This window comes from Ammospiza nelsoni, chromosome 12 (genome assembly GCF_027579445.1).
Source record: "Ammospiza nelsoni isolate bAmmNel1 chromosome 12, bAmmNel1.pri, whole genome shotgun sequence".
Classification (NCBI taxonomy): domain Eukaryota; kingdom Metazoa; phylum Chordata; class Aves; order Passeriformes; family Passerellidae; genus Ammospiza; species Ammospiza nelsoni.
In genome coordinates, this window is record NC_080644.1 from 14,487,893 (window position 1) to 14,548,840 (window position 60,948).

At 52.9% G+C, this 60,948-nt stretch overlaps 1 protein-coding gene and 1 long non-coding RNA gene across 2 annotated transcripts; one reads left to right on the forward strand and one right to left on the reverse strand.

The window, feature by feature from the left end:
* Positions 1–39,842: 39,842 nt before the first annotated feature.
* LOC132078575 (sacsin-like) lies at positions 39,843–55,352 on the reverse strand. Its single transcript, XM_059480811.1, has 7 exons — positions 55,293–55,352; positions 53,293–53,380; positions 53,014–53,116; positions 52,620–52,766; positions 50,945–52,271; positions 50,609–50,697; positions 39,843–50,124 (listed from the first exon to the last, which is right to left on the reverse strand). Exons 1-7 carry the CDS (start codon positions 55,313–55,315, stop codon positions 40,079–40,081), a joined length of 11,823 nt encoding a protein of 3,940 aa, XP_059336794.1. The 5' UTR covers positions 55,316–55,352; the 3' UTR covers positions 39,843–40,078.
* Positions 55,353–56,535: 1,183 nt separating this feature from the next.
* On the forward strand, positions 56,536–60,110 carry LOC132078761 (uncharacterized). The gene is made up of 3 exons (XR_009419295.1): positions 56,536–56,696; positions 57,108–57,167; positions 59,427–60,110. It is a non-coding gene; the product is annotated as an uncharacterized LOC132078761 (long non-coding RNA).
* Positions 60,111–60,948: the final 838 nt, after the last annotated feature.

A 60,948-nucleotide genomic window follows, 5' to 3' on the forward strand; every position in this document is an offset into this window, starting at 1 on the left:
TGCAGGCCAGCTGTCAAGGCCCTCCATATGCAAGCTATTCCATCCTCCCCTTCTCGACTCTCTAAATTCTCCACAGCTGGGTGCCCCCAGTCCAAAGCCACTAGTCTCCCAGCAGACATCTGATATAAACCTTCTAAATATATTCTCTCATTTCCCCTGTCTATCCACTAGTTTATTGAATTCACAAACTCTCACGAGTCGAGCCCAAATCACTGAAGCCAAGGAGTTCCTCCTATCTGTCTGTCCAGATTGGATTCTCAGATCAAAACTACCCCTATTATGTTTACAAACATAAACCCCGTACCTAAAACCACAAGCGAGCCCTTAGCAAAGTCTCCAAACAAACCAGTTTAACGACTTCACACTCAACGTGTGCTACACTTACAACTTTTGGCACAAGATAACAGCGTTGCCTCAAAAATACACCACAGCTACAAACATGACTGCAACACCACAATCTTCTTATTCCCGAGGGAAACACTTAATACAATCTAACAATATCCAAATACATTACACTAAAGCACTCAACTTCTATTTTTCAAATTCCACAAACATAAACACCCTTTTACTGTGAACACCATCTGTTACCATAAATTCCATCCCCCATAACTAAAACACAGACACACACAGTCACAGTGGGGAGGGGATTTTATTAAGGATCATGCACCCCACTTGCTTTGTTTCAGTCACCCAAAAAGGGAACCGTGGGCCCAAGCTCCCACTTGCATCATACTAACAGCATGTCTCAACAAATGCTCTCACAGTTGTTTTCACTGTCAGGACACATTCACAACAGCACAACCACTTTAGATTTGCCCTTATGACTGGTAGCCCCAATTGCTACCAGACTGAGCCCTCTACGATGAAACAAATGGCAAAATCCTCTTCTGTCAGCAACAGAAGCCCAAGCTCTGCACAACAGTTCAACAAATCTTTCTGCTGACAACCAGATTTCAACTGCAACTTCAGTCTGCAAGCACACTACAGAGGCACAAGTTGTGCATGGAACGTCTCCCACGACTTACCAAATGGCCTTTTCTGACCAGGCGCATGCCTTACAGACCACTGCGTACAACTGTTAAATTTTTAAACATACCATTTTCTCCAGAGTTTTAGTAGTCAGGGGTCCTTGTCTGCTGCTGGATGAACAGTCTGGGCAGCAGAGGCTGCTTTTCCAGGAATATCCCTGGGGTCATCCCGAGGACATCCATGTCCTGAGCTGCTCTCACAGCCAAGCAGAGTCTCCTCCTGACTTGGCTCGCCAATTGAATCATTAGAACCGAAAATCACGGACAAAGACTCTCTAAACTCATCCAAGTTAGAAAGTGTTATGCTTATTATGCAGCAGGCGGCACTGTAGGGGTCATCCCCAAAATGCGTGACTGCGCCACACAAGGATTTTTGGCCTCTATTTATTTCCCAAAATAATACATATGCATAACCATAACCCCAGCACCTCCCATCCCCGCTTTGTATTAAAATGAGTTTATTATTCCCTCATGCCTGCGCTATTTTTCTCTTGAATTGGGTGGGTGATCTCAAACTGGGTCAGTGGTCCCAGGGATTAAGTCAGGAAAGTCTTCGTCAGGTCTCTGGGACCCTCTGACACAATCCAAGCCCCTCTGCTTCATGATGGATTGACATAGAGTCCAGGTGATGAGCATTGTCCTGGTTTCAATAATGGTTCCTACAATGGTTCACTTGCTCTACTTTCTTCCACAATGAGTTCATAATATAACAGTTAACTTTAGCTTAAGCATCTTATAATCATTAACCTATCGCTGGTGTATCTAACTTCAATGTGAATTGCCTCTAAATCTGAGCTGAAATCTTAGCGCTTTAAAATCATTATTTAATTGGTTGTTGCTGTTGTCTCTGCCCCTTATAGCAGTAGATATCTATATCTCACTGTCTTTGTTCCTGGACCCCTCCAGAGTGTCGGTGAAATAAACTACCACTGGAAACCAATACAATGACACTCCCTGCCTCTGCCATCATCGATAATCACCTGCTGCGCGTGAGTGTGGTATTTGCTGCGTGCTTGGTGGTGCGCTCTCCTAGTGGGGACGCTTTAGGTAGATTGCAACAACCAACCATCTGCCCACACTGCAACATGCACCCTCCTGGAGCTCTCTCCAACTGGCAGAGGAGAGGAGCCAAAGGGACGAGCACTTGCACCAAGCCCTGCCATACCTGGACAGCCCACAGGAGTCCGTGGGTTCTGCTCCCTGTGCGCAGCAGGGCTGCCGTGGCCAGAGCACACGCTCCCATTTCAGGCCCACGTGGGGCAACAGTGTCCGGCAGCTTCGGGCTGATCCCCTTGCTCCCTGCTCCCTCCTGGCCATGGCCAGAGCCGGCTGACATGGCCCTGCCTCCGGCGTCTCCTTGGCTCCCCAAAGATCCGGGATCTGACCGTGCCTCTGTTCCTCTCTCTTGCAGCCCTCAAAGACAAGGCAGAGGACATCAGCCCTGCCACTAGCAGCCTGGCTCTCGAAACAGCCTTTGTCCTCCGGGCTGTGGAGAGAGCTCCAGGCTCCATCTTGCTGAAGGTGCAAGATCAGTTTCGCAGGGCCCGCAAGAAACGGCCTTGTCTCTGGGGCCACAGCTGGCTGTGCTGCTGGCGCTCTGAGGAGAGCTGATTTGAGAGGCTCTCTGTCTGCTGGGGCCATATGAGCCAGAGGGGATTTTTCTTTTCTTGATGATTGTTTTATTCCTTTTTTATTTCATTCTTCATTAGGATATAATGTTAGAATGTGTTCCAATACCCAGACTCCCAGAAGCTCTCTTTGGTGCCCAGCGTCCACAGGGCACAGGGGAAGAGGGGAAAACGGCTTCTTGTGCCAAGTGAGCTGCCCAGGTGTGCAGTGGGGAAGGGAAAATGGCCAGAAGCCCCTTGGCATTTGGTGGTTCTGCTGAAGCCTTTGTGCTGGCCACAGAGCGGCTGGGCAGGGGCCAGAGCTGCAGGGATCGCTGCCGGCCTGGTGCCTGGAGATGGCCACAAGGCCCTCCTGCCCAGCCAGGAAGGGCCATCTGTGTCCTCCTGCCCGTGTGTTGCTGGCTGCATTGCTGAGGCCTCTGAGGTGCCTCTCGATGCGGCTTCTCTGGAGCTCCCTCGGGGCTGCGCCACTGCCAGGCACCTGGGCCGGACTGGGGGAGACCCTGAGGGGACGACAGGGCAGTGGGAGGCCGTGAAGGCATGAGGTGCTGCGGAGGCCCTGATGGGACAAGGCGCTGGGAAGGCACGAGGGCCCTGTGAGGGGAGTGGGTGGCAGGAGGCTCCAAGGGGACAGGAGGCCCCTGAGGGGCTGCGCTGTTGGGAAGCCCTGAGGAAATGGGTGTCAGCCTTGTTCCTGTCAGCCGGCTGCTCTGGCGCTTCCTCAGGGAGGCTCCCACACCTGGGGCAGAAGCCCTGGAGGCTGGGCCTCAGCAGGAGGATGGCGACACCCCGAGGTGCCCAGATTGGGCTGGCTGGGGACACGGAGGGCAAGGGGGCCCTGCCAGGGCACGGTCACTGGGTGCTGCCAGGGCAGAGGGCAGAGCAGGGCTGGCGGCCAGCCCGGGCCCCCGCGGCTGCCCAGGCCATGGTGCTGAGGATGAGGCCCTTCTGACACAGAGCTCTGGGCCCAAAGAGCTTCTGCCTCCGTGGCCAGGGTGGCGATGTCTCCTTGAGCAGGGCTGCTGAGTCGCTGCTGCCAAAGCGGCTCTGGACGCCACAGAAACAGCACCAGAGCGTGCACAGGAACAGCAGCACCCTGAACGCAGGCACCTGCTCCAGGAGGCGTCTGCACCAGCCAGGGGCCATACTGTGGGCACTATTGCACGTGGTTTAGCAAAAGGCTTCAGCACACTCGGCCACAATGGCTTTCTCTCTGTGAGGTTTGCCAGCCTCACAGCAATGCTTGGCAGCTGCTGCTGCAGCCTGTGCCCCTGACTGGCTACAATGGCTGTGCTTGAGGGCAGACTCGCCTTCCACAGGCCAGCATCCCCAGGCAGCAGCACTGGTGCCATTGTGAGAGGGAAACAAGTCTGCGCTGCCGCTGGCAACCCTCTTCTTCGTGCAGGCGCCTTAAAACATGTGCCTGAGCTTCGAACCTAAATCCGGGACTGGCTTGGAACAAAGGAAGCAGCAGGAGGTGCTGAAGAAAGGCAGGCACTTGTGGCCACCATTCAGGGCTGGAGGGAAGCACTTTGGTGTCTGCTGAGGACATGGCTCGCTTCACAAGCTCAGGCTTTGCTGCTGGAAGATCCTGCTTTGCTCTTGCTGGAGCCCATTCCCTACCACCAATGCATGGGCTTCCATCGTTCCTGAATCAAGTCTGCTGGACCTGTGGGCAACAAGTCTGTCCCGTGTGCATCTGAGAGCAGAAAAGAGCAGGACATGGCTGCTTCCAGCACTTGTCTTGGCTGCTCCTTCATGGTGCTTGCACCACCATCAGAGACACAGAACGGCTTCTCCTCCCAGAGTTATCCCTATCCTCTGCAATTCCCCGGGTGTCTGCCTTGATGTTCACCGGGGACCTCCCTGTTTGTGGCCGTCCATTGCCATGCTCAGCAGGCAGCCAGTTGTGTTTGCACGGGAGCTGCCACAGGAAGAAACGCAAGAAGTGGACAATTGAATAGCAGAGGCTGGGCCAATTATTTTTCTTTCCAAGTGCAAGACAGACAGAAAAGCACAAGGAAACATGACAGTGTTTTGCTGGAGTCTCTTTGTCCTGCGAAATTCTGTAGCTGTTGGTGTTGCTGTGCTACTCCTAATCCCTTCCTTGAAAAAAATCATTCCAGGAAGGAGCAACATCATCTGACACGTACCAAGTGTTGCCACCAGTTGCTCCAGGTGCTCCTCCCAAGAGCCCCTGTAGGATGGAGCACAGCCCCCAGTGCACGTTGGCTTTGGCTGCCCTCTGGCAGAGAAGCCCTTTCGAGGCACAGGTCTCGTGTTGCTGTACCTGGACAGCCCACAGGAATCCCTGTGACAGGCGGCCATCAGGTTCATCGGTGAGCCACGAGCCTGGGATTACCCTGCCCCACCATGTCCCACCCTGCTCCTCCCAACTCTGGCCTGCCACACCCAGCTCCACCCAACCCTAGCCTGCCACACCAAACCCCGCTCCTCCTTTTCCTACCCCCACCTTGTCCCACTCCATCCCAGCCCAACCTCGCCCCATCCCAGGCCGGCCCTACCACGGCCCACTCTGCATCACCCAGTCGTGCCCTGCCCTGCCCTGCCAAACCTTCTCCCACGCTTCCTTGTCCCGCCCTGCTCCACCCAACCCTGTTCCTCCTGGCCCCTCCACAGCTCGGCCCCGGCCCCGGCTGCTGCCCCGGCAGCGCCATCCGTGCCAGGCGCCGTAGAGCCCCGCCTGCCCTCGGCGCTGCTGCCGCCCTCTCGCAGCCGTGCCCTTGGGCGGCAGCGAGCGGCAAGGGCCCGGCCCGAGCCCTGCCGGGGCCAGGAGCCCGTGTGGCCACAGGGCTGGCAGCGCCGCTGGGCTGGCAGGGAGCTGTGCCGCTGGCGCCCTGACAGGCTCTGTCTTCTCAGGGATGGCCGGGCAGCACTTCGGGGGCCACAAGGGAGAGCTCCGCCACATCTGTCAGGGTGAGTGAGGCCAGAGGGCTGCCAGCCCCGGCTGCTGGGGGCAGCTGCAATCCCTGCCCCGCTGCCCAGGGCTCTGCTCCCTGTGCGCAGCAGGGCTGCCTTGGCCAGAACCCACACTCCCATTTCAGGCCCACGTGGGGCAACAGTGTCCGGCAGCTTTGGGCTGATCCCCTTGCTCCCTGCTCCCTCCTGGCCATGGCCAGAGCCGGCTGGCAGGGCCCTGCCTCCGGCGTCTCCTCGGCTCCCCAGAGATCCGAGATCTGACCGTGCCTCTGTTCCTCTCTCTCGCAGCCCTTGAAAACAAGACAGAGGACATCAGCCCTGCCACCAGCAGCCTGGCTCTCGAAACAGCCTTTGTCCTCCGGGCTGTGGAGAGAGCTCTGGGCTCCATCTTGCAGAAGCTGCAAGATCAGTTTCGCAGGGCCCGCAAGAAACGGCCTTGTCTCTGGGGCCACAGCTGGCTGTGCTGCTGGCGCTCTGAGGAGAGCTGATTTGAGAGGCTCTCTGTCTGCTGGGGCCACCTGAGCCAGAGGGGATTTTTCTTGAGGATTGGTTTTATTCCTTCTTTTTCATTCTTTTTTAGGCTATAAATATAGAATATGTTCTAATACTCAGACTCCCAGGAGCTTTCTTTAGTGCCCAGCATCTGCAGGGCACGGGGAAAGAGGGAAAAACGGCTCCTTCTGCCAAGTGAGCTGCCCAGGTGTGCAGTGGGGAAGGGAAAATGGCCAGAAGTCCCTTGGCCTTTGGTGGTTCTGCTGAAGCCTTTGTGCTGGCCACAGAGCTGCTGGGCAGGGGCCGGAGCTGCAGGGATCGCTGCCGGCCTGGTACCTGGAGATGGCCACAAGCCCTCCTGCCCAGCCAGGAAGGGCCATCCGTGTCCTCCTGCTGATGTGTTGCTGGCTGCACAGCCGAGCAATGTGTAGATGCAATGATTTCTTTTGCACATCCTGGCCAGAGCAATATCCTGCCCTGAATAAGCTAATGCCTTTGATTTTCTAATACTAAAAATGCTGTTGAGGAGGTTTCTTCCATTTTCCCACACTTTCAGTGACAAATGGACCCCGCTCAAAAAAGATGGCATCCTCAAAGCCCGCCCCCCTCCTAGATGGGAGGAGAAAACACCCTGTGTCCTTTGCTGGAGGGACGCACCCAGTTATCAGAGGGGGCCCCGAAAACACCCCCCAGTCCCCTCCTCACTTCTAAAGACATAGAACACGTTGCTCCCCAGCCCTCCCATATCCCCCCTGATTCCAAAATGCTCCCAACATCCCCAAGTTGTCCTGAAGTTTCCTCAACCACTACAGTCCCTGCAAAGCCCTTCAAGAAGTCGCCCCAGGCCCCCTGAAGACCCCTTCCCATTTCCAAACACATAGAGCCAGTCATCCCTCAGCTCCCCAAAACCCTCCAACCTCTCCTTTCACCAAATTCCCCCAGCACTTCCAAATCCTCTAGGCTCCCTGGCCCTGTAGCCTCCTGAAAATCCCACCAGTGCAGCCCAGGATGGCCTGAGCCCCCTCTCCACCTCCAAACACGTTGATCCAGTCATCTAGCAGCGCAGCTGCATGGCTGAGGGAGCTGCGGGGGCCATTTTGGGCATGTGGCTGCTGCCAGCCTCCCCTGGAAAGGCTGAAGGCCCACAGGTCCTTGGTCAGGATGCCCTCGCCAGGTCCCCTCTGAAGACCACCAGGGTGTCCTTTAAGGCTGTGGCTGTGTGTGAGTGGCATTGCAGGGGGGAGAGGGGGAAATAAGGCTTTGTTTGAGGTCAGGGAATGTGATATGGGACTTGTGGAAGCTTTGGGGAAGATTTGGGCAGCTGGAGGGTGGATCTTTGGGGGAGTTATGGGAAGCTGGGGTGTTGATACAGGGGTTCAGAGGTCTCGGGGGTGTTTCTAGGGGCTGACATGAGGGTTTGGGGTAGCTCTGGTGATGTTCCGGAAGTCTGGGGATGGAGACATGGGAGTTTGGGAGGCTCTACTTAGCTTTAAATCCACCCTGGGCAAAGAACTTACCTGTTAGAAATGAACTGGCTTTTAGACACAATTAAATGAGGCCTATGTCCCCAATGCAAAAGAAAACTGTTCATTAGTAGCGATTCAGCTGAGCCAAATTTGCGTCTCCCTCCCGAGAGCCGAACACACACATGTTGCAAGAAAGTGGAAAATTTTTGGGCATTTCCCAGCCATGGCAGTTCCTGTCCCCTTTCCCATTGCCTGGGTACTCGGCAGCTTCCATTCTCTCCTGAGCACCCACTTTTCTGTCCTCTCCCCTCTCATGGGAATTCCTCTTTAGTCAGGGCTTCAAGCCCGCCCCTCTCCAGCAACGCCCAATAAACCAACCAGAACATTTCCAAGCCACAAACAGCAACACATAGAACCAACCACTTTCATTCTTCTACTTAACAACCTTCTGGCTTCAGCAAAATATCACCTCATCTCTCACAATCTTCTAAAATTTGGGACTTTAGCATGACCTTGTCTGAGGAGCAGTCCATGTCAATTAGTAAAGCTTACAAAAAATATCCATTGATGTAGCTAGTTGAAATGAATCATGGATCATGTGTTTTATAGAGGGCACATAATAAGGGGGACATGGAGGGGCAGATGGGGAAGTCCCACGTGCCTCCCAAGGAACTCAGCCAAGGGGGAAAGGGAATGAGGAGAAAATGCAGCCGGCAAAGGACCAAAGGCGGCTATTTGATCCAAGGGACTGAGAGAGACCCCGTTGGGCACACGCCTGATGGACTCTTCAGAAGGAGTCTATTGGCTGCTGGGGTTTGTCTTCTGTCCCTCAGCCCATCCCATCACAGCCCAGCCTGGCCCAGCACAGCCCTGCAGCCTTTCTGTGAGGGTGTCTGTGTCTTCAGAAGGACAGCGAAGAGTGTTGGTCTTCAAAGTACCTTGCTCTTCTCACAAGTACTGCATGGCACCTCTTTGCTGCTCTCCTGCCTCCTTCATACTCTGGGAAATGTCTCTTACAGCTATATGGGCTATCTCCTTCTTTCGATTTTCAAAAGCCAATTAAGTTTTTATTCTTCTTCTCTGAGAAGAAGTCCATGCCAATTAGTAAAGCTTTCTAAAATACAATAATGGATTCAGTTGATTGCAATGATAATTACTTGTATGTCTTACAGAGGGCACACAATAAGGGGGACATGTATAGGCGGATCGGGAAGTCCCAAGTACCTCCCAAGTAGGTCAGCTACGAAAAATGCCAATCATGTTTTTTTTTAAATTTTAAAACTTTAATAGTAATAAAATTAGTAATAAAATGGTTATAAAAATAATAATATAATTCGAGTAATAAAAATTTGAACCATTGGGATTAAGGCAGTATGAGACAAAAACAAAGAGTTATGGACAGTCTGGGTACCTCTTTCTGGCCAAATAAGCCCGAAAAAGGACACACATTAACAGAAGAATAACCTTTAAAAGAAATAGACTTGCATATTCAAACACCTCATACATGATGCATAAATTCTATTCAAACAAAGGATTCTGTCTGGTCAGTGTCAGCTTCTTCCACTCAATACTAGCGGCATCTTCAGGGCTGAGCAAGGTGGGAAGAAGTCGATGAGAGAGCAATAAATTATTTTTCTCTGAAAGATTTGGGAGTCTTGTGGCTCCTGCCTTGGTGCGAGTGCTCTCTTAAAAAAATTATCTTACATAACATAGTTTCCATTTTAACATTATGTTATAAACTAAAACTAAATTTAACATACTACTTAGGAAAATTAATACAGCATAACTATCTAACCGAACAAATATAATACTCATTTTAATATTTGTGAAAAGCCAATCGTAAGATACACATATTTCACATCAGCCAAGGGGAGGAAAGGGAATGAGGAGAAAATGCAGCCGGGAAAGGAGCAAAGAAGGCTACTTGCTCCAAGGGATTGAGAGAAACCCCGTTGGGCACACGCCTGATGGACTCTCTCCCTTTGTTCCTACCAAGGCACATTTACAGGACTCCTGCGTCTCCTCTGTGGACACGACCCTCTAGCGAGGCCAATGTTCCGCTCCCAGAGGCGGGGGGCGCTGGAGCTCCACTGCCTGGGGAGGGGGGAGAATGAACCAGGACAAAGCAGCCCAGGCTGCTGGGGCAGCTGGAGGAAGCTCAGAGGCACAAGTGGCCACGGGCAGCGAGGCAGGGCAGGGCCGGGAGGGATCGGCGAGGGGAGGGGGGGAGAAGTTCCCGCCTCAGCCGAACCCCCCTCAGGGATTGACACCGGGGGGCGGCTCCCGCCCAAAGCGCGGGCGGGGAAAAGTACCCTCAGTGATTGGCTGGGCGGGACGGGGGCGGGGCTTGAGCAGTTCCTGCCCTAGCCCAACTCCCCTCAGGCATTGCCCGGGCGGCTCCACAAAATAACCCCCACAAGCCTCAACATCTCCCCGAAATTTACACAAAACTGACCAAAATGCAATATATTAGAGGTCTGAAATATTTAGGGGTATATTTTGGTTACATTTAAACAATGGAGTGTAGAAAAAGCAGATTGTGCACTAAACGTGGCAAAACGAAGAAAACCACAAAGCCCCTTTAAGAATCCCTCAAAATTAAGTAAAATTAGTATAAGCCTAAGAAATATTAATAAATATAAATCAATTAAAGCCATAATTGGCATACAAGTAAAAAACGGGGATGTGTCAAATGAGGCTTGGGGTGCTCAAATGCCTCAAGAAAGCACCAAAAGAAGCCCCAAGCACCACATTCCCCTCATGCCTGGGCTGGTGGTCCAGCAGCTCAAGTAAAGAGTCCTCCAGTAGCTCAGGGGAGCAGCAGCCCTCGTGCTGAGGCACAGTCTGTGAAGAAAGGGGTCAGTGGCTGTCTCAGAATTCTTAATCTATTTTGTGCACCTTAAGCACTCCAGCTCTTGGCATTTCTCTGTAGAAATTTGAAAAGCCTCTGAAACACCATTCTTCCTCCTCATGTAGCTGTTCTAAAGGCAAACCTTATTTTCCATGAATATTTGTAAGCACCAAGAATCTTTTTAGGCTTTTCCGTACATGTCCCCTTTGTCAGGGAAGACAGAAGAATTCCTGTGACTCAGGAATGAAGCAGATCCTTAAAGAGCCTGCAGGTCTTGAGAATGCTGAGCCTTCAAACTGACTTCTGAGCCAGGTCCCTGCCCAGCTGCCCAGGAGGGCTCTGGGGACCTGGGGGAGGCAGGGCCTCTGCCAGGACCAGCAGGGAGCTGGGATGGGCGGAGAGCCAGGAAGGGCCTCTCCAACAGCCCCTGGAATGCTGGGCTTTGAGCCCTGGCAGCCATCACAAAGGCCATGGAATGCTGGGGGTTGGATCCTGGCAACAATCAACAATTCTTGGCTATTGGTGTTTGTACCCTGGAGCTGTCAACAGCTCATGCACTTTGGGGCTTGGACCTTGCAAAGGCCAAGGGCACTTTGTGCTATTGTCCTTGCAAAGGCCAAGAACCTTTGGATATTGGTGTTTACACGTTGCAAAGGCCAAGGACCTTTGGACATTGATGTTTACACCCTGCAAAGGCCAAGGCCTTTGGATATTGAGGTTCAGACCCTACAAAGGCCAAGGGCCTTTGGTCACTGGGGTTTGGACCCTACAAAGGCCAAGGGCCTTTGGATATCGGGGTTTAGACCCTGCATAGACCAAGGGTCTTTGATCACTGATATTATCTCATTCTTCATGCGAGGGGCAGATGGAGACCCGGAGGGTGAGTGACAAAGCCGCTGGTCTCCTTGTGCCAAGCCCAGCCGGGACCTGGCAGGGCCTGGGCTCCACCTCACGGAAGAGTTCCCTTTGGGATTAGCAAGGGATTGACAGTTGGCTATTGCAGAGCTGGCAGCAGCTGTGGTGTGTCGCAGACACATTTTCACAGAAATCCTTTCTTTGGGGTTGTGTATCTTCTGGGAAGCAAAGGGCCCCAGAAGAAGAATGTAAACAATGATTATCAGCTGCTGTGGATGCAATAGGATGCACCTGTGATTGGTTCATGTTCCCATGTTTATAATTAAGGGCCAATCACAGGAGCAAGCTGGGGACAGAGTCCCTGGACACAACTTTGTTATAGATTCTTTCTTTCTATTCTTAGCTTAGCTTAGCAGCCTCTGCAACTTCTCTCTTTATTCTATTTAGTATAGTTATAATGTATTATATATTATATATCAATAAATCCAACCTTCTGATCAAGAAACAAGATTCTCGTCCTTTTCTCTCACCCCAGCGACCACCTCAGGTCGCTGTAATAGTGGTGCTTGCCCTGGGGACAGGCCTGGCAGGGAATGGGGGGCTTCTGGCTATCCCAGAGTGCAGCCACATCTCCTCCACTGTCCTTCTCCCACTGGAGGCCATGGGCACAAACAAGGGAGCAGCTTTACATTGCCTTCCCCTCACCCAAATTACAGTGCAGCCTCAGTGCTTCCCAGAGTCAAAAATGAGTTTCTCCCAGACATCTCCAAAATGATCCCCAGTGGCTTAGAGGTCACAAGGATGATAGGAAGATGCTGCAAAGGCTGGAGCACCTGTGCCAAGGGAAAAGGATGCAAGACTTGGGGTTGTCCAGGCTGGAGAAGGTTCCAGGGTGACCTTAGAGTCCCTTCCATGCATGAAAGGTATGCAAGAGAGCTGGAGAGAGACTTAAGCCAGGGGCCTGCAGGGACAGGACAAAGCTTCCCACTGAGACATGGCAAGGATGGATGGGATATTGGGAGAGAATTCTGCTTTCTGAGGGTGCCAGAGAAGCTGTGGCTGCCCCTGGATCCCTGGGGGTGTTCACGGCCAGGTTGGATTGGGCTCTGGGCAGTTCCCCTTCTGGTGTTCTTAGAAGAGATGAGACACCTTCCAGCATGATTGTTTTCCCTGCTGTCAAAGTCCTGGGCTGAAAATATTGTCAAGGAGGGGAGGAAGAGCTCAGCTGGAAGTGCTGTGCTCTGGGACAGGCTGGGAAGCACTTAGAGGCAACTGCCTCAGGGGCAGCCATGCAGTCTGAGTGTGCTCTTCCCTGTGCACTTGCAGGGAGCTCGAGGGCTTTCTCACCAGGGACGTTCCTCCAGAGCCCCTGAGCAGAAGGAAGCATCAGCCCAGGCAGAAGAAGCAAAACAGCAGGACAGGATGGAGGTTGGTTTTGGAAATGAGACTGGTTTTCCCATGAAAACTCATCTTGCCCCTTGTTGTACAGTGGAGAAGTTGGCTGCACTCAAGGGCCAAGAGCCATCCTTGCAGATCCAACTGGAATTCAAGAGGCAGACATTGGAGGAATTGCAGCTTCAGAGGGATGTGCTGGAGCAAGAGAGGGATGATGTTAGCAGGGCTCTGAACACCTTATTGCTAGGCAGCACCTGTGGGAGTGGGAGTTGTGGCAGCCAGATCAGCCCAGATGCTCTTTCTGGCACTAGAAGACAGGCACACTGCTGTGCACACCTGGCTCAAGATGGCACACGCATTTCTTAGCCAGGGATATGCATGTTCATCAGCAAAGTGTTGCATGCTTCTGCAAAATGTGTTGCTTTGGGCAGCCACAGAGCCTCTAAAAGAGGGAAGGGAGCTGGGGAAGGGTCTGGAGCACAGGTGTGACCAGGAGCAGCTGAGGGAGCTGGGGGGCTCAGCCTGGAGGAAAGGAGGCTCAGGGGGCACCTTCTTGCTCTCTACAACTCCCTGTGACAGGAGACTGCAGCCAGGTGAGGGTCGGGCTCTGCTTCCAGGGAACAGGGACAGGAGAAGAGGAAACAGCCCCAAGCTGTGGCAGGGGAGGTTTGCATTGGGTGTTACAGGATAGCTGCAAGAGAAGGCTTTGTTTCAGAGGGCCTCTGTCAGACAGTCTCAGTTCTGGGGAATGTGGTAGGTTTGGGAAACGCACAGAAGAGGTTTTGCTTTGGCCACATCAGACAGACATCCATCAGTCCCTAAATGTCTGCTCAGCACAAGAATCATTTCCCTGCCAAGAATGCTCTTGTTGTAGAGAGTTGCTTGGAATATGTGAGGAGGTGACACTTTGATGTGGGTTTTGTTCTTGAAAGGGGAAATCCTGTATATTTTCCCATGATTCAGCAAGCAAATTTGTTTTTCCAAACCTTCCTGACAATGTCCAGCACTGAAATAGATCCAGACAGCAATTTTGTTAGCCAAGTGGCAGTTGTGGAAGATGCAATGGTTTTCAGAGACACCACAGAGTTTGGAGTAGGGATGTTTATTGGGAAGGAGTTGTTTGGTCCCAGACAAGGCAGCAGGGCCTGCCACAGCACTTCCAAGGTAACAGTGCCAGAGGCTTCTGGCAGTCCAGGCTACCAGAGCTGCATGGGGCAGGTGCTGTGAAACTTTGAGGCCAGAGCACAGGTGCTCCTTGTCCTCTGGCTGCCTGTCAGGTGGCACTGGCTGGCTCTGCACGGGCTCCCCAGGAAGGGCTTCAGCTGTACCTTGTCCCATTTGCAGGTTTCCCAGGAGCAAGAGTCATCGAGCCGGTGTCTGGAGCAGCTGAGCCAGGAATCCTCTGGCCAAGGGCATGAAGTGGCCCAGGTGGGCAGAGAGGAGGAGCTGCTGGCCCAGAAGGCTGACCTTGAGGGGCGACTGGCAGCCAGCGAGGGGCTCCAAGAAGACCTTGCCAGGCAGCTGGCAGAGACCAGGTAAAGGCAAGGAGTTGAAATTTTTCAGATGTTTTTATATTCTGTGGACAGAATATGGAAGAGTCTCAAAAAAAAAAAAAAAAAAAGCCACGATGTGAGAGTGATTTTTCTGGCATGTAAAGCCAGCAAAGCTCTTGTGAGCCTTGGGCTCCTGTTTGTGCCGCCAAGCACACTCCTGTGTGATGTCAAACACAATCCAGCCAGCCCTGAACTGAGGAGTACTTCAACCATGCAGATGCAGAGTGAAACCTCAAGTTTCTCTTGGGTTTGGTTCCTCGTTCTGGGCATTGAACATCCCTCGTTCCTGTCTGAGTAGCTTGACATGATCCTGATCTTCAGACCAGGAAGCTTCATCTTCAGCATTCCAGGCTCTTACCTTGGCACGCTGGGAGTAGCACGCTGCCATTCAGGGTGAAGCCAGAGGCTCCTGCTGGCCATCTTGAGGCATTTCTGCTTCCAAGCACACTCTTGAGAAGTGTGGGACAGGATGTAGTGCTGGTTAGAGAGCAGCAGGAAAAGCTCTTTAGAATTCTCAACAGCCTCTGGGCATTCTTGCTGATTGTTGATGGGCACCCAGCTGCCAAACCTGCCAAGGTCCCTTTGCATGGTCCCTCTCACTGTGTAAGGAAGGACAAGTCCCTTTGGATATTGCCTGCCTTTTCACTAACACACAAATAAAGGCAGCAAGTCTACTCCTTAACCTTGCAGGGGTTTAATCTGCCAGTCTCTGCATTCAGGTAGTTGTAATTCGGACAAAAGGCTGTTCTGATTATTTCCAAACGCTGCCATGACCATGAGATTTTACTGTATCTGCAAAGTAGTTCTGAAGCCTATCATTAAATACTGAGTGTCTGGAAGATGATGTACCTTTCTGTCCATTACCAAGAGCATTAAAAAGTCAGGAGTCAGCCAGGACAAGAGTCTGTTCTGTCACCCTGCAGAGCAGCTTGGAAGTGCTGATGAGAGAAGGGCTGTGAGCAGGGGCTGGGCTTTTGCTTGTTGCTCCAGCCTGTTTGGGCACAGCTACCCAGAGTCATAGGTCAGGAACAGCAAGTGAAGGTTTGGCTGTTGAGGCCAAGTTGGGCTGGGCAGTCTGTGCTATGGCAGGCCATAAGGAAGGCCTGGGCAGTCCCTCAGAGGCCCTGCTCTGCTCTGGAAATGGCCCAGATGGGCCTTCTCTGGACAAGTTTCCAGGTGACCCATTTTCCATCCTCAGGCGTGGGGATTTTGAGCCACGTCGTCCTGGAATAAGCGGCTGTGGGTGTCTGGAGCAAGCAACTCATGTCTGTCCATATTTGCAACTTGTAGGTCAGCAAAGGAGAGCCTGCAATCCAGGCTGTGTGCTGCTCAGCAGCAGATATCACAGCTGGAGATCACCAGGAAGTGTGTGGAGGCAGAGCTGCAAGGGGAGCTGCAGGCAGCTCGCAGAGAAGTCCAGTCAGCTCAGAGGAGGCACGAGGAAGAGCTACAAGACTTCAAAGAGGAAATGAATCTCCTCCTTGAGCAGAGGGAGGCTCTACAAAAGCAGGTGAGTGAAAGGGCAGTGGCACTGCAGTCGTGCAGCAAGGGGTCTGTGGCCTTCTTGCTTTTCCATGGCAGAGCAGCAGCTGCTGGGCTGAGCCCTGGGGCTGTCTCGTGCTCTGGGGGCTCCATGGCAGCTGCTCTGAAGGACACTCAGTGCTCTGCTGAATGTCAGCTGCTGCTCTGGACAGCTGGGCTGGTCCTCTGTGCTGTTGGCCAGCAAGCAGCAGCATGGATTCCAGCTGGCCTCTTCTTGCTAGCCTTGCTTTGGCAGGTGCTTTCTCAGGTGCCCTTGGTGGTGGGCCACTTAGAGACTGAAACAAGTTGTCCATATCCTTTGTGAATCTGGTGCTCTCAGGACAGGGAGGAGTGGAAAGTTGTCTTTTACCTTTGCTCACAGCCTGTGCTGTGGCTTAGTGTGAGAAGCTGTGGCTGTAGCCTCTGACTGCTTTGTTCTGTTTAATTGGAGGTGGGAGAGTTGACATCTCAGCTAGCAGCCTCCCTAAAGTGCCAGGAAAGGACTGTGCAGAGAGCCCAGCAAGATGGGAGGGAGGCCCAGGAAGAGTCCAGGCAGAAGCTGTTGGAGGTTGAGCAGATCCTTAAGATGCTGGAGGAGGCAAAAAATCAGAACAAGGAGCTGCAAGTGCATCTGGAGTACTTGGAGAAGGAATGGAGTCAATGGGAAGAAGTGGTTCAGCTAAATCCAGAATTGCAGTCCTCCATCAATGCCCTAGAGAGGAAAAAAAACAGGTAAATGAAATCCTGTGGCACTCTGCATTGAGGTGAATGGATTCCCTCTTTGCCATCTTTGCACCTGCCAGGGACTCTGGCAGCATTTCCTAAGTGGCAGATTCTGAACTCTCCGTGCAGACAGGTCTCAATGTCTGGATGTTCTCTTTCATTTTCTTTTCTTTTAGGCCTCCAGATAGAGTTTTTCTGTAGACAAAGGCTTTGGGGATAGCCCTTTTCCCTAGGGGATATTGTGTTGTTAAGTGGGTGTGTTGACACTGCCCCAGCTGCACTGTAAGGAGCTGGATCCATCCACCTTGGGGCCTGTAACTTGAAGCCTTTGGGGTCTGGATCAGCCTGGCATCTGATGCTTTTTCTGGGCATGTTGTGGTGTGCTACAATGTCCCATTTTGGTCTTCCAGGTCACTTCCCCAGGTGTGCCTATACCTCTCTCCCTTCCCCCTTGCCCCCATGCTGAGTGAGTCCTGTCAATCAGGCTTAACATTCCAGCAAGGCGTCTTGTGGTTGGTCAAGTTCAAAGGATGCCCCTCAGGCCCAGGGGTCATTGGCCTGTCTGGGTGTCATCTTCCCCTGAGACCCTGCCCCTCTCACCTGGTTGGTGGCTCACCTGTACCTCCCCTCCCCCTGTCCCTGAGCTTAAAAGGTGAATCAGACCATGTGGCTGGATTCTGTTGGAGCAGTTGCTCATGTTCGGACGTCTGTAACCATGGAATAAACCTCTGGACATTAAACCCTCCAGCAGAATCCATCTCCCTTTTCTCTTCACCATCGCCTGAAGCTAGTCCTCCTGAGGTAAACGGAGTTCCTAACAAGCCTGGACTTGTTCAGTGCCCAGCTGCAATCTCCAGCAAGCCAAGGTATCTCTGGGGTGATACACCGCAGTTGCTGCCTTTGGCCCAGCAGCAAGGGTCAGACTGGCCCAGGCACAATCTAACTGGTAATATTGGGATTCGTATTCCAATATTTGGCGTCCCTGAGGTGGGCTAAGCGACTCTGCAGCCCGAGACAGACTCGCAGTACCTCGGAGAAGCTTCTGGCAGCCGTGCATCCAGCTGAAAGGGGCCTTGGTTGCATCGCCCTCAGCTAGAGACTTTGGGAATATTCCCAGAAGAAGTTTCGTGGACTCTTCAGCGCCTCTGGAAAGCCCAGCTCCTTGTGGTGAGCAGATTTTCCAGAGGGAGGACAGGGTAGCCACTCTCGCCCATAGAGAGGTCCTGTTCCGGTGAAAAGACCTGCCTGTACCCAGCCAGCTACAGCTTCCATTTTTGGGTGAGTATCTCTGCTCTCGGTAGAGCAGGAGCTCAAAAACAGACTCTGCCGTGAGTTCTGTTCCTTTTTTGCCTTTGCATTTTTGGCTGCGCAGCCCCACAGACGGGAATTCATTGCGTTCTAGCTTTTAGCTTTCTGCTGCGTGTGTTACTCTCTTTTGAAATTCATGCCGGAGCGGGAGTGCTCTGCCCTTCCCCCAGCTCTGCAGCGCAGCGTGCTCGGCTCTCTCCACGTGGTCAAGGGATCTCTCTCTCTCTCTCTCTCTCTCTCTCTCTCTCTCTCTGTGCGGGGGAGGGGGATTCTCTGCACACGCGGCGCGGGGGGGCCCCGGTTTCGGCTTGCCACGTGGTGTGGCTGCTCTCTCTGCTCCGCGGCGGGGCTGCATTCCATGGCGGGGGAGGCTTTGTTTCCACCGAGGCTCGGCAGGGCGTGCCCTGCGTCAGCTGCCCGGGAATTTTAAAAGCAGTATATACAGCTGCATTGTGAAGCTTTTGTCTGTTCGTTATCGCTTTCCTATCTGTGTTTTTTTTAGAAATCGGTAGCTGATTTTAGCTTTTTTTTTGGTCAGGCGGGATTTAGTACTTTGCTTTTTTACATCTAACATGGGTTCGAAACTCAGCATTGTACAAAAAGGGATGTATTATAATATTGTTAGCATTTTAGACAGTGGTAATGTTAAGTTCTCAAAGGGAAAATTGAAACAGTTTATAAGATGGCTTTCCCTCCACTTCCCACAAATCTCCCCTGAAGAAATCCACAATATTCAATTCTGGGATAAAGTTGGGAATTAATTGATAACCTTAGGACAATCTGGCAATGCACCCTCAGCTAAATTTGTGTTCTGGAGTTTACAAATTCGAACACCATTGCTCAAACAAAAGGAAATGGAGAAAAAGCCAAATGTAAAACTGTCGCAGACATTTCTCCACAGAAATCCTTTTCTTTCATATTTCTGTGTCTTCGGGAGCCAGAGGCCCCTGAAGAGAAGGTAAACAATTATTATCAGCTGCTGTGGAATGCAATAGGATTCACCTTGATTGGCTCATTTTCTATGTTTATAATTAAGGGCCAATCATCAGTGCAAGCCAGGGGACTGAGTCCCTGGACACAACTTTGTTGTGGATTCTTTTCTATCTATTCTTAGCTTAGCTAGCAGCTCTGCAAACCTCTCTCTATATTCTTTTTAGTATAATTATAATGTATTATATCATATATTAATAAATTCAGCCTTCTGATCAAGATACAAGATTCACCGTCTCTCTCTCACCAGCAGCGACCCGCTCAGGCCGCTGTAATATCTGGTGACCCCTCGTGTCAGAGCAAAAATTAATCTGATAAGACCAGAGGAGCAAAATTGCTGCACTGAGTAAAAATCCTGTATGTGTAGCATTTGAGGGTTGCTTTGAAGTGACCTCAGAAAGTGGATTCAAGCCAGGAGCTGAAGAACCGAAGATCCTGATTTGGACAGAGTTCACAGCCAAGGCTGACCACAAAGAGAATCTTTCTTCTGGAAAACCATCAGGAAAGATGATGGAAAAGAGCAGCAGACCTGTGGAGCTGGCCAGAGCAAGCTGGACTCTTTCAGAAGGTACTGTTCACTTTTCTATCCCTGATGAACCAGCCCTTCGTAGCTTGTGGCTGTTTGTATGGCAGACCCATGCCTTGCCAGAAGAGATTCAATTCTCCCCTTCAGAGGAGAAAATAATAGCCCTCTGGAAACATTGGTGCAGGGAAGATGGTTTCTTTTTGTCAAAAACAGATATCTATGAATTCTTTTGATGGGCAAAGCTTTTTGGGTTCTTTGCTGATGTCTTATATGCTTTAGATGCTTTTGTCTGGGAGTGCATGGACTCGATTATCCAGCGCGTCTTTAGTAAGGGACGCGTGTTGCCTTCTATCTACCCAGCATTTATAAAGCTTTTCCCTGTCCTGAAACGCAGAGCAGCTTGTTTTCAATGGATCTCTAATTGTTATGGCCAAGCTCCGTTTCCACCACCCTTGGCAGAAGACCCGGTGGGGGACGACTTTGGGTTTTTTTCCCCCCCCGCTTCGCGGTGGGGGGGGCCGAAACTTCGCGGCGCGAAGAAGTTTTTTTTACTCTTGCTCCGGAGCATGCTCAGATGGAGCCTCCTCCTTCCCCCCCTTCTCTCTCTCCGGGGGGATGGGAGCGGCCGCTCAAGCCAGCGCCGGCCTCTCAGACTCCGCCTTCAGAAACGGGGGCGGCACCGGTCTCCGAGGTTTCCTCCACGGCCCTGCTAGAGCCGTCACTCCAGGAGATCCCGTCTCCGCCTCTCCAGGAGGTCCCGCCCGCGGTGGCACCGGTCTCCCTGCCCCCGCCAGAGCCTGTGTCGGAGAAGGCCGAAGAGACAGCACTTCCGCCGATTGACCTGTTGCTAAGCAACGGCGATGCTTCGCCGCTCCTCCCAGCTCCGCTGGTGCCCGTGCCGTGCCCGCCGCCGTTTTCAGAGCCCAAGGACGCAGCACCAGCGTGTTCCCGCGTGTCCCCGCCGCCTCCACAGCAGACCCCAGAGTCAGCAGCAGAAAACGGAGTTGAGCCCACGGGACCCTCGGAGCAGCCCGCGGCGGATCCCACGCTCAGCGCGGTTCCCCCCCCGGTTCCGGCTCCCTCCCCGATGCTTCCACCGGACGTCCCAGCAGTCGCTCCGGCGGGGGGTCTCTCCTTCCGTGGAGCTGGGGCTGCCCGCCAGCTCACTGTTGTGGCAGTCCGGCTGCCGGCTTTCAAGCTCGGCGGTTTGGGGGGTGGTTTTTCGGGGATTGTCCCATGGAGGCCGCCGCCTCTCTTGTGCCCTAGCGGCGAGGGGGAGGGGGCTCCCGAAAGTTTTGCCTTTGGTCCCCAGCCCAGTGGGGGTGGTGCCGTGATGCTGTGGGAAACAAACATTCCCAGACCCGAGATGAAGATTCTCGGGGCAGCTTCTATTTCCCTGCTGCTGGCATGCCTCAGTGGTTTAGGGGAAAGGAAGCGTCTCACTGCCCGTGCTGCCATTGTGCTGGCAGAAAGGCTCAGGCCCGTAGGAATGCAGAGCCTTCCTTATGGGTTTGGCCTGGGATGCTGGGCTCAGGAAATTCCTGGGCCGGGCCCACTGCGAGGCCTCTTGATGTTTTTGGGGATTCTGGTTTGTCCTACCGGTCCGGGTCCCCCTGTGTGAGCCAGTTTTGGGGTTCCTGGTCCAGTATGGGCCAGGGCCCCCAGGGCCTTTCCTTTTCTGGCACTGCTCTGCTCGGCTGCTGCTCTTTTGCTTTTCGATCAAAAAAAAAAAAAAAAAAAAAGAAAAATTAAATAAAAAAGATTGAAAATAGGCGGGCAGCAGCTCTGAAGCGCTGAAAGCACTGAAGGGCCAGAAAAGGACATTCTAAAAATTGTTCAAATTGTTTAAATTATTTAAAATTGTGTTATGCTGTTTCAGGACAAAAAGGACTCTAAGGACTCTCAGATGTCCAAAAGAAACAACTTCAGCTGATGGACTGTTCCTGAAACTCAGCTGCATGGACTTGAATTCTCTTTGCATTGTTTCTTGCAATTTTCTTATACTGTAGGATTGTTTTAGTGAATTATTAGTATTCTATATTTTATAGGTGAAGGAATTTCCTGTTCATTCCACATCAGCATTTTTCTTTTATTTTTATACAATTTAGAAAGGTGAGATGTCGCAGACATTTCTCCACAGAAATCCTTTTCTTTCATATTTCTGTGTCTTCGGGAGCCAGAGGCCCCCGAAGAGAAGGTAAACAATTATTATCAGCTGCTGTGGAATGCAATAGGATTCACCTTGATTGGCTCATTTTCTATGTTTATAATTAAGGGCCAATCATCAGTGCAAGCCAGGGGACTGAGTCCCTGGACACAACTTTGTTGTGGATTCTTTTCTATCTATTCTTAGCTTAGCTAGCAGCTCTGCAAACCTCTCTCTATATTCTTTTTAGTATAATTATAATGTATTATATCATATATTAATAAATTCAGCCTTCTGATCAAGATACAAGATTCACCGTCTCTCTCTCACCAGCAGCGACCCACTCAGGCCGCTGTAATATCAAACCATGTACCTCTGCTCTCCCTGTTTCTCCCTCTCCTAGCTCTAAAACCCCTAAACCTCTTTCCCCAAAACTTGGTATTTTAAAGAGATCAAACTCATTGGGAAGTCGACTCCCAGAGTCTGTTAAAATGCCTGAGTTGCCTTGTCCACAAGGCCCTGGCCAGTCTGCGTGGAACCTTTCCCTATCCCCTGTGTCCCCTCCTCTGAAACCCACAGCACGTGTCAGCTTTCCAGAGAGCAGTGATGCCCAAAATGGCCCCCAGTCCCTAGGTGGTCCACAAAATGGTGGATGCCACGTGGCATCTTCCCAAACCTGGTTTTCTTCTTCCCAAAATCCTCTTAAGCATCCCAAAACTCCAGCCCCATCCCCCTCTCCTCCTGTTCCTCGTGATACCTTTCCCCCTCCCCCTCCCTTTCCTGCAATACCCTCAGCTCCACCCCCCTACTCCTCCCAGGGGGTGTCTGCTGACGTGATGTCACCAGGTGTCCCTGCCCCCTGCTTGCCCCCTGACCCCGCCCCCTGTTCCCATGATTTCCCCGCCCCTTGCCGGCCCCCTGTCCCCGTCCCCTCCCCGGGTTCCCACGGTGGGGACACACCCACTGCCATTCCCCAAACCTGTATCTGTGATCCCAATGCTTCCAATTCAAGGGATACAGAGCAGGGAACAGCAGATTCAATGCATAGTCCCATGTTGTCACTGGCTCCTGTTACCTTTCAGCCTGCTGCTCAGGGGGGAGCAGCTCCAACTGCTAATTGGAGTTCTTTTGGACGACAATTGATTAAAGAGATCTGTAAGTCTCATAAAGAATATGGTCCACACAGTCCATATTTCCGTGGCCTTTTAAATTCTGAATTGAGTAGGACTGTAGTGATTCCACATGATTTAAAACAGCTTTTTTCCTGTCTCATGACCTCCATGGAATTCAAATTATGTGAAATAGCATGGAAACAAATGCTGAATGATGCTCTCCCAGGCTTGCATGCTGATCCAAACACAGCCAAAGACAACAGTGGTAACCCTATCACCATTGAGCATCTCTGTGGTGACAGCCAATGGTCTTCACCCCCAATCCAAGCTACTGCAATTCCTGCAGAAACACTCGAGAAGGTAAAAGAAGCAGCTGAAAAAGTGTTCTTGTCCCTACAACCTGAGGGGCCTTTTGAGCCCTATAGTAAAATTAAACAGCTATCATCAGAGCCTTTTTTGAAATTTGTAGAAAGGTTAACTAGAGCCATTGAAATACAAGTTAAAAAAGAGAATGCTAGGGAAGCAGTTTTAGAGGAAATGGCATTTACAAATGCAAATAAACAGTGTCAAGCGGCAATCCTGAGCCTTCCTATAGAACCTCTCCCTATACTAAAAGATATTCTTCTAGTCTGTAACAGGAAAGTGCCTCTGATGAGTGTGGCTGAAGACACCAGACCAAGGCTGCTGCCAAGACCACCTCAGCGTGTCACCGTTGCCAGCCCTGCACCTTTTCCCTCAGCACAGCAGTACCCTGGGCAGCAGCGGAGACCAGCAACGGTTGAGCCCACAAAACCATGCCTGCTTTGAAACAACCTAGGGCACTGGATTAACCAGTGCCCCCTGAAAAGGGAATTTGATGAATTTAGAAATGGCAGGGGAGGAGAAATACAAGCCCTCCCTGGGGGTCAACAACAACAAAAAAACTGAAAAGAGAGCGCCAGCCTGCCAGGCGTGCAGACACAAAAAGAGCAGGCCAAGGGAATAAGGGTAGCAAAACAAATCAAGCGCGCAATAATATTAATGTTTGTGTAAGTGAAGCAGGTGCTTCAAAGACTGTGTATGATTTAGGTGATCCTGTGTTAACCATGTCTTCTGTCAATGAGCCTTACGGGTTGCAGCTCACAGAGTCACTCCACCTGGAGGACACTGACTGGCACTTTGTTTCTGTCAATCCTGAACAGAAGGGTACTTGGAACCGAATTCGTTGTAAGTACATCGTCATTGGGGACACCAAACACACACCACAAGAGATCAGAATTGCTCCAGGAATGACAACATCAGATCCTGAGCAATTCGTTCTCGGCCTGCACTGTTTCCACCCACCCGTGTTTCTTCCCAAGGGACAAATTGTTGCACAAGCTATCCCTGTGCCATCTTTACCTGAAAATATTGAAAAACAAGGGCCCAGAGTCGCCTGAGTACAAGTTATTGGGAAAGACAAACCCAAATTATGGTGTAATGTCAGTGGGGGTGGGGAGTCTAAACGCATTGAGGTGCTTGTAGACACAGGTGCAGACTGCACAGTGATTCCAGTACAAAACTGGCCAGCACATTGGCCTTTGCAAAATGTTGCAGGTCATCTTCGAGGTGTAGGAGGTCTGCAATTGGCAAGACAATCCAAAAGCATTATTCAATTTGAGGGACCAAACGGAAAATTGGCAAATATCTGTCCATTTGTGTTGGATTATTCAGAACCTTTGTTAGGGAGAGATTTAATGGCCCAGTGGGGTGTCACAATTGATATTCCAGACTCTCCACAGCATTTTTGTGCAGCAGTCATTGAACAACAGCGCCCCACCCAAAAACTGAAGTGGAAAACAGACAAACCAGTTGATGTAAAACAGTGGCCGCTCAGTAAACAAAAAATAAAGGTGCTTGAGGAACTAGTGGAAGAGCAACTAAAAAAGGGCCACATTGTGGAGACCATGTCCCCATGGAACTCTCCAGTGTTTGTCATCCAAAAAGCTGACAAAAAGAGATGGCGACTTCTTCACGACCTCCAACAAATTAATAATGTAATTGAAGATATGGGTTCTCCCCAGCCTGGTATGCCATCCCCAACAATGCTTCCCCAAGATTGGAAATTAGCTGTTATTGATATTAAAGATTGTTTTTTCCAAATCCCCTTGCACCCTGACGATGCACCGCGTTTTGCATTCTCCGTCCCTTCCATTAATTTAGAAGCACCTATGAAAAGGTACCATTGGACTGTTCTTCCTCAGGGATTAAATGTATCTCCAGCTATCTGCCAGTGGTATGTCTCTTCCCTGCTTTCCCCAGTACGTGCAGCCGCAGAGAAGGCCATCATCTATCATTATATGGATGATATCCTTGTGTGTGCCCCCAATGATGATTTACTCACACATGCGCTTGACCTAACGATCGATGCATTGATTGTTGCAGGGTTCGAGCTCCAGGAAAAGAAAATTCAAAAGATGCCACCTTGGAAGTATTTGGGCTTAGAAATTGGAAATAGGACCATTGTTCCTCAAAAACTAGAAATCAATCCAAGGATCAAGACCCTTGTGGATGTCCACAAGTTGTGTGGGTCTTTGAATTGGGTAAGACCATGGCTCGGTCTGACTAATGTAGACCTTGCCCCTCTTTTCAATTTATTGAAAGGGGGAGAGGACTCAGGTGCTCCTAGGTCCATTAGCCTAGAGGCACGGAAAGCTCTAGAAAAGGTTAAGATTGCAATGTCCACAAGACAGGCCAACCAATGCCGGCCTGACCTGCCATTCAAATTTATCATCCTAGGTAAGTTGCCACACCTCCATGGAATTATTTTCCAGTGGGAGGAAAAACAAACACCTAAGGCAAAGGACACACCAAAAAAGGACCGGGACCAGAGGGACCCTCTCTTGATCATAGAATGGGTTTTCCTCAGTCACAAAAGGTCCAAGAGACTGACAAAGCCTCAGGAGCTGGTAGCAGAACTGATCCGAAAAGCAAGGACCCGGATCAGGGAGTTAACAGGATGTGATTTTAAGTGCATTCACATTCCAGTTGAGTTAAAATCAGGTCAAAATACTATGAAAATACTGGAACAATTGTTTCAAGAAAATGAAGTGTTGCAGTTTGCTCTGGATTCCTACTCAGGACAAATTTTGGTAGCGCGGCCTGCTCACAAATTGTTCAAACAAGATGTTCAATTTACCTTAAAATTGAGAAGTGCTCTAAGTAGGAGACCTTTAAAAAGGGCTCTAACTGTCTTTACAGATGCGTCCGGGAGGTCCCACAAGTCCGTTATGACTTGGAAGGATCCTCAAACCCAGCAGTGGGAGACAGACATTGCTGAGGTGGAAGGTTCACCTCAGGTTGCTGAATTGGCTGCGGTTGTTAGGGCCTTTGAAAGGTTCTCAGAACCATTGAATCTGATTACGGACTCTGCATATGTAGCAGGAGTAGTATCCAGGGCAGATCAAGCAATACTGCAAGATGTGTCTAACATCGCACTTTTCGAATTGCTCTCAAAACTGGTAAAGTTAGTCACTCACCGAGAGCAACCTTTTTATGTGATGCATGTCAGGTCACACACTGACTTGCCAGGGTTTATCGCTGAAGGCAACAGAAGGGCAGATGCTCTTGCTGCACCTGCAGTGATGGCCACTCTCCCAAATGTTTTTGAACAGGCAAAAATCAGCCACCAGCTTTTCCACCAAAATGCACCTGGCCTGGTTTGTCAGTTTAACATCACTCGAGAACAGGCCAAAGCGATTGTGAGCACATGCCCAAATTGCCAACAACATGTACTCCCTACAGTGAGTACGGGAGCAAACCCAAGGGGACTGAACAGTTGTGAACTGTGGCAAACAGATGTAACACACATCCAGTCTTTTGGACGGCAGAAATATGTTCATGTTAGTGTAGATACCTTTTCTGGAGCAGTCTATGCTTCTGCCCACACAGGAGAATCATCTATTGATGCTATTAAGCACCTCTTACAGGCTTTTTCTTTCATGGGCATCCCCAAGGAGCTGAAAACTGATAATGGGCCTGCTTATAAATCCAAGGAATTTGGGAGCTTCCTGCAGCAATGGGGAGTAGAGCACAAAACTGGCATCCCCTACTCCCCTACAGGTCAAGCCATTGTAGAAAGAACTCACCGTGATATTCAAAGGGTCCTGGACCAGCAACAACAGGTTCTGAAGGTGGAACCTCCCCACATCCGGTTATCCAGGGCGCTATTCACAATCAATTTTCTGAATTGTTCTTTTGACAGCCTGAACCCACCCATCCTACGCCACTTTGGGGGGAGCAATCACAGGTTGATGAAAGAAAAACCTCCAGTTTTAGTAAAGGACCCTGAGACTTGGAAAATGGTGGGACCTTACAAATTGGTTACTTGGGGACGTGGATACGCCTGTGTGTCCACCCCCTCTGGTTTAAGGTGGGTTCCTTCCAAATGGGTAAAGCCCTATGTTCCCAAAGTCTCAGAGAAATCTACAGAAGCACCCCAGGTTGCTCGTGCTGCCTGGAGAAGAAAACGCCACACGCGTTCTCTGGAGGAAATTCCATTTAAGCCTCCTGTCTGGAATAGTTTGTAATATATGTTTGTTTCAAGTTTTTGTATCAGTTTAGATCCCACTGTTCGTGTGTAGCCTCTAGATGCCATGAGACTGAGCCTGCTTCTTGTCCTATTCGTGATCATCCCACCTGTGATCTCCTGCATAGTCCCTCAGCCCAAACCACATATGGACTACCTTGACAAAGGCTCTTAGACATCAACAGCGAAACTGACAACTGGCTGAATGGACTGTTCAAAGGCTGGGGACTCTCGGGCTGGTTGGGATCTATTCTGAAAACTGTGTTTTTAGTGCTGTATATTTTAGTTATAGTTACTGTAGTTTTTAGCATTGTTTTTGGACTAATCAAATGCATGGTGCTCAAGTTAATTTCAAGCTAATCTCCCCCCTCCTGAAGTCTACCATTTAGAAGCCCTCAGTACTCCAATGGATGACCTGGAAGCCTCAGTGGAAAACACTGACCCTCCTGTAGAGGAAGAACTGATTTACCAACCATGGTTTGGCAATCATTCTGCACCACAAACACAGTCCTCTTCTTTTTAAACCAAACTAGGGGGAGATGCTGCGGTGTGCTGTAATGTCCCATTTTGGACTTCCAGGTCACTTCCCCAGGTGTGCCTATACCTCTCTCCCTTCCCCCTTGCCCCCATGCTGAGTGAGTCCTGTCAATCAGGCTTAACATTCCAGCAAGGCGTCTTGTGGTTGGTCAAGTTCAAAGGATGCCCCTCAGGCCCAGGGGTCATTTGCCTGTCTGGGTGTCATCTTCTCCTGAGACCCTGCCCCTCTCACCTGGTTGTTGGCTCACCTGTACCTCCCCTCCCCCTGTCCCTGAGCTTAAAAGGTGAATCAGACCATGTGGCTGGATTCTGTTGGAGCAGTTGCTCACGTTCAGACTTCTGTAACCATGGAATAAACCTCTGGACATTAAACCCTCCAGCAGAATCATCTCCTTTTTCTCTTCACCATCGCCTGAAGCCTTCCTCCTGAGGTAAACGGGGTTCCTAACAAGCCTGGACTTGTTCAGTGCCCAGCTGCAATCTCCAGCAAGCCAAGGTATCTCTGGGGTGATACACCGCAGTTGCTGCCTTTGGCCCAGCAGCAAGGGTCAGACTGGCCCAGGCACAATCTAACTGGTAATACTGGGATTCATATTCCAATATGGGCAGAACCATCTTAAGGCCCTGATTGCTGCTCTAGACCAGATTGTCCTCGGAGGCAGCCCAGAAACAAGAATGTCTCTGTTGCATTGTTCCTCATCAAATGTCCCCCGGTGCCTGCAGGGGGTCAAGCAGGGTCCCTGCCACCCTGCACAGTCACAGGCATTTCTGACTGTGCAAAGAATGCAAGAAACAGGACCAAGGTATGGGGGGCTCCTGCAGCCAATCAAGTCCTGCCAGGCTTCAGTGCCACAGGATTCTTCCTCCAAGAAGGAGACAAAGGAAAGGCAGGGCACTCCTGCTTGGCTTGAGCCTTCTGCATCTTCCATGAGGTTGTGCTTCAAGTCTCTGTTGCCACTTTGGCCTTTGTTTCTCCAGCTGAAAGTAGGATAGGTGCTGGTAAATGTTAGGGAACTTGTCAGAGATGCCCTGGCTCTAGGGTGCTGCTCCTCCTACCTGGATATGTATGATGGGGGAAGGAAATGTCTCTTCCATGCTGACCAAGCCTCCCTGCTTTGGAGCCTGTTTAGTCAGAAGGAAATTGTTCCTCTCCCCTAATGTCTTCATTGCAAGACTTTGTTAGGTTTGTATTCACATTCCCATCTCAAAAACAAGGTAGAGCATGGAGGCAGGAACTCACTGTTCTTTCAGGGACAAAAGCAGAGCCAGGCACATTCTGGGCTGGGACTGCAGGGGGAACAAAGAGCCAAGTTGTTTAGACAAACCTCATCAGACAGAGCAGTGCTTCCCTGAGGTTGTGCAAGTCCTAAGAGTAGATAAAATGTGATATCATTTAGTAATGAGTTGCTTGCTTCCCTTCCAGGCTGATTCTGTCTCTGGAGGAAAAGGATGTGTGCCTTAGGACACTGGAAGAACAGAACTTGGCACTGAAAAATCAGGTGTCTCGGTGTCAATCTGCTCTTCAGCATGCCGAACGGCTCTCTTCAAACCGCGCTGCAAAACTGGTGGAGCTCAACAAACAGGTAAGCTGTGCAGTGGCATCCTCTTCTCCAGGGACACACAACAGCACCTTTGCCTTGGAGGCCCCAACCTCTTTCCCCTGCCAGCAGCATCCACAGCTGCCGTGTTCTGCCCGGGGCTGCTGCTGCACCCTGAGCCTGAGGCTGGATCTGGTGTCAGCTGCAGAAGTTTTCCCCCATCCTCTCCTGGGTCCCAGCAGAAAATGTGGGAGGAGAAGCAGCAGCAGACTCCTCTGGAGCTTCTCTGTCCCTCTGTTAGCCGTGTTGTCCCAGACAGAGTGGGTGCCTGTGCCAGGCACTGGGCAATGTGGGGACACAGAGGTGGCTGTGGCAGGCTGGGCAGGGCACTTCCAGCACAGCCAGTTCAGCTGCTGTTCAGAGCTGTAGCCCAAGGATGCCCATTGCCTCCCTATCCCTGTTTTCTCTCCATTTGTCTCCATTGCAATCCTTGCTTCTGTGCCTTCTGGTTTTGGCATGTTTTTGGCCTGAAATGATTTCTCCTTTGTTGCTCTCCCTGCAGCCCACTCTGCTGCCTCAGGAGCAGCCATGTCCCTGAGGCTCTGTGCATCCATCTTCCAGATGCAGGCCATGCTGCTGGCAGAGCTAGAGAAGAGAGAGCACCAGGCAAGTCAAGAGAAGCAGCTGCTGGAAACTGAGGTGTCTGAGCTGCGTGTGAGGCTCCAGAGGTCTGAGGAAAGAGCAGAGGCCATGGCCACACAGTGCAAGGCCGTGGTGCTGGAGCTGAGGAAGACACAGGCTCAGAGGGACAATCTCAGAGCCCACAATCAGGAGCTGCAGAAACAGATGGAGGATTATGAGCAAGGTACAGCTTCTCCTCTCCCAGCCGCTGCCCCATCTTGTCTCACCAGCAGGGATCTCGGATGCCATGCAGAGGAAAAAGGCACTGGTCTGAAATGTCAGAGAGGGAAAAACAGCCAGCAGGAGATTTCTCCATCCAAGTGCCAGTGAAAGCATTCTCCTGAGAAACATGCTGTGGCTGGCAGTGCCATCTGGCTGTGCTAGGGCTGATCCTGTGCACAGCTGGTGCCTCTCAGGTGCCGTGTCTGTGCTAAGGAGCTGTAGCTGGAGGCCTCATCTCCATTCCCCCAAATTCCAGGCCCTGCCAGAGTCTCCAGGCTATTGGCCTCTCTGGAGCAGGCCTGCACAGGCATCCCTCCCCTTTGTCTCTCTTGAATTGCTCACTCTGCAAAAGGCCAAGAGCACACACACTTTCCTATCCGTCTGAACCTTGCCCATTTCATTCCTGCCTTTTTCTCTGCCTGGAATTTTCCTTCATTTCTGTCAGCTTTGGAGCCTTTGTGGGCTTAGGGCCTGGCAAACACAGGCAGGTAGAGAAGACAGTGCTGTTGTCTCTGCAGGATGCACATCAGTTTGCCTTTGCTTTACTTCTCTCCTTCTACTTCTCCTTCCTCTTTCCTTCTGCAGAGTGGGTGCAGGCAGAAGCCAAGCACATCTCTCACCAAATTGCCCTGGAGAAAGAGGCCACTGAAAGGCAGGAAGAGGCTGTGGCTCTCCGTCAGGAGGTGGCATCTCTGGAGAGGAAATTGGAAAAGCTGGAGAAGGAAAGGAAAGATGTGCTGGTGAGATTGGCAGATGCCACAAAGTGCCATTTCCTAGCTATGGTTGGGCCTTTTGTTCATAGTTCTAAAGAGCACCTTTTCTCAGTTGAACTTTTGTAATTGCATTCTTCTGAATGAGGAGGAGAAGATGTTGTAGTCATGGCAAAGCCAGTTAATGCTGAGGCTGATGATTTTCCTCCATGCTGGGCTTCTGTGCCCTAGAACATTTAGTTCTCAATGTCCTCAGTGTCCCCATTGACATTGCATGGCTTGGGGAATTCCTGGTGTCCAAAGCCATGTTCAGATTTCTAAATATCTGAATCTGGAATCAAGGGAAGAGTCCCAAATTTGCTGTTAATAGAAAGGTGTTTGTCCTTGGCCATCGGAGAGCAGCCAGTGGGGAGAGAGGAGGGGAAAGGCAAGTGCTGATCCCCAGCAGGATGTGTGCCTGCAAGGGGAGAACTCATCCTGAGTGGCAGCAGAGAATGACAGACTGATGTGGCCATTGCTGCTGCCAGAGAGGGCAGTGGGGCTCTGGTGGATGGAGCCATGGAAACTCTACACAGGAGAGGTGGAAAATCACTGCTGTCAGCCCAAGGGCAGGGAATGAAAGGCTGGGGCTGTTTGCTCTTCCCTTCCTCCCTGATGGAGAGCACATCCTCGTGGCACTGCCTGAATTCTGCTTAGCGTGCACTTGCAATCCTGGCTGCAGTTCTGGCAGCTCCTGCCCAAAGGAGCACTGGAGTGGAGCTGCAGGAGGCCAGGGAAAAGCAGAAGGGAAGCTGGAAAGCCCCTGCCCTGGAGTCCAGATCCGTTATGAAAAGCAAAGGGAGAGAGGTAATGAGTGACCCTTTTTCTCCTGGTTTTGGCAGCATGAACAGAAATGGTACCAGCAGCATATGAGAAATCTGGAAAAGGAGAATGATGTGCATGCACCTGAGATGAGAAATCATAAAGAAAATACTCCAGAACTGGAAGAGGAGACGGCAGGCATGCAGGAAGAGTTGGAGCATGGGGTTGGTGCTTTGAAGAAATGGAGAGGCAATACCTAAGTCCTCAGTGCTGCCCTGAAGAAATGTAGAGAAAATGCTCAAGTACTTGGTGCTGCAAGGAGCAAGAGTGAACTTGCCAAAGGGGCTCTGAAGAAAGACTTGAACATCCTGAAGGGAACATCTTCTATCCAGGCAGGCACTGGCATGGACATTTATGTCCACTCCAGTGTCCTGAATTATTCCAGAGATGTTTTCCATGAAGAGGTGGGTCTCTATCCATGTCAGTCCCATTGGGTAAAGCAGCCTGGGCTGCAGCAGGCAGCCTTGTCTGTGTGCCTGACTCCAGCCAGAGGCCACTGACTGCCAGATTGTTTCCAGGCACACCCAGAATGACTGATCCAGCTCTGGAGCTTGCTGTTCAAACCAGCTCCAGGCCAAAAGCTGGGCATGCAGAGCTGCTTCTCCTGTGCCCATGCAAGGGCAGGAAACATGGGCAGGTCAGGCTCTGGCATGCCAAGGGATGGAGCAGCTGAGCTGAGGAATGGACTAAAGTGAGCAGAATTGTGTTCCGAGGGCTGAACAGCAGCTGCACTGCTGGTGCTTCGAGGATGCTTTTTGGAGAGATGGAGATTTCTGAGGGACAGCTTCTGTGGTGTTTGAAATATGGGAATCATCTCCTCTCTGAACACCCAGCAGGCTGTTGGAGTAGAAGGGAAGCAGGTGTCAGAGGACTCCAGGAAGGGCATGGAATGTGTGCGGGATCTGGTTGCAGCATCAGCAGAAGACAAGATGGAGAATCGTCAATCACCCACTGTGGCCAGGAGAAGTGGTGAGCAGGTAAATTGGGCTTTTGCTGCCTCTGCAGAGCCTCAGGCTCCTCTGGAACTTGGCACCTTAGGCCAGGCAGTGCTTTGGAGACCTCTGCTTGCTCCGTTGCCTCTCCCTGTCCCTGCTGTGGCCCAGCCCTTTGTTTGCTCTCTCTCTTGTGGCAGCCCATGGCTTTCACAAGGGCTTTCACTGCGCTGCCTCCCTCCCTGGCCCCGTGTCCCTGCACACACACACTGGCCTCTCTTGCACAGCTTCCAGCGAGAGCTTTTTGCCCCCAGTGTGGTCTGGTGCAGTTCAGGGTCTCAGAGCAGGGATCTCCTTCTTGATGTCCAGAGGTGCTTTTGCTCCATGTTTGCTGACAGCTTTCTGTGACCCTCTCTCCCATCCAATGTGCAGGTGGACCCTGAAAGGAGAAGAATCAGAACTTTTAGGAGAGTGTTCCCTCCAGACTACTATACCTTGCCTGTCCATGACTCTACCGATAGAAACTGGTCGACTTCTGAAATAGAAGAGTCCTCCAGTAGCTCAGGGGAGCAGCAGCCCTCGTGCTGAGGCACAGCCTGTGGAGAAAGGGGTCAGTGGCCCAAATGTGTGCTCTGGAAATCAGAGCTGGATTCCTAAATCCCTTTGGGAGTCTCTGTAATAGACCTGTGGTGGCTGAGGGATGTAGGTGGGAAGGGTTTGGCAGCCTTGAGCTGGACTTGTTGATGCTCTGAGCTCTGTTGTGTGTGGGAGCCTGTTCCTTTCCCCTTGCCCAAGGGCAGAGTGTTGGTGAGGGCTGGAGTTGGAGGCTCTGTGTGCCCCGAGAGCCGGTACCGTGGGGCTGCAGGTGCTCCTGCCAGCGTGGGCTTGTCTGAGTGGGGCCTTGTGCCTCTTTCAGGTGTCCCTGCTGCAGTCACAGCTGGCCCAAGAGCGACAGCACCACCTGGAGAGCTGTGCAGGGAGCAGGCAGGAGACACAAGGTGCAGAAGGGATCTCCTTGCTTCCTGAACGTCTCAGAGAGGAGCCAGGCTGCAGCTGGATGCCGTCTTAGACTTAGACTTAGTCAGTAGTTTATGTTTAAAGGATAGTATAGGTGTTAATTGAACCTTTATAAAACTATGTTTCATAGGATTAAGGATATATTTATAGGAAAATAAAGACTTTATTATGATCATGATTAAAATCAGGATTATTTACTCCCCAGAGCAGAGACTTATGTCTTCCAGTATAGTATATTATGTCTGAAGCAACATTGAAGCAATTCTAGTCCAGCCAGCAAAAGCCACGTCTTAATTAAAGATTGATGCCACTCAGCCAAACCAATGACCATGGGCAAACATTTCTCTCAGGCTCAAGGTGTGACCTTGAGGAGCATCCTCACTCCAGGGAGGAATCTACAGAAGGGAGACATGTGCCATGAAGCACTTTGGTGAAGGCAGGAGAAAGCTGCCATGTGTGGAGCTTTTTCATTTGTCTTTAGGAAGCTGCAGCCTGTTTGTTGTCAGAGTGACAGAATCTCAGGCTGGGGGAGGCTGGAGGCACCTCTGGAGGTCACCTTGCCCAGCCCCTGCTCCATCAGGGCCAGCCAGAGCCGGCTGCCCAGGATGTGTCCAGGTGCCTTTGAGTCTCTGCAGGGATGGAGACTCCCCCAGCTCCCCGGGCACCTGCGTCAGTCCTCGGCCACCCTCCCAGTTCAGCAGCGTCTCCTGAGCTCGGAGGGCCCCTCCTTTGGGTCACTTTGTGCCCGAGGCCCCCGGGGCTGTCCCTGGCCCCGTCCCCTCTGCAGCCTCCCCCTGGCTTTTCATGCCCAGGGATGAGATGCCCTGAGCCTGCTCTGCTCCAGGCTGGGCAGTGCCAGCTCTCTCAGCCTCTCCTCATGGCAGAGATGCTGCAGTCCCTCCATCAGCTTCATGGCCCTGTGCTGGACTCTGTCCAGTCTGTCCCTGTGTCCCATCCTGGGCAGCCCAGCTCTGGGCCCAGCACTCCAGGGCTGCCTCACTGCTGTGGAGCAGAGGGAAAGGATCCCCTCCCTCTGCCAGCTGTGACACAGCTCCCAGTGCAGCCCAGGACGCTGTTCTGCATTGCTGCAGGAGCACATTGCTGCCCCATGGGCATCCTGGTGTCCAGCAGAACCCTGCCAATCTTCACGTTTCCAACTGGGTGGCCCCCAGCAGTCACCGCTGCCTGTGGTTGTTCCTTGCCAAGGACAGGACTCAGCACTTGTCATTGAACTGTCCCCCTTGTTGAACTGTCCCTCTGCATGGCAGCACTTCTCTCTGGCAGATCAGCCACTGCTCCTTGTGTGTGGGAGGGCACAGCCTCGCTCCTCACCCAGTTCAGTAAAAAGGTGTCAGGAAGGACTGGACTCAGCATTGTCCTCCGCGGCGCACTCTGGGGACCCTGGGGGGCATCCCCTGGCTTAGGGAGACACAAGAAGCTTCCCTCAAAAAGCTGTTTAGACCCTATTGGCTCCTTCCCCTGTTCCTATGCCTGTTCCGATGTCCCTGAGCCACTCCCTCCCTATTCCCTGACTGACCCTCATTTTTGTACTGCCTCCAGACCAGGTTCACCCCATGGCCCTCGGGAGGGAGAAACCTCGAGTCTCCCATGAGTGTCTCTGGGGACTTGGAACATCTCCCCACAAGGCTGAATTAAACATCTCTGGAGACCATGCAAAGGCTCTTTTTGCTTCCTTACCCTGGACTTTACTAGCAGCTCTTCCGGCTGCAGCAGTCCATCACTAGACTCTGTGCCACTGATCACCAGCGTTCCAAAAAGGTAGATCCTGTGCAAGATGTCTTTGCTTGTATGTACTTATTCAGAAAGAATTGGCAGAATTTACAACAGGGATTTCTGCTCCATATCTTATGTGGGAAAAAATGGAACGATCCATGCTCCCTCTCACTGGTGGTGGGTAAAGTGGTCCAGGTGGCCGTGGATGTCACCTGCACAGAAACTGTGCCAAACTGGTGTGACATACTGTGGGAAGGAGCACTCTGAGGGAGGTAAAAGCTGGGCTGTAGAGATCATTCCAAGACTATTCTGCAAGCCATAGAAGGCCCTGTTTTGTGAAGATCAGGAACAATTCCTAGGCAAGGGCTGAAGCTGCATACATCTGTGAGTTCCTTTATTTCCTAGGTCAATTTCTCCATTAATGATGACAGATCAAAGTTGAAACTTGCCCAGTTTTTAATTCACTCATCTTTCTATGACCTTTGATAGGAAGGAGGAATTCCTGATCCTGAAAATACTCAAGAACTGGCTGAGGATGAGAAGGTCAAGGGTTGAGGGCATAATTTAAAATAACTTAGCAAGGTGAAAAGCAGAATCACAACCCTGGGTGACAGGAGATCAAGGGAACTGGAAACTTCTGATCAACCTCAGCTCAGAAAAGAGGAATGTGGAAGAAAAAATTGTGGAAGAAGAATCAAGCTATCCAGGAGGAGTGTACAGACATTCCTGTGGAAGCACTTATGGAGTTACACAGGAAGCCTGCCCTGCATCATGCAAACAAGAATGGTAAGAAATGGGAAGAAAGCTGATTACACAGGATCTGAAAATTGTAAAGGTCCTGTTTATCAAGCCTGTAAACCTTGAGAGAAGAATTACAAGCTGTCAAAACGATGGATTTATTACAGGCCTGCAACTGCTTTTGAGCAAACTGCTGAACACTTACTCACACTAAAATGTATAAATAATGTCCTAACTTTGCAATAAAGCAGGTTCACTTGCTTCTAGCTTGTGTCTCTCACATTCATACAGCAGTAGAGGAGGGGGAGAGCAGTTAGGGAACTCTTGAGCCAGGCATACACCAGGTCTTGACTGGAGGAAGCTACAGCAGCTGTCCATTGTCTTCAGAGGAGGCTGGCCAGTGGAGATGGTTCCTGAGAACTTCAGAGAGCACTACACCAGTTTTAAAGATGGGCACAGAGGGTCTGAAGAACTACAGGCTAATCAGCTGCTTTGGAGTCCCTGGGAAAGTGATGGAGCAAATACTCCTGGACACCCTTTCATGCAACTGAGAGAGAAGGGCATTGGGGACAGCCAGCAGAGATTTACCAGGGGCACGTGGTGCCTGGCCAACCTGATTGACTCTGCAAATAATGGCAGACCAGGGATGGTGTTGCTGGACATTGTAAAACATTCAACAGCCACACAATCTCCTTACAGCCGGACTGGTGAGATATATACCGAGTGAATGGCTGAGGGAAAATCTCCCAAACCAGCAGGCTCAGTGCTGCTGGATCAGGTGTATGAAGTGGCCAGGCTATGGTGACACCACTCATTTCAGATCACCCCTGGATCTAGTATTACTCTTGATTAATGACTAATATTTATATGCAGAGGATGTCTCCTCTAAGTGAAGAAACTTTACAACAGGGATTTATTCCACCATGATCATACGTATCACAAGGTAGTTCCTAGCTCATACACAAACATTACTTTTCCTAGAACTACTTTACCCACCTCTGTCCCTTGCTGGAACTCCTTTTATGGTCTTGGAGGGCCATCTAAAGGGGTCTCTGGTGGTCATATTCACTGTGAGCCTCCAAATTTGGAAGTGCCCTTGCCTTGAACTTCTCTTAGGGCACGCACTGTTGTTTCTTGTTACATAACTTTGCCAAAAACCTCACTTAGGTGCTTTATAATCTGTTTTTCCACTGCTTCCAGCTCTGTTCAACATTCTATGTGTCTACTTGTGCATTCTTTTATCTAATTTTCTAGTTAGTCTTTAAGCTGTATTTGGTTGTATTTTGCAACCAAAACTTTCTCTTTTCCATGTTCTCCGTCACAGTGAGTGGCAGCAATGCATCTTCCTGGTGGCTGAAGCACCCCCCCCCCCCTCCCTCCCCATTTCTATGGTCCCTGTGGCAGACATGCCACACACTGATGTCATGTCCAGCCTCAGCTCAGCTCACATCCCTTGCCCAGACAGGGGAGAAACACAGGCAGGAGAGGCAGAAGCCATGTGCCTGGGCTGCCCTGCCTTGAAGGCACAAAAGCCTCTACCTTCTACTGGCCAAGGGTCAGGGCACCTGACATTGAGTCTTCAGCACTGAGTGATGGCATCCCACTTCTGCAGCCTTGGCCCAATCAGATGACCAGGTCTCCTCAGGAGCTGCCCTTTGGCCTGGTCAGGTACCACCCAATGGACATGATGCCATGGCAGCTTGGCAACCCCTGGATTCGTCATCACCACGGTGATGTTTCACCTCAGCACAGAATCCCAGACTGGTTTGGGCTGGAGGGACCTCAAAGGTCATCCTATTCCACCCCCTGCCATGGGCAGGGACACCTGCCACCAGACCAGGCTCCTCCAAGCCCCCTCCAACCTGGCCTCAGACACTTGAAAGGATAGGGCAGCTACAGCTGCTCTGGCCAACCTGTGCCAGAGTCTTACCATCCCCACAGGGAAGAGTTTCTTCTAACCCTGCCCTCTGCCAGTGGAAAGCCATTCCCCTTGTCCTGGCATTCCAGGCCCTTGTCCAAGGTGACCCCTCGTCCAAGGTCACCCCTCAGCTCTCTTAGAGCCCCTTTAGGCATTGGAAATGTCTCTAAGCTCCTTAGGCATTGGAAATGTCTCCCTGAAGCCTTCTCTTCTCGAGGCTGAACAGCCCCAGCTCTCCCAGCCCGGCTCAGAGCAGAGGGGCTCCAGCCCTCGGAGCATCTCTTTGGCCTCTCTGGACTCACTCCACATCCTTCTGATGCTGGACCCGAGGACTGGAGACAGCTCTGCATGTGGGGTCTCACCTGAGCAGGGCAGAGGTGCAGAATCCCCCTTGTCCCCTGCTGCCCACGCTGTGGTGCCAGCCCAGGACATGGGGTTTTCTTGTAACAGCACAAGAGGCTGAGGCACACTGAGATTTTTGTCCACCAACGTGCCCAAGTCCTCCTCAGGGCTGCTCTTAACCCCTGCTCTGCCCAGCCCTAGTCTGTGCTTGGGATTGCCCTGACCCAGGGCCAGGCCTTGTACCTGGCCTCATACAGCAGAGTCACACTGGGACTTTGGTGGTGGTCTCTGGGCCTATGGCAATAACTCCAGCTCGTTGACATTTGAGCTCCTCTTGCTGCTTCCCCTACCTCATGCTTTTCTTGAGACCCTCATGTTCCCCTTGGTACTACCTCATCATCCTTGTCACAGGTTTGCATGGCCAGGTCTGGGTGGCAGGGGCCTGCAGGGTGACCCTCTATGAGGAGACACCAGAAGCTGCCCCCATGTTGGGCAGAACCAGCTCCAGAGGGCTCCAGGATAGACCTGCCACTGGCTAAGGCTGAGCCAACCAGTGATGCCAGGAGGGCCTCTGTGATTAGATACTAAAAAAGGGGTAAACACTGCTGTGCAACAGCAGCTAGGAGGGAGGAAGGAGATGATGTGAGAGCAACAGCCCTGCAGGCACCAAGGCTGAGGAAGGAGAAGGTGCTGGAGCAGATTCCCCTGCAGCCCATGGTGCAGCCCATAGGGACGATCTTGACCCATGGCCCATGTAGGTGAGTAGAGGAACAGATCCCCACTGCACCCCATGTAAGGATGCCACAGCACAGCAGGTGGGGATGCCCTGAAGAGAGCTGGAGCCTGGGAGGAGCCCACGCTCGAGCGGGCTCCTGGCAGGGGCTGTGCTCTGTGGAGAGGAGTCCATGCAGGAGCTGGCAGAACACGGGAGCAATCTGTTCCTGAAGGACTGTGCCCCATGGAAAGGGACCTTGCTGGAGCAGTTCTTAGAGAACTGCAGCCTGTGGGAAGGACCCACATTGGAAAAGTTGGTGCAGGACTGTCTCCCATGGAGAGGGGAATCTGTGAGGAGAAAGGAGCAGCAGAGACAAGTGTTATGAGCTGACAGCAATCCACATTCCCCATCTTGCGCACTGCTCAAGGGGAGGAGGTAAAAGAGTTGGGAGTGAAGCTGAGTCTGGGAAGAAAGGAGGGTAGGGGAAGGTGTTTTAAGTTTATTCTTATTTCGCATATTTCTACTCTGTTTAATTGGTTATAAAATAAATTAATTTCCCCAAGGTGAGTCTGTTTTGACTGTGACAGTAATTGGTCAGTGATCTCCCTGACCCATGGGATTTTTATCACATTTTCTTCTCCTTTTCAGTCAAAGAGGGGAAGTAATGGAGTGGCTCAGTGGGCACCTGGCTAGACAAAATTGACCCACCACAGCTCTCCAAATGCCTTCATCACCACCTCCACCTTCAACACCCATTGCCCATGACTTCTTCATGTCCCTGACTCCACTGTCAGTGAAGGATATCTACCAGCACTGCAACATTTATTTTGCACTTTATTTACTGCACACTCAAGACATGCCAATGGCTCAGGCTACTCTGTGATGTCCAGTGGTCTAGGCCTTCATCTGCCACCAAAACTCCCCTACCAGGGCTGGACAGTCTGGAATTGCCTGTGGCAAGTCCACGGTGAGTCCACAACAGGTCCAGGTGGGTCTCTGATGGGCGCCTGGTGGTCCTTTGCCCCAGGTGCTATGCCCCTTGGTAGGGACCTCTCACTTTCTGCCCACATGGTTCTTCAGTGTCACCAGCACTTTCTGTGCCCGCTTCAGGACCTCCTCCTCATCCACACTGGGGAAGGCCTCACTGGGGATCATGGGAAAGGGATGGTAACTTGGGTACTGTGTGGCCTTGCTGTCCACACCGCAGTCACACAACCACTGCACATCCAGGACGAGGCCCCTCAGCTCCGGCTCCTCGGCCTCCAGGCTTCGGGCCATGCCCATCAGCCCCCTATGGCCCGCAAAGGCTCCCCCATGGCAAAGCATGGCCGCCACCAGCACCTTCTCCAGGGCCTGGTGCACTTTGAAGAGCACCCAGTTGGGGCAGCTGTGCAAGATGTCATTGCTGGCGGCCTGCAGGTCACTCGTGGCCTGACACAGCCAACGCAGGGCCTCAGGGATGGACGGAGTCAGGACCATGAGCTCTTCACTGCTCAGCAAGGAGCCACTGCCTCCCTGCCCGTGGTGCCAGGGCGCGCTCACAGGTTTGTATTGGCCCCGCACCTTTGGCCCCCTGACACCATGCAGAGGCCTCATTGCCAGGCTGGGATCCTTCCATGGCCCCTCTTCTGCCACAGCTTCAGCCTCCACCTGCAGCCTCTTCTCTGGCTCTGGTGCCGCCCCCACCAGTGCCACGTTGTTCTCCTCCAGAACCAAGGCAATCTCCTGCGGCTCCTTGCAGACCAGAATTTCACGTAGCACAGACAAAGCGTGTGTCTCCAGCTGCCCACCCAGGATGCTATTGATCTCCTGCGCCAGCGTCTCCACCACCCTCAGCTGCTGCCAGTTCAGCACCATCTCTGCGTGCTGGATGTAGAAGAGCCGCTGGGCACCACCAGACAGGCACACATGGATAACCTGCGACTGGGAGCTGCCCTCCACCTTTGCCCCGCTGTGCACCAACACAGTGCGGATGTCCTTGCAGCACTGCACTTTCACCTGCTCCACTGCAAAGCCACCATCCCCCTCCATTCCCATCATAGCCTTGAGGGTCTGCCACTGCAGCAGGGACTCCAGCCCCAGCCTAAACCACGGGGATACCAGCAGGGTCTGCAGACGCCTCTGCGCAGGACACTGAGAGCCATACTGACACGGCTGTGGACCACCCTCCTCCAGCTGCTTCTCTGTCACCTCTGAAAGCATCCGTGGCTGCAGGTGTGGTGGCAGCCTTTGCAGCAGCCACCTGACATTACACCCAGACACTGGCAGTGCAGCCATGAACACAAAGGTCTTCTCCAGGGCCCGAGCAGTCTCTGAGGGCACACAGTCGTTGAAGCAGAGTTTGTGGGACAGCTCCAGGCAGTCAGCAGTGCTCAGCAGGTACAGCTCAGCCACAGCAGAGCAATCAGGGGGCTCTGGTTCCTCCCGCAGCAGCTGGAAGAAATGCCGTGTGGCCACCAGGACCGTCTTCTTCTGGCTGCTGGAAAGGGTCCCACTGCCATGGCTCTCCTGGTAGATTTGGGCCAGGACACGGCTGTAGTGAGTTAGTGTGGGGACCAGGACAACACCAAGGTGTTGCAGGAGATCTCCAAAGACAGCCATTTGGGGGTGAGGCATGAGGAGGTAGGGGTAAAAGTCAGCCTCGTCTGGGAGTGCTGACACCACCTGCCATGGTCTGGCCATGTCGCATGACTTGGCCAGCACCACGGGCAGCTCAGCGAGGTGCTCTGCATCCACCTCCTCCAGATGGTCCTGCAGAAAGCTGTACATGCTATGGAGCACCTTGGCCCGTGTGCTTAGCTGTCCTTGTGTCGAGCAAGCTGCCCTGCACACATGTTCCAGGTTGGCCACCACCAGGGCAGTGGGTATCTCTACAAGGACTCCCATGGCCTTCAGGGACGTCTTCTCAAGTTTAAGGGATTTTTGCAGCATGGTGGCTGATGTCCACAGGAGTTCAGCCACATTTTTGCAGTAGGAAACACTGCCTTTCAGAGGCACGGCCTTAGTGCAGTTTGCAAAAGGAGGGTGAAGGTTCATTAAGACTGGGGGGATATCCAGAGGAGGCAGAAATTGGATTGAGGCAATTTTGCTCAGGAAACCCTTTGACTCAGGATTTTTCAACAGGATTGCAAGTTGCTTGACCATCTCCTGCTGTCGCTCCAGCAGTTCTGCAGCATGGCATGTAGCCTGAGTGGCTTCACGCTCTATCTCCTCAGCCAGTGCCACAAAATCCTCTACAGAGAGGCTGGTGCGGACACCTGCCTCGAGTAAGAACTGCACAATTTCTTTCTGGTTCAAACGTAGCTCCTTAAAGAAAGATTTAGGCACAAAGCGGTTTTGGAGCCGCAGGGTGTGGAAGGAGGGCATGTCAAGGTAGAAGTAGGAGGCCAGGCGCAGTGTTCCATGGGCATCTGGTATAAAGGCCACTTTTTGAAAAGCTGCCACAATGGCCTCCACACTCTCAACATCATAGGAAGATTTCAGGACAAAGAACAATCGTACAGCTTCCATGAGGTTTTGCCATGTGAGCTGGGACAGCCGGGGAAGTACCACAGTCATGAAGAGCTTTTGGTCATCTGTGACCTCCCACTTCAAACGCTTGGCCAGCCATTTGTGGAACAGGCTTAGTGTGAGAAGCACCATGTCTTCGTCCAAGTCATACAGGGCTTGGGCATTCAAGGACACCTGTTTGCAGAGTAACAGCACCTTGCGGTAGGGAGCCACAGCTACATAGTCCCCCCCAGACTTCTGGAAGAGAGGCAGGTGCTGGAGCTGCTCCAGTGCACATGAATCCAGCTTTTCCTTTCCCTGCTCGACAAATCTTAGCAGGGCTGACAAATCCTCCTCCTCTAAATCCCCCCAGCAGATATCAGCTCTTGTATCTGCCAGATGGGCCACTATAGCCCTGGGATCTCTGACCTGCAGTGCCCTTGGCTTCAGGAAATAGCAGGCAAAATTCCAGGGCAGCAGGGACCCCTGGAGCACAGGGATGCCCATTTTATGCAACACTTTTTCCACGTCAGAGCAACACTCAAAAAGAACCCTGGAGAGGGAGGATAGTGGCAGTAGGTGCTTTGAGTCTTTCTTATTCCCCTGAACAGGCAGCACTGCCATATTCTGGAGATGATTCATGAATGACTTCATGGCCGCATCTGAGGTATCGGAGCGGACCACCTTCTCAAAGAAGATCCACAGCCCCCCGAGCCACTTTTCCCTGTCTTTGGTCCACTCCCACTGACCCAACACCTCCTGGATGAGTGGTATGGCCTGTGGGAGGTCAAGTTCCTTCACAAAGCAAGGTGGGATCCATGCAGAAACACACTTTTGGGCAAAACGGTGGCTGTGCTTGGGGAAGAGGTTGGCAAAGGAGTTCTTGAAGATAGGGTGGTGGCTACTGCAAGCATGCAGAAGACCATCTTCTGTGGCCAGCAAGGGCAGGCCTTCCAGGATTGCCTTGTCCCCATCCTCATGAGTACCTTGGGAGTGGCTGTTCCGTCCTGTTAAGTATCGCAGCAGGTAGGTGCAGCTCTTTGGGGTCCTCAGGGGTGTGTCAGCCAGCTTGCAGGGCACAGGCACAGCCAGGGCCTTGAGGAAGCACCGGAGAGAGTCTGGCCCTAAGACAACAGTGTTCACTTGGGCTTCAATGAACTCCTCGCGGATCTGCTGCAGGTGGGGGAATGCGGGAACCAGTTTCATGTTCAGTTGCTCCAGCACTTTCTGGATTTCTGGCTGAGGCATCTCCTTGAGAAAGTATGGCTCTGTTAGCATGTCCCCTCCACCTGGAGATGCCCAGGTTATTGTCACCCTGTCAGATGACTCCCTGTACACAGGCACAAGGGGCAGGCGTTCATGACTGAGGTACTTGTAGACCTCTCTCACCATGTCCTGGAACATAGGTAACACACTTTTCATAACAGGGAAAAACTGGAGGAAGTGGGAGTCCAGGTGCTGCTGGCAGAGCTTCAGGGACTGATACCAGAGCTTTTCTGGCTCCAGGGCTTTCCACTGCCTGGTGAGAAAGTAACAGTATAGTGGAACCACCAAGCGCCGGAGCAAGAAGCCATTCCAGGTTGCCCCTGTGCCGCCTTTGTCCCAGTGGAGACTGCACCTGGCTGCATCCACAGAGAAGTTGGCATTGATGTGCAAAGGCAGCCCAGTGACTAAGGGCAGTGGGAGGGTGCAGAAGGCTCTGCCCATGACCCGGTTCAGAGGCTCCAGGCGGGCAGCCACAGCCCCATAGGGCAGCCATTTAAGCTCTGGAGACTCCTCAGCCCCATCCTCCACCCCAATTTGGGAGATCACCTGCCACAAACTTGTGGTCTTGGTCCTGCTATTTTTGACTTTCATGGTATAGGAGAGAGGGGTAGGGCTGTTCCCATCCATGGCTTGGCTTAATCTTGCTTGAAAATCCCATCTCAACTTTGCATCATCCTCTGTGAGCTCCGTGGTTACCCGCAGTTTCTCCACCAACTCTTTCCCATCTGGGGGGATCTCAGAGAAGATGATGGTGTGAACATGCCGGAGGAAGAGCAGCAAGTCCTCACCTTCCTTAGCCAGTGTTTCTTCCATGTTCTTGAGGTCTTGGTCTCGCACGACAATGTCAGACACCCTGGACTTGGTAGCCTCATCTGCAGTGCGGAGCGGCAGCCGGAAAAGGACGCCCTGTTTCAGGTTGAAGAAGGAGGGTAGGAAGGTGTCATAAATGTCTGGAAAATTCTTCTTGAAGTCAGTGTTGACAGCAAACATGCTACCAGGCTTCTCAGTTGTGGCTGTGGGCACATAGAAGAGATGGGGATCAGAGACACACAGGGTACTGTCTCCGGTCAGGAAGGCTGGGCAGTCAGTAAAGTGGTAGACAGTGTTGAAGCCAAGGCCATATTTGCCTGTGACATCCTGACGGTCTTGCTTGCTGCCGATCCCCAGATGCTGAATGCCTTTAATGTCCTGCTCCTGGAAGGGGCGATCATTGTAGATGCAGAGGGCAGGGCCCTGCAGGGTCTTCCATTCCTCACTAAAAGTGGCCTTTGCTGGGTGCTGCCGGCGGTCCCACACAAAGTGCAAAAGCCCCGCACCAGCATCATCTGCATTCTGGAGCACCTCCTTCACCAGATCAGGAGCGGAGTACTCCTTCAAGATGTTCTTCAGTCGTGTTGGCAAATCTTCATGGGGACCAAATGGCTGTGCCCAGAGGCTCAAGTGATCAGTGTTGACTACACACCTCTCCAGTGCTCGGTGGCGTGTGGTGGTCACCCCACAGTGCAGGGCTGCCTCTCGGGACAGCTGTTTATGGCACAGCAGGACATCTCTGTCCAACGGCATCCATGGTGCATCATTAAAGTAGAGCTTGTCCCGTGGGTGCAAAATGCCCTCCTCATCAGGCAGAAAGAGTTGCTGGGTCTGGCAGGCATCAGGCTGGTTGCCATCTTCCATCAATCCACAAGACACAAGCCGCAGGGCCAGATTCAGCTTCGCAGCAGGCAGTGGCTTTCCAGCATGTGTCTCTGCCAGGGTGCAGAGCACTTGGGCATAATCATCCCAGGCGAATGTGTGGCGCAGCCCCACACACTCCCAGAGCTCTCTGTAGAGCTTGTACTGGTCTTGAAGTTGATGAAGGTATGGGGCAGCCTCAAATGACAGTGTCTCAGCCACAGCTGTGACTGGCACAAAACGGGAGCCCACCAAGATGAAGGGCTCCCCTGGGGCCACTGCAGATGCCACCTCATCCCGGCTGGAGGGATGTTCCTGGAGCAGCATGTTCAGGTGCTTGTAGCAGCAGTTGGTGTTGTACTGCAGGGTCTCCAAAGGGAGAGTATTGGAGAAACGACGGAGTGCTCGCAGCTGCTCGAGGACCTGAGCTGATGGTACCTGCCGGTCCAGCCCCAAGAAGGACGCTACCTCCTTGGAGAGGCTGAAGTTTTCCCCCAGCATTTTAGGAGCCAAGATAGGCTGGATGAGTCCCACTAGTGGCTCATGGAGGTGATGGTAGAGCTGGGCAGCTGGCAGCAGCACAGGGTCACCGGTGTGCTGTGCAGCAGGGAGGAAGGGCACACTCTGGAAAGTGGCCTGCAGGGTGTCGTTTGTTCCCTTCTTCACTGCATCCCGAAGTAACTCAAGGATGCAGGCAGCCCTCTGGCAGCCCTGGGCATGATTCTTGGTCCAGACTAGCTGCACAGTCTTTGCCCTCTCCAGCAGCTCTGGCAGAGCCACGGTGTTCTTCACCATGCCCAGTCTCTCTAGTTGGTTTAGTCTCTCCAGGAAGGCATTCCCAGTGGGGAAGCGCCCATCCTCAGGGTTGTATAAAGGGGCAGCACGGCCTCTGGGATGCACCAGGCAATTGATGAACTGCAGGTGGCCATGAGGGGTGACAGGGATGCAGGGCACTGTCCGCAGCACTTTGTCCACATCCTCATGAGACATATCCAGCGCATGGAGCACCAGCAGGTTCCGGTCAACATCAGGGAGATTTTCCAAGTTGGGAAGCACAAGCTCACACAGAAAGCGGCTCCAGTCATAGGTTCCAGCATCCAGCGCCTTCCCGAGGCCCTCCTGCACCTTCCCAGGCAAGGCCACAGCCAACAGGGGATGGGGCACGGTGATGGCAAAAACTCGCTGTGCCACAGTTCCCAGCTCAGGGTGTCTCTCCACAGCCTGGTGCAGGAAGCGGGCGTCCTGCAGCGAGCACCAGGAGCGGCCATCGGAAAAGAGCCTTGGGCCACTCCTGGCTGCCACAGCCTGGTAGAAACCAGTCACAGCCTCTGTAAAGGGGTAATGGGCAGTGCTAACATCTGGCCAGAAGAGATGATACTCATAGTTCTTTAACTCGCCTGCCTCGTGCATGGCACGGAGATGGTCCAGTGCCCGGAGCCAGGCCAGCGGCACGGCATTGTGGAGCAGCACCCGGTTCCACTTGCCCCGCTCCGCCGTGCCCCACAGCCCCTTGCGATTTGAGAGGATGCTGAAGGCCCCATGCAGGTGGATTGGCAGCCCTGACATGATCGGCATGGGAAGGTGGCAGAAAACTTGCCCCTTCTCAGCATCCAGACGTGGCACCCACTTGCCATCTTCAGTAGGGGCAAGGGGAAGGGCCACACCAGCCATGGGAAGGGGAGGATGGAGTCCTGCCTGTGTGTTCTGGTGAAACAGTTCCAACAACTCCCCATCACCCTGACACACCAAAACCAGGTAGTGCCACGTGGTCCTGGATTCCTTCTCACAGGCTGAGAGCTGCTCGATGGCTGCCCAACTTGGGGGATCCCCAGGGGCTCCCAAGTCTCGGATCTCCTTTCTCTGCAGCGTGATCAGAGGCATGGTATCCTCTGCAGAAGTGGCCATGTCTGGCAGCATCTCCAGGGACAGCTCCCTCACCTTCTTCAGGAAGAGCAGCAGGAGCCGGTTAGAGCCAAGGAAAGCAGTTCCAAGGGACTGGATGCGCTCTGTACCAAAGGCCTCAGAGCAAATCTGTGATGTCACAGCTTCCTCTTCAGTGCGAAAAGGCAAGCGGAAAAGGCTCCCTGGAAAGGGTCCTGGCTCAGGCAGGCAGCACCCAAAGATACCGTGGTAGGGCTGGAACTGCTCAGCAAACACACGGAGGATGCGTGGTCGGCTGGAGAAGTCCAGGCGAATGCCAGGGGAGCCAGCCCTGGGGATGTGCTTGCCCAGATGGGTGCCATTGGGATCAAAGATGAGCAGTGTCTCCCCACTCAGCACTGCTGGCACATCCGTGACACGGTACACAGAGCTGAAGCCCAGCCCAAAGCGCCCGATCCGGCCTGCCTGGCCCTCCTTTGTGGCAGCCCCAATCCGAGTGATGTTCTGGAGGTCATCCTCTGTGAACAGGGCATCGTTGTAGGCCCAGAGGGCTGGGCCGTGGCAGGCAGCCATGCCTGGGTCTAGCAGCCCAGAGGTGGCCTTTCTGCGGCACCGCAGGTCCAGGAGGAAGCGGCACACGGTAGCGCTGGCATCCTCTGCGTTCTGGACCATCTCTGTGAAGAGGTCGCCCTCCTCGCCGTACTCCTGGAGGATGTTGCGGAGGCGTCGGGTGATGGGCTCTGAGGGGCCACAGGCTGTGAACGGCTCTGGGCCCAGCACCCGCGTACTGAGACGCTCCGTGCCCAGGAACATGGCTGTGCTGGAAGGCACTGCCTCGTGCACCACCTCTTGAACATCCTCCTCTTCCTCCAGCTCCATGTCCAGGTACACGGCAGAGGCAGCTGGACGGAGGGCAAAGCCTGAACCCCGAGGGATCCTCACAGGAACCGGCACAGTGCCCTCACTGTGGTGGCCTCGCCTCTGCAGCCACTCCAGGACAGCTACAACCACCTGCAACTCTGCGGCAGTGCCCCCTCTGGAGCTGCGCCTGTCTATGTCCTGCCCCAGGGCGCGCAGGGCTGACACTGCCCTCTCCTCACTCACCCCATCTGCCACTCCCCAAGCCCTGAAGAGACAGCCGAAGGACAGGAAGTCAGGGGGCACCCGGGGCACCAGCATCCCCAGCTCCAGCTTCTCAGGATAGCCCAGCACAGCATCACGTGGCACAACAAGCCCAGACCCAGTCCACACAACAGCACTATCCGGGGCAGTCCCAAAGGCCTTCAGGTTTTCCTGCATGTGCCAGTAGATGGGCTGGAGAGCAGGACCCACCTCATCCATGTTCCTGTGCCCTGCCAGCTTTCTCAGCTGCTCCCACACTCTCTCCGGCGGTGGGGTCTGGCTCAGCCCCAGCTTCTTCTCTGCCTCTGGCACAAAGGCGTCAGTCAGGGGCATGGTAAGCCCCACCAGGGATTGGTACTGCATGGATCTCAGCTCCTTAGGGGGCAGGAAGGGCTGCCCAGTCTCTCCTGTGCACTTGGAGCGAGGCACCCAGGGCAGGGCCTGAAGCTGCCTGAGCTCTGCAGCACTGAAGCCATGCAGTGCTTTGGGGTGGTTGCAGACTGTGATCAGTGCCTCAGCCCTGTCCAGAGCTGCCGTGCCACCCTGACTGACTTTTGCTGCAGCTGCTAGGATGTCTGAGGGCAGCACGCACCCCTCACCGTGCCGCAAGCCCACGGCCCTCAAGGCACGGAGGACAGACAGATTGTGGAAGGGAGCAGGAGGAAAGCGCTCGGGTCCCAGCAGCGCCTGCAAGGTGCTGTCACAGGGGTCATAGAGGTCTTGCGGGCATGCGGGGCCGTCAGGGGTCTCCAGGAAGGCCAGCGTGCTGCAGGCCTGCTGGAGCGAGGGGCTCTGTGCAAAGACAGTGTCCCCGTGCTGCAGCACCCAGAGCAGCAGAGCCTGCGTCTCAGCTGCTCGCCCCGCATACGCCCCTTGGGCCACGGCTCTGACGGCCTTCAGCATCACACAGGCTGCACTAATGAGGGGCCTCTGCAGCCTCCCGAGTAGCCGCCGGTCAACTTCATCCCGGCACCGCAACACGGTCTCCGGCAGCACCACACCTTGGGGCAGCTCCAGCTCTGGCTCCAGCGCCGGGGTGGCAGTGGCTGGCACCAGCTCCGTGGGCTGTGGGGTGGCCAAGCAGGGCAGTGGCAGAAAGAGGGGCAGAGCAGCCAGAGTGGCCATGTCCTGCTTTGTCAGGGATGGGATGTCTGACAGGTAGTGCCGGAGGGTGACCACATCTGCATCAGGCAGCGAGGCCATGCGGGAGGCCACTGCGGCAGCCCCCTGCCTGCCCAGGGCCCGCAGGGCATTGAGGGGGGATGGAGGCAGGACATAGCGGGGCAGCGAGCAGTGCCACGTGCTTGGTGGCACCACAGGGCAACCCAGGATCTCCAGCACAGAGGCCACATCAAGTGGCAGGAGCTGGCCCTCCCATGCCTGGAAGATAAGACTGGACTCGGGTATCAGTGGAGCCAGACGGACCGTGGGGGCATCCAGTGAGGACAGGGCTATGAGAGGAAGTCCCTCCAGAGGGCCCAGGTCTTTCATGTGGTGGGCCAGGAATTGCCACAGGGCTGGGAACCAGGAGGCTGGGGGCTGGGGGAGGCCTTGGGCTGGGCACCACGTCACTGGGGTTGAAGACTGGGATGTCCAGGTGGGGGGCAGAGCCAAGCGCAGGGTCTGTACAGTCACGGCTGGATCCAGCAGAACCAGGTTGGAGAAGAGACCTGTGTAGAAGAGGCAGAGGCTGCACCAGAAACACGTGGGACCTGGGACCTGGCAGGGGGACATAGGATGGGGGAGAAAGAACCTGCAGCGGATGGGTGGCCCCCATATGGAATAAGGGAGGACTTGGGCTCTGGAGGGATGTTGGATACCCTCAATAGGAGCACAGAGAACCCAGAAACCTCAGGGTGGGTGGGGATATAAGAAAGATATGTGAGGTAAAAAGGTGTTAGGGGGACCAGCACTGGGGAGCACAGAGGTCTTCAGAGGAGGAATACAGTGAGACTCAGCACCTGAGGGAGCACAAAGGGGACAGGGGAATGTGGGAAAAACAGCAAGGACATGGATCCCCAGAGAGACAGGGACGTACAGGGAGATACTGGGGCTGCAGAGGAACCCCAAGGTGTACAAGGCTGCCTGGGCATGTTGGGGCTTAGGGGGGGCAAGCAGGGACTTAAAGGTGATCCAGGGACCCCCATCTCTTACCCTTCTTGGCAATGCCTCGCAGGAGGCTGTCCAAGCCTGGCTCCAGGTCTGAGGGCAGGAATGACCCAGCCAAGCCAGGCAGGAGCTCCCTGTGGTGACAAACAGAGGTGCTGGGGGACCAGAGGGGTAATGGGGAACAGCTTTCTGGACACCTGCCTTAGCTCCCACTTGGTGACACTAGAGAAGGAGGGCAGTGAGGAGCCCAAATATCCAGGACCAAATATCCAGGTTTGGCCATGCCCCCCCTTCCCAATTCAAGAGCGAGCTGTGACTGTGGGCAGCTGGCTGTCCTGCCTACTCTGCAAAGAACAGAGCCGCCGGGGACCGCGGGCTCACCTGGGGCAGTCGGATGTGTCCACGTAGACAATGGCCGACGCAGTTCCGAAGGCCACGAAGGTTCCATCGGCGCGGGGCAGGAGGGGGAGGCCGCGGAGCCCAGCATGGCACCCATCCCCGGCCACGTAGCGCAGCAGGGAGAGGCGGCTGGCAGCCGGGAGCTCTGTGGCCCCGTGGCGCCGCAGCACCTCCCGCACGTGTCCCGCCGTGGCCTCCCGCAGACCCTTCGGCATCCCCAAAGCCAGCGCCCTCCACACGTGGGGTGGGACCTCGGCCACCGGCTCCCCGGCCGCCACCAGCAAGGCCTGCACCGCCTGCCGTGCGGCCTCATCGCCCACGGCCGCTGGCAGCAGCACAGCCTCGAGGGCCCGCAGCCGCCCCTGCCCCCCGGCCGACAGCAGGACGGGGGCGGCCGCCAGCTCCCGGCACACGCGGCTCACCAGGCTGTGCATCCGGCCGCAGCTCGGCGTGCGCTCGGGGTCCGGCCACAGGCTGTAGGCATCTGCACCGGGCAGGGCCACGGCCACAGCGGCCAAGGGGCTGTAGACCCGGGGCAGCAGGTCGAGCAGTAGCAGAGCATTCCAGCGGGCATCTTCCTCACCCTCCTCGCCCTCTTGGGGCCAGCGCAGGTGGCGGCGATCATCGGAGAGGGCAAAGGGAGCGCTGGCATGGACGGGCAGCCCCGTGGCTGTCTCATCGGTGGCTGGCAGTGGCAGGAAGCAGCAGAGCCGCCCTTGGCAGGCCCCGCGGAGGGGGTGTGCCAGGCTCAGCTCAGGGCAGCACCCCAGCTGTGTGCCCAGAGCCACGGCTGGCCCCTCAGTAGCCCTGCCTGTGGCCACCAGCCACTCGCTCCCAGCACCCACCTCATCCCTGCGCAGGGCCACCAGGCAGCACTCCAGACTCAGCCCCTCAGCCCCTGATGGCACCGGGACAGGGAGAGGCTGAGGGGATGCCTCAAGTGTTCCCATGAGTGTCTGGACCCCGTCAGGGGCCACACGGTGCAGGGCCACGCGGCGGACATGGCGGAGGAAGAGGAGGGCAAGAGGGGCCTCTGTGAGGAAGGTCTGGATGAGGTTGCAGATGCGCTCAGGATCGGAGACCCCTGCAGCAATTTCTGAGGGTTGCCGGCGAAGGGGGAAGCGGAAGAGGGTGCCCTGGGCTGAGGCACGGTGTTGTCCTACAGCTTCCAGCCCAGCCCAGAAGGGCTCAAAAAGGCCAGGAAGGTCCTGGGCCTCAGAGATGTCCCAGCGCTTGCCACCACCAGGCAGCACCTGGCATTCGGGGTCCAGCACCCCCAGGTACGGGGGGCTCAGCACACCTGGCAGGTCTGGAGACATGGGAACCATGAGGCCACAGAGATGACATGGACACCACTGCCTTCCCAGATCATTCCAACTCATCAATGCCCACACAATGGCCTCAAGTTTATCCCCATGGTGCCTCCCATGATCCAAAGCTTAATCCCAATTCACCAGTCCTCCCTCTGTTTGTCCCCCTAGCCCTGCTCTCCATTTCCAGCCAGCCTCCCGATGCTCCAGGTTTCCTTACTTTGGACACAGCCCTCCGTTTTGCACACCCCCAGTGCTCCCAGTTCTCCCCAGACCTGTATTTCAGTGCCTCCAGTAAAACCCACACGCCCAGTTCAGTCCCAGCTGAGGCTCCCAGTGCCACTCACCGGTGAGGTGGTAGACCGAGATGAAGCCCAAGCCGAAGCGCCCCACGCTGCGGGGATCCTCCCGCTTGTGTGACACCCCTGGGCGCTGAATCCCTGTCCAGTCCCGGGCCGACATCACGGCGTCGTTGTAGGCCAAGAGAGCTGGGCCTGGCGGTCAGCACCATCCATGGGTTAGGGACAATTGGGACATGGAGTGGGAATTGTCATTCACACTCACTGTCCCCACAAGCTCCAGTCCCACAAAACCCCCCTCAGCAGCACTGAGTCCTACCAGTACCCTCAGTGCCCCCAGCACATCCCAGAACCCCTCACCAGTTCCAGTTCCCCCAGCACCAGCCAGTGCCACCCCAAGGCTTCATCCAGTTTTTCTCCCAGTGCCCACAGTGCCTCTCACCCTGGGTGCCCTCCAGTCCCCCTCCGGTGATGTCAAACTCTCGTTCGTCAGACACAAACACGACCTCGTTAGCACCGGCATCGTCCGCGTTCTGCACCAGCTCCTGGAATTACAGATCAGTGCTCGGTCACCTGGGCCCTCCAGGCCCTGAGAAGAGCATTGAACCCCTCTCCCAGCTGGGCACCAAGGTCCTGGTGCTGGACAGGGACCAGCCCCACTGCCTGCAGTGCCTGCCCTGCTGGGCAGGAGATCCCAGATGGGGTTCCCTGGGGGTCTGACCTTGAGGATCTGCCCTCCATCTGGGTACTTCTGCAGGATGCTGTGCAGGTAGTCAAGGAAGGTGGGTGCCCGCTGGCAGAAGGTGTCCCTGTAAGGCACAGAGAGGGAGAGAAGGTGTGGGGGAGACTCTGTAACCAGGACACCCACATCCTCCTTGGATCCCACAGGATGTGCCTCTGCTTGGAAAGGGTCAAGGACCCCATCTCCTTCCAGGATCCACTGAAACAATTACCTTCAAGGACAACAAACTTCCCCAAACCCTTATCTCTTCCTGGGATGTCCCAGAGCACTGTTTTTGGCTGGGATAGAGAATTTTCTTCCCAGAAGTGTGTCCAGGGCTATGTTCAGGATTTAGCATAACAGTGTCAGTTGCACACAGATGTTTGAGTTGGAGCCCAGTCAAGGACTTTTCAGTGTCCTATGCTCTGCCAGTAAGGGGGAGCATGGCCAGGAGACCCAACCCCAACTGGCCAGAGGGATATTCCGGACCCCAGAACCTCCTGCCCAGTACAGAAACTGGGAGGGGGTTGGCCAGGAGTCACCAATCCCTGCTGTGGGATGGGTGGGGCATTGGGCAGTGGGGCATGAGCAACTATTGGGCATTGCTGGTTTCTCTTGGGTTTTATTCCATTCTCTCTCCTTTTCATTACTATTAGTAGCAGCAGTAACATCCATATATTTAGTTTTGTTTCAATTATTGAACTGTTCTTGTGTCAGTTCAGAGGTTTTACCTTTTCTTTTTGATTCTCCCCCACTGGGAACAGTGAGTGGCTTTATGAGATGAGCTCTGGGTAGGGGTTAAACTGTCCTGAGGGTTTGGGTAACCAGAGAGTATTGGGAAGGGCAGGGGGAAGGGGAAGGGGAAGGGAAGGCTGAGCTGGGAGATTTGTCTCATGGCTTGGCTCTCGCAGAAAAGCCTAAAGGTGTAATTATTAGCAGTTCCCACTGGATGGCTCCCGAAGCCCAGCGGGGACGGCAATGCCGAGCACAGCCGGCAGCTTTGATCCAGCCGTCCTCTCGTACCACAGCCCCGTGTTATCAACCACAACAGAGTGATAACCTTAGCCCAGAGCCAGGGAGGATGAACATTTCCATGGGACTACACCCACCAGGAAGGGTTTTATAAAATGCACCTGTGAGCGCACGGGCAGGAATCACGAGAGCAAACTGTGACCCACAGCTATTAAATAAATATGAGAGATGCTTACAACTGTGTTTTAACACACTCTGCTCAGATCTCAACTCTTTGTGCCCCAAAGAGAGGACTGCTGTGGTTTAACCCCAGCCAGGAACTCAGTCCCACACAGCCACTCGCTGCTCTGGTGAGATGGAGGAGCGAATCCAGAAAAGGTAAAACCCATGAGTGGAGATAAGAATAGTTTAAAAACTGAAACAAGACTAAATAAATTGATATTACTGCTGCTACTACTATTAAGAATAGTAATGGGAAGGAGAGAGAACAGAATAAAACGCAATAGAAACCAGCAGTGCCCAGTAGCTGCTCATCACCCACTGACCAATACCCAGCCCGTTCCCCAGTAGCAATCGCTGGCTCCCAGCCCCCTCCCAGTTTCTGTACTGGGCAGGAGGTTCTGTGGCCAGGAATATCCCCCTGCCCAGTTGGGGTCGGGTCTCCTGGCCATGCTCCCCTTGCTGGCAGAGCATGGGACACTGAAAAGTCCTTGCCTTGGAGTGAGCTCCACGGGGCTCTGATTCAGCATGTTACCAGCGTTGTTCTCACTTTGAATACCAAAAACAGCGCTGGAGCAGCTTCTGGGAGAAAATTCTCTCAGTCAAAACCAAGACATCCAGCAGCCCCTGAAAACCCCTCCCTGTGAGCCTTGACCGCTGCAGTCCCCACCTCCCCCAGTCACCCTTCAGTGCTCCCCAGCACCCCCCGAGCCCCTGCCCCACCAACAGCCACCCGTGACCCCCAGAGCGCTCCAGCCATGCCCTGTGTGCCCCCACAAACCCCCAGTGATGCCCCCAGACCCACTCACGCCTTCGGCTGCTTGAGGGCCATGGTGGGCACTGCGGGGCACCCCTGCCCACTCCTGGAGATGGAGATGCTGCTGCTGCTGCTGCTGGTGCCGCCGCCGCCCGGTGTCACTGCCCTGTGTCCCTGCCCCGTGTCCCTGCCCGGTGCCGCCGCCGCCAGGTGTCCCTGCCCGGGGCTCCGGTCCGTTTCCTGCTCCGCCTCCCTGGTCCCGCCCCTCGGACCGAGAGTTTCGTTTCCCCGCTGCAGACGCGCATTCGGGGAAATGTGCTTTTGCTAAGTTTTTTGCAAGAATAGCGGCGGGGAGCAAGGCGACACGAAAGGTGGTGCGTGGGACCGGGGCGGGAACTCGCCTGTGCGGCAGGGAAATGGGAATGTGGATACCTGCATGGGGTATGGGAACACGTGGGTGTTGGATGATATTTTTTTCTGATTTAGAGATGGGGTGACTGAGAGATGTTTTAAAAACTTTATTCTATTTTCATTCTCATGAGAAGGGTGAGATAATACAGATGTTATAATTCACATCATCACAATCAGAAGTAAATTATTTCCTAATTACAATATACTATTAAATGTTTCTTGGCCTATCAGGTTTAGCCACACCATGTTGTAGATGCTTTAAAGCCAATCATCTAAAATGACCCCTCGTGGGTCCCACTACAATGCATCTTTCATGGCTTTATTTCTCTAAAGTATTCAGTGTTATCTGCAATGCCATCTTTTGAAACTTGTTTCTAGCTCCATTTGTCTCTCACCAATATCTGTCCTATTCCATGGCATTTCTAAGACAGCATTTCTTATCTAGAAGTTTGGATATGGATGTATACTGTGTGGGCCTTCTGTCAGGCTCTGAGAACTCTCTACAAATCCATTTCCCTCACGTGGGGATGTGGCTACATGGATGTGGAAATATGTAGGGATGCACCTGCAGGGATGTGATATGGGCATGTGTGGGAATATGGCTGCAGGGGTGTGGGGTGTGACTCTGTGGGGACACTGCTGTGGGCCCAGGGCCATCAGGGCCTGGTCTCCTGTCACCGACTGGCCTGCAGAAACACCCAAACTGTCCTGGGTGAAGGGGCTCTATCTAATGGATCGTGGGGCCATATGGAGATCACTTGCACTGCAGAGATCACATAAGACAAATTTCAGCCCCATGGACTGTTACAGACCATGTGGGGACCACACGACACCGCACTGAGGCTGCCTGAACTGCAGAGTGCAGGCACAAAGACCACAGAGACGTGAGACCACTTGGAACGTGTGAAGAAGGAACCTGCAGGACACGGTGACTCGGGGCAAATGAAGGAGAAATCTCAAGGGATGCAGTGAGGCACCTCTGCAGGGAAGCCTCCTCACCTCTTCCTGCTTTCACCTTGTTGCTGAGTGTGATGATGGTGTGCAGGTCAGTGCTCCCCGGCTTTGACCCCTCTCCAGGCAGATTCCCATTCCTCCAGACCCTCAGAGCTGTCGTGGGACTGCAGATAGCCATGGGCCTCTGCAGGGGTGGGGATGGATCCTGCAGCGCTGCCAGGAGCCCTGGCCAGCCAGGGACAGAGGGACACAGCAGCGTTGTGCTCCCAGGGAAGGCTGGGGAAGAGAGAAGGGGGTGTTTGGGTGGTGGCATTTGCCCTGCTGTCATTGTAACCATGCTGGAGCCAGGCTATCCTGGGGAGGGCTGAACCTGCCAGTGGGAGGTGGGGAATGAATCCCTTGGTTTGCTTTTCTTCCCTGTGCAGCTTTTCCTTCCCTTATTAAACACCTTTACCTCAAACCACAAGACGGTTTTTCACTTTGACCATTTGATTCTCTCCAGTGCCCCACCGAGGATCGTGTGTGAAGCTCAGTTGTGTTTGGGATTATACCATGACAGAAGGTGAGTAAAATGAGTCCTTCCCTTGATAGGTGCAATAAAACTGACCCTTCTCTTCCCTGCTTTTTCCCATTTGCTGGGCTGAGAGGTGGACAGAGCAAGCTGAGGCACCTCCTGGGCTGTTTGCAGCAGTTTTGCATGTCTGGAGCAAAGTCTTCCTTGTAGTTCTCTCTGGATGTAGCACAGCCAGGACAAACACCAGCATTCAGAGAGGAGGGATAGGGAGGGATCTAATGAGACATTTCTTCTCCAGCATCTCGGCTCTCAGAATTGAAACTGAAAATGAAAGGCAAAACTAGGTAGATAATAAGGAAAGAAAGTAGAACCCGAAACAAGTCTGACATCATATTTTTTTTCTCTTTTGGAAAATGCAGGTTCACTGAAAAACCAATAAAAGCTGCTTGTAAGAATCAGTTCTTATTATTCTGAACTAATCTGAAACAACTCAGGTGGAAAAAACATTTTCCTGTTGATATTTTCAAGAAGAATATTTTACTATTTTATAATTCAAGATGATGCTTTTATCACAGTATTTGAATTAATGCATAGTTTCAACTGTGAAAAATTGAACAAAAAAAGAAGATAAAAATAACATTTATATAAAATATTTTTTAAATTTAATCTTAGGAATGTCTTTTCATTTGTCTTCTTGAACAGCATTATTTCCCAAGTTTTTGGCTTTTATTTATCACAGTCCTAAAATTTCTGTGACAGGTAAAAAACCATTTGTGGCTTAGTGTGACCGTGGTCACAAGGGTTTTCAGGATGAGAGAGAGACGAGAATGTTGATTCCATGATCAGAAGGCTTGATTTATTATTTTATGATACATATACTACATTATAACTATACTAAAAAGAACAGAAGGAAAAGTTTTCAGAAGGCTAGCTAAGCTAAGAATAGAAAAGAAAAGAATGATAACAAAGGAGCTCTCTCCGACTCTGTCTGAGAGAGCTCAGTCCTTGATTGGACATTAATTGTAAACATCCAACATGGGCCAATCACAGGTGCACCAGTTGCATTGCACAGCAGCAGATAACCATTGGTACATTCTTTTTCTGGAGCCTCAGCTTCCCAGAAGGGAAAGTCCTAAAGAAAGGATTTTTAGTGAAAGGATGTCTGCGACAGCTTAGTTTAATGATTAAAATCTAAAAATGTCTGTGGCAAAATTTGTAGTCAATGTTGCACCATGTAGCATTTTGGGTGTACTTCAGTGAACTGTGGGTTGCTGCTGCTTGCCTTGGGAGCCCGAGTGTGCTGCCTCTCTTCAGCAGAGGCAGGTTAGAAGGCTGTGCAGTCTGCCCTGACAATTGTGCAGCCCTTTCCTGGGAAGGCTGCTGCAGGCTGGTTCCTGCTGCAGGCTGGGAGCACGGCTGCACGCTCACCTGGTGCTGTGGGAACAGGCAGACAGAGATTATTACTTCATGCTTAGTTTGTCTGAAGATGCTTCTGCATTGTTGAGAGTTTGTGATGAAGGCCTCCACCAACAGCCAGGGAGAATCCAGGTGGGAAGAGACAGCCAAGGCCAGCGGGGCTATGGGGAGACATGGCTCAGGTGTTACAAACATGATGGTCCCACCAAATCCTTGCTGGAGTCTGCTTTGCTGAGCGGGAGCACTGCAGCAGTTGCTGGATTTTGGCAGCAGGGGTGGTTTCTTGTGATATTTGCATGGTTTGGAAACAGCTTGCGTTTCTTTATCCTTCCCTGTTGGTTTTTTTTTTCTAGTATGGACATACTTCTGCTCTAGCCAGTGACTTGAGGCTGCAGAATTGAACTGGGGAAGGTAGATGACTGAAAGGAAAATGTCAGGTGATAATGGTTTCCTTCAGGACCAAAAAAAGAAGAACCTACTGATTTACATATTTGCACTGTAGCCAGGAGTTTGCCTCGATGATCCTGATGGCTCCCTTCCAAGGCAGCATATTCTGTGATTCTGAGCTGAGAATGTCCAGTGGCAGAAAGGGCTCAACTGGCTGGGATCAGGAACGCTGGGGACATTGACTCCTGTCAGAGGGTGGCATCCTCGTCTTGTTGGCAATGCAGCTGCTGAGGAGCCACCTTTGGGCAGTAGAGGGAGGTGTAGCTGCAGCTGGGGGTGAAGCCCAGATCACAGGGCAGTTCTTTGGGGTTGCTGAACTGGATATGAGGAATTGTCTCCAGTCACATCTTTCCATACTGCCTGTAGAACCGTTTATGGTGGTGGGATTCTGACAGTGCATTGTTCATTAAAGCTTTTTAAATTTAAGCTCAAATGTGCTTGCAGGGATACAGTGAGGGGCACATCCTGTTGGTGCTGTTTGTGGGAGGCCCTGTGTGCCTGCCCAGACCTGTGGAACTGTGAGAGTCTGTCTGAATTTTCCCTCAACTGCCTCACAATTGTCATTGGGGGACCACTGAAGAGAAGACCCCGCCCTGTCTAGAATCTCTGGCTCTGAAGGAGAAAGTCACACGCCCTGAGACCTGAAAGGACAGTGTTAAGTTATTGTTGTCACAGGTGTGTTTGCTGTATGAAGAAAAAGGAGCACCATGCTCTATTTCCCTTTCAATAGCCTTGGGAGCCGTCTCACCTCTCGGCCTGGCTGGAGTTCTCCTGAATTTTGGATGGTCCCCCACAGAAGACCCTCACCTGGTTTACAACTGCCGTGACAGACAGACTGAGATGTTGTGACCAATGGACCAAGAATAAAATGGCTCTCATTTACTACTGAGAACATGGACTACCTGTTACATCTATTCCCTATTGTATCTGTTTCCCCGCCCTCATAATTTTCAGTAATAAAAACCCCTGAGTTAGCTAGAGATTTTGAGATCTCCCCGGACGTGGCCTGGTGAGCTTCGACGGCTGGACCTTTGGAGAACAAAGCAGCACCACATTGTGGTAGCTATAACCCATTCCCCCCCTTCTCCTCCCTCTTTTCCTTATCTTCTCCTTTTTTCCCCGGTTCTCCTCACCAACACATTTTCTCTTGTGGTTATTTCAATAAAACTGTATTTGTTGATTTTGGTAACTGCAAATCCCCTGTGCCTTGGTTGTATATTTTTGCACCTCAAAATCACCACGTAACCCGTTCACTGGGACGGACCGCGACAGGGACTGGCTCTGTGTGTGTGTGTGACCCCACCTGTCCTCTGGGGACTCACAACTGCTTGGACCTGGGGCCTTGGAGCTGTGGCAGCCTCCTGTCTCTCAGGCTGCTGGATCAGGCAACTCCCAGCAGTGGGGATGGAGGGGGAAAGCTCTTTCCACGGTCCCATGCTCTGGATGTGCACCCCGAGGTCAGTCTCAGGGTGAGGGATATGAGAAAAGGCTCTGGAGAGGGGAGCAGGGATTCCAGTGTGCCCATGGATGGGCCCACAGCGATGCCACCAACATCATCCTGGACAGTGTGAGCCAGGCCAGAGCCATGGAATGGCCAGGGCTTGTTCTCTACTGGGCACTGGTGAGCCCAGAGCAGTTTGGTGTGGCCAGTGGGGGCTGTGGGGCTCAAAGGAGGCTCCCCAAGGAGATGCTGATGCCTTTTTGGGGCTACCTAAAAACAGAGGCCAGACAAAATAATGGGAATACAGTTCTATGTATTGAAGGGCCTTCAGGCTTTGTCTATTTCAGACAGACAAAGCCCCTCAGGGGCTACACCCAAAATGGACAATGGTTCACAGGTTTTCATAGTTTTATAACTTTTAAAAGATTGGTCCATTTGCCTGTTGGGGGTTAATCTTCCAATTACAGCTTCAGGTAATGAAGTCATTACCCCTAGTTTGCTTGCCCCAACTCACTTGTTTGCATT

Bases quoted from the DNA above. Each gene is read 5' to 3' on its own strand.
- LOC132078575 (XM_059480811.1), bottom strand. From the start codon at position 55,315: ATGGCCCTCAAGCAGCCGAAGGC. The intron at 53,381-55,292 runs GTGAGTGGGTCT...TGTGCCTTACAG, and splicing joins GCCCTCAAGCAGCCGAAGGC to GGACACCTTCTGCCAGCGGG. The intron at 52,272-52,619 runs GTGAGTGGCACT...CCATGTCTCCAG, and splicing joins CTCGGTCTACCACCTCACCG to ACCTGCCAGGTGTGCTGAGC.